The sequence below is a fragment of the Marmota monax genome, unplaced genomic scaffold, assembly GCF_021218885.2.
Source record: "Marmota monax isolate L192 unplaced genomic scaffold, Marmota_monax_Labrador192_F-V1.1 WCK01_AAM20220418_F8-fsc00043, whole genome shotgun sequence".
NCBI classification, from domain to species: domain Eukaryota; kingdom Metazoa; phylum Chordata; class Mammalia; order Rodentia; family Sciuridae; genus Marmota; species Marmota monax.
The window spans coordinates 9,491,847-9,563,935 of NW_026691982.1; the positions used below are offsets into that span (position 1 = coordinate 9,491,847).

A 72,089-nucleotide genomic window follows, 5' to 3' on the forward strand; every position below is an offset into this window, starting at 1 on the left:
ATTATATCTGCAAAGTCCCTTTGGGAACGTAAGGTAACATTTACGATTTCCAGGGATTAGGATGTGGATATGATCAGTGGTCATTATTTAGCCTGCCACATCTTTTATACCTTCTAAAAAGTCACCCTGAAACTTGAGGATACCTTATAAAACTGCAAAAGCTGCCCTAAGCAAGCTTCTAACCAGGATCTAACTCCCAGCTTTGGGTACAATTTCTTACTATTTTGGTGCCATGTTGCTACCTTGTTCACAGAGTGGGTCATACTTCCACAGGTACAGTGCTGTGGCAGTTAGGAGATGGTGACCAGTGGGCAGGTGACCCAAAGTGCAGCCCAGCCCATTAGCTCATGAGTCTTCAGTAATGAGCGGTCCACACATCAGAGAAACAATTCCTTCCTGAATAGAAAAATGACATACATATAGACATCCAAGGGAAAATAATGTTACAGTAAGTCCTTAAGGTGGCACATTCACAATATATGTGTGTGTGTGTGTGTGTGTGTGTGTGTGGCAGGGGTCAGACATTCACTCTGGTTCAGAGATACAAAGTGTAGTGCATTTCCTTTTTAAAAATACTTTATTTTAAAATTTTTTGATTGTGGTAAAATACACATAACACAAAATTTACCAGCTTTTTTTTAGGTGTACAATTCAGTGGAATTAGTACATTCACATTCTTTTGTAACCATCACTACCATCCATGTCCAGAACTTTTTCATCTTCCCATGTGGAAACTGTGTATAATAAATGTTAACTCCCATTGCTCCCTCCTCCTAGCACTCCCTGCTCTTGGCAACCAGACTAATTTTTTAAGTTTGACTACTTTGTGTGAGTGAAATCACATAGAATCTGTCCTTTTGTGTCTGGTTTACTTCACTTAGCATTATGTCCTCAAGGTTCATCTATGTTGTAGCATGTGTCAGAATTGCCTTCCTCTTTAAGACTGAGTAAAATTCATAATATAGATACACATGTCCTTTATCCATTTATCCATGGATGAACTCTTGGTTGCTTCCCTCTCATGGCTACTGTGATTAATGCTGCAGTGACTACGGGTGATCGTAGCTTATTTTCTTTCACCACTCTGGTTTCCCTGATGAGCCTGGCCCACTGGAGGGGTGTGTGTGTGTGAGTGGGAACAAACTGTAAACCTGTCAATCAGAGATATCTCCAACCTACCAGCATCTTCCCTTAGGGACTCAGGGGACTCTAGGACCCTCTCTTACTTGGCCTGACTACGGAATAATATCAATTTGATTCTGATATCACAAAGTATCCTGGGCTATCATCTCCATTTTAAGGAGGGAAAACAAACTCATAGAAGGCAACAGGCCTGTAGTCACTCAGTTTGTGTGGGACAGACCTAGGTCCAGGCCTTCATGGTTCCAAAGTTTGGGACCCTTTTAACATTTACAACACAGTGCTTTTTTGATTTTATAATGTTTAGTAATTATTTTTAGAATTGGATTGGCCTGAAATTCTGAAAATGCAATGAACATATTCATTGAACATATTCATACCAATGAACATATTCATTACCACTCTGTCTCCTGATGGCAACCCTCTGCTATGATTTTTGGTCATATTAAATGGTGACAATAGCTGAGAGTGACAGATAAGTGCCTTAGGATCTACCTTGAGGACAACCCCAATATTTGTTGGCAGAGAAGCTAAGGAAGTGGGCATATGTGTTCTTTAAGGAAACAAGCCTGTTTCTTTTCTTAGCAAACAGACAAATCTATGGATGTGGATGACTTCCAGGTAAGTAGGAGCCAGGGTGGCCCAGGGGCGGAAACACCTTCCTATCCCAGGGCCTTGCCTAGCCCCAAACTGTCAGGAATACCCTCTGGCACTGCTTTGGGAGGCCAAAGGAATTTCTTTTGAAAATTACTTAGAAACAGCCTTTGGGTAGACTTTTTTTTTTTTTAACTGTAGACCTTTTAATTTTTCCCACTAAAAATGATAATAAAAAATCATAAAATGACTCAAATAAAATTCCAATGAGGGCCAATAGCAGTATTCTGGGGCAAATTTAGGGCTTTTGAGCTGTTTTCTTTATAGGAGCAGCACCCAGCTGGACCCCTTCCTCAAGCCCACCTGGAGGCAGCAGCTCCTGATGTTAGCGGCCCCTATCCACCTGCTCCCTGCTACACCTGCCCTCCCGATAGTCTGCTTAATTTGCCTACAGAATTTTAGAGTGAATGAAAATAAGAAAGGGGGTATTCATGGGAATTCATGATATGAAATAAAAAGAGAAGGAGGCTTTTGAGATGAAGAAATGATTTGCCTTTTGCTCTGTGTGTTCGGATTCATTAAGCTGTATACTTGGATGTTGGCCCATCATAAGTGTGTATTTTAGTTCAATTTGAAATTATTTTTGCCTTTGAATATATGTATCTTGATATTTTAACTGTGGTAAAATTACATATAAAATAAAAATAAGAAACCTACATATAGAACTTACCACTTAACTCTTGTTAAATGTGCAGTTCAGTGGCAGTAAGTATATGTACAGAGTAACTATCAGCACCCTACATCTCCGGAACTTTTCCATTTTCCCAAATTGGAACTCTGTACCCAGTAGACACTAACTCCCCACTTTCCCTTCCTCTCAGCTCCCCGTGGCTTCCATTTTACTTTGTGTCTGTGGATTTGACCCCTCTAGGTGACTCATAGATATGAAATCATACACTATGTGTCCTTTTGTAAGACTAGTTTATCTCAGCAATATCCTCGAGGTCCATTCATGTTGTAGCATGTGTCAGAATTTTCTTTCTTTTAGAAGTGACACATTATTCCATTGAATGTTTACAACAGTTTTAAAATAAAGTGTAAAAATGTGTGGACATAAGAAAATTTGGGGCAGACTGATGATTATTTTACTTTATCTATACCAGGGCTCCTGTTTATTAAGCATTGCTATGGGTCAGGCACTATAGAAATTGTTTAAGTTCATTCTCGTTTATTCCTGGCAACTTTGTTTTTCAGATGAGAAAATTTGCCTATGAAGTCAAAGAGATGAAATAACTTGCCTAAATCCCACAGCTGAAGAGGAGGGATGGAGAATTCTGCCCCTTGTCTATGATCTGAGAGGCCCTGCCTTGACTCAGGGTGGAATGATCTATCATACAGGATAATTAGGATCCCCAGAGAGAGGATGCCTTTGAATGGGAGGACCATGGTAATGATAAAGTAATATTCACACCTACATGTGCACCCAGCGATGTCACTCTATTTTTAGGCCATTTTGGTCTCCTTATCTGTACTTGATGCTGCATTGTACTATCTTTGGTTCCCTTGCAGCAGTTTGGCATGTGTGGGAAGTATAGGGTTCACTTCCTCTCTGCCTGTGCATGAAACACCTTCTTTCACAGCCCAGTAGTTACCCCCAAACCAACCCCAAGGAGGTCCTTCTTCCTCCCCTTGCCATCTTCCCCTTAGGTTTTGTTTTTGGACTGGGAATTGAACCCAGGAGTACTTAACAACTGAGCCATGTCCCCAGAACTTTTTATTTTTTTAAAATTTGAGGCAGGGTCTCTTTAAATTACTTAGAGTCTTGCTAAATTACTTAGGGCCTCACTAAGTTGCTGAGGCTAGCCTCAAATTTGTGATTCGCCTGCCTCAGCCTGCCAAGTTGCTGGGATTATAGGCATGTGCCACCATGTCTAGCTACCATCTTCTCCTTGGAGAAACCATCTAGACCTGTTACTCCTACAGGTAGAGCCTGTGTCACCACATCTCTTTTCACTCTGGTCTGTCTCATCTAGGTGTGATGTAGTGTTTGGACATTTGTCCTGAGCATTGTCACTAAGCCAAGCCACTCTGACCACTGAGATCTGACCAGGCCCACCAAACATGGCTTAGGGCTCACTGTTTAACATACCTCCACAAAGTGAAGTCTGCCTTTCCCAAGCTGTCCATTACAACAGTTTTTTTTTTTTTCATTTCTTGTCTGAAATATGAGAAATACTACCAGTTTTTGTTTGGTGGAGCTGAGTTTCTGAGAACCTTCAAAGTAGTTAGCTGGCATTTTTTGGTTACTTGTGTCTCTGGAAATCAGCGCACACATAGCAAAAACAATGTTCAGTGGGAACTGTATTTCAATGATCAAGATGGGAAATCAGACACATTTCAGGTATTGCCCATAGTGTCCTCAAGGCAAAGATATAGCTATATGCATATTTATAATTATATACAGAAAAACTTTCTCAGGTACCATGAACTCCTACTTTGCTAAAGAGACCTCTTACTCATAAGCCCCACAGAGCTCAGTAGTACCATGTAGAAAGGGGGAATTTAAGGATCAGAGAGAAGGCGAACTTTTTAATATTATTTCTTCAGATTAACACACTATAATAGTGATGCTAGAAGAACCATTGGAAGATCCAAATTTCAAGTTGGTAACAGCCTGCAAAACCACAGAACAGTCATAGCAGCAATTTCTTAAGCTTCTACAGGAAAAGGCTCCTTGTCCTAATAAAAACAAAACTATTATTTTTAAAATCTTCTCAGGGAGTCTATCAATAAAAACAGTTGACCAACTCCAGAACTAGAGATTTAAATTTACCCACTTTTTATTACTTATTTTAGAAAATGCTTATTTCAGTTACAAATTAATCTGGGAAAGACATGGTTATGGCACAAAAATCAAGTTTTAAGTATTAGTATAAAGAGTTTTGTAAATATAGGAGCTAAGTTAATATTTGCACAACAAATATCTTCAAATATAATACTTTCTAAAAAATGCTTTTAGTGCCATTTAAATCCCTAACTGGCCATGAAAAAGCCTTGTTATGACAGTTGATAATGTAAAGGGGAACAACAACAACAAAAAAGCTTGAGGCTTTAGGATTCACAGAGTGAACAGACACAATGTAATGCAGAATTAAGAAGAGAAATAAATTCCCTTTTTTCTTCTGCAATGCTAGTGATGCAATCCAGGGCCGTACACATGCTAAGCAAGTGCTTTACCACTGAGCTACATCCCTAGCCTCCATTCCCTAACTCTGAATGTACATTATATTTAAAAGATATTTAAAATATCCTGAACTGGTAGAAATCTGTTGATCTCTGCAAAAAATAGTAACCCTCTTAAATCATGCAATACTCACTACAAATATTTATTATGGTAGAGATCAGTGTATTAATGTTATAAATATCAGAATGAAAAGGTCAATAAGAATTAAAAAAAAACTTCATTCAGTTAAAGTTTAAAGTTCATTCCTTAAAGTTTAAAGGAAGTGTTAGTAATCATCATCAGCATCAGCCCAAACTGAAAAAAGACCTAAACCCCATTATTGTTATCATCATCATCATCATCTTCATCATCATCATTACTGGGGATGGGCCTTGCACATGCTAGGTAAGTGCACCACCATTGAGCTATACCCTAACCCACAGGTTATACTTAATAAAGAGATGTTTGAATTATATTCATAGTTCTTATTCTAGGTATTCTTATGTAAGAATCCTATGATTTATTCACTTAGTTATCCAGTAAAGACAGGGTATATCAGGAACATGCTGGCTTAGCCAGGCATGTCAGAACACTCCAGTCCAGTAACTCCAGAGTCTGAGACAGGAGGATCACAAATTCAAGGCCAGCTTTGGGCAACTGAGTGAGACCCTGTCTCAAAATTAAAAACAAAAAGGGTTGGGGATACAGCTCATCCCCCATACTGCAAAAAAAATATAGAAATAAAAATAATCAAAGAAATATGCTAGCTTGGTCCCCCCCCCCACCACCCATTTTTCTTTTCTTTTGAAACTTAAACTATGTTTTTTTTCTTTATCAATTTTTTAAGGAAAAAATACCAAGAATAATTCAGTAAGATAATAATAGAGGGGTTGGGATTGTGGTTCAGTGGTGGAACACTTGCCTAGCACGTGTGAGGCACTGGGTTCAATCCTCAGCACCACATAAAAATAAATAAATAAAATAAAGGTAAAAAAAGATAATAATATAAAACTTAGGAGAAAGTAATCATAGGAAATCTTTCAGAATTAAAAAAAAATGGATTTGAGTCCTTTGACAATAGTGAGGCTTAACATTTTGTAACCACCATAGTTGAGCTTAGGGTTAACTGATGACTGTGCTTCTAAAAACAGGGATGTAAGGAGTAACTGTGTTGTAATACTGCAGATTAAAAATCATTTGTATGTAAATATGATAGGTATAGCATCTGAATTTTAAAATAAGTTTAGAAATTTTAGAGTTTTTCCATTAAATCAAAGGAAAATTAGTGTCAGTGAAATTTCCAAACTAGTATAGAAAAAAATGTCCAGAATCTTGGCCACAGGGAGAGGCAATTTCTATTTTTATTGCACATTTCAATGCTTAAAATGATTGGTTAAATAGAGAGCAATTCTACACTGTCAAGACTCACTAGGATCATGGATACTGTATTCTCAAATAAGAACACAATATAAGACACACTTTCATTTCTTTATAGGAATTGAAATTATTACGCTAACTTGAAAAAATATCATAGGCAATGTTCTACTGCAAAATTTCATTTCTTTACAAATTAGTGGTTTTAAAGTAGGTGAATCCAATTTTACATCCTATCCATGAACTAATGGGCCAACTAGACTATGACCAATTAAACAATACTGGCATTTGCATGAACATATTGCAAATAGAATTCAGTTTCAAAATGTAAATAAACAGTTTGAGTTCTTACTCTCTTCTCCACTCCCACCTGAAATCAAACTGTGGATAAATAAGACACTTATTATTAACATTTTTATGGTAGAACTTTACTAAATAAGCATTTGCATCTACCCTGAGTCATACCTATGGTCTCTGATGACTGCAATTGCATTTTTTTTTGGTGTGTGTGTTGGAGGCAGTGCTGGGGATCAAACCCAGGGTCTTGTCAACCACCGAGTTACATCCCCAGCTGTATTGCTGCATTTTCTAAAAGGAGTAAAGATTTTTATCAGAATGCTTTTCACATTAGGATTTTCTAGCAGCCCTTCACTCAGGATAGCTAAAGTCCTTTTGCCCTAAAGCTAAGGTACTCACTGCAACGTGATGAGTTAGAACTTCTGCATCTAGAATGGCTCTAGATATTCACCAGGCTAGGAGAATTGAGAAGAATAATTTAAATAATTTTCCAAAGGGCTGAGCTCTGCTTTCAGTATATATATGGAAATCTAGCATTTTCCAAACCTAGGCAATTAATTGTCCAGGGCATTCTAGGGCAAGAAGAACACACTAATAAATCATGTTGATTCCTATGCAAATGAGTTGCAAACATGAATCAGAGGGTTAAAAAAAATCACACTCTTTTCATCAGATTGTTAGTGGATCACCCTTTATGATACAAAACATAAAGTATGTTGTAGAGTATGGCCTCACATGAATCACCAGGAAATTGGTTTATAAAAAGAAATGAATTATATGGAAAAATATATGATCTTCTGCTGAATAGGGCTAAAGATGCTTGCTAACAATACTCGGTGGAAGTTGGAAGTGAAAAGTGTGAGTGGAGACAGGCTCAAATGACCATTGCTCATCAGTTTATAAACATATTGTGATCAAGACTCTATAGCAGTGTGTGCCGTACAAAAATTCTGACATCTTCAAGCTGGGCCCACACACATAAATAGCTTCCCTGTCAGGACAGCTCTCGTATGGGTGGGAAATAAGATGTATACCCCACAATCAGCACACACTTTTACACAGGCAGTAAAACCCAGACACTTTTATTTAAACTTTAGAAAGCAAACAGGCTACCCACAAAGAATAGTTAGGAAACTCAAAGTGTTTTATTTTGTACTGTTTTCTTAAAAAAAAAAGTGTAGATCATCATTGATTCATCTGTATAAATATTTCTCCTGGCAATAGTAGTTAACTTTTAACCTCCCATTCAAAAACTTCACAACTTCAAGTATTTGAAATGCACTTAAATCCCCCCCTGCTTTTATTTTCTATATTACGTTCTCATCATGATTAACTGACTCATGAAGTTGAAGAATTTCTTTTAAAAGGAAGTTCAAAAATCTTTACTAGTATGTACTAGGACAAATTAGCATTCTCTGTGTCAGTACTCATTTTAACAGTACTATTTTTCCTAAAAGATAGAAAGTGGGGGGAAAATAGGCATACCTGTTCCATTCAGAGCAAAGCACAAAATATCATTTAAAAAATAAATACCTAAGACATTCCTGCCACACTTCCATGTCCATTTCCTCAGCTGTTGAAAAATTTTCTCAAGTGGCGCTGCATCTCCACCTGCCTTCTACCAGCAACCTCTGTGGCTCTGTCTCACTGAATCTGACTCTGGAGGGTAACTGCTCTTTGTCACTTGTCATGAAGCTTGTAGTTTGATATCCTGGGCTTCACATCCAATTTCAGAAACTCAAATGACACTATATGGACTCACTCTAAATCTTTTTTTAGTGCAGTTTGGCAAATATCCCAAATGAAATTCAACTCTAAGTTAAAAGTATCAAGCAGAGATAGAGCTAAGTGTGTCTGACTTGCTGGGCTGCCCAAAGGCTCTGGTGAGGTTAGGAATAGAAAACCTAATTGTCCCTAGCTGAAGGGCTGCAGACACCTGTTGCTTTGTCACAACAGAACAGTTAACCACAGAGACAGCAGGAACCCAGAGGCCTAACAGCAATCAGGCTGCTGGGCTGCTGTGAATATCTTTAAAGGCCAACAACTGCCCTCAGCTTTGCCCCACCTCACAAACTCAGAAACGTTGGAATCATCTCCACTATAACTCAGTGTTAAGAACAGCAAGCATTAAACACGAACACCTGATAGATTCTGCTCCACATCTCCCTTCTGGGACTCCAGCGCGCTCTTATTTTCAGGCTGTTTCTACCTGCTGATTTGAACTTTGGCTTTGGTTTTGGTTTCTAGAAAAAAATGTATTATAAAGCTGTCTGGAGAGACCACCGCTAGATGGCCAAGTCACCTGGCCTGGCCCGCCCACTGCTGGCCTTGCTGGACCTTCCTGGGTCTGTAAGGAGCAAGGGAGGCTCATGCATCTCTGCTGTGGTGGTCAAGGCCTGCTCCTCTTCTTCGGGTGTCACAGCCAAGGCACTCTCTTCCAAGCTGCTGCCGCTCCGGTCCTCCAGCAGCTGGGGTGCGGTGCCCCCCTGCCCAGCCTCCGGTGGGAGCCGCTGGCTATTGCTGCCTGCGGGGCTTGGGGCTGCGGGACTGGGCGCTGCGGAGGAGGCTTTCCGCGCCGGAGTCTGATGCTCCGCTGCTTGGTTGGCCCAGTTCTGCTCTGTCATCAACAGGTGTTGGTTATTGTAGAGCTTGGCAGGGTGGCCCTTCCCTTGTGACTCATTCAATGCTACCATTTTGAAGTCTGCTGCTGGTGGCGGGGCTCCGGGGTACCCTGCTTCGCCTGCCTGTCCCAGGGGAGAGGCATAATGCGTGTATAAAGGTGGGAATCCAATAGTGACAGTGGGTGGGCGGGAAGCGAGTGGCAATGGCTCTGCGGCCACCAGCTTGGATTCGGAGGTGTCTGGGCCGAAATGATCAGTCACTCCTTGTTTGAATTTTTTCCAGCCCAAGTGGTAAATCTCCAGCATGTTGAGTACAAGAGAGGCACAGGCCACCGCTAGCATGAAGATGATGAAGATGGTCTTCTCGGTGGGTCTGGAGATGAAGCAATCCACCATGTTGGGGCAGGGCCACCGGTCACATCGGTAGAGCGGCTGCAGTTGGAAGCCATACAGAAAGTATTGCCCAGCGATGAAGCCCACCTCAAAGAGCGTCTTAAAGATGATGTTGAAGACGTAGGTCCGCAGCAGCGCCCCAGCGATGCGCACCTTGCCTCGGTCATCACGCACCACAGTCTTATCCTGAGAGCCAGCCCCATCTAGAGACTCCTGACCCCGCTCAAGGTGCGGGTTTTCTCTCCTCAGCAGCTCCTCCTCCCTCTCTTTCTTCTTCTCTTCCATGCGCACAATGTGCAGTACATGGCCCAGGTAGATGAGGGTGGGCGTGGACACGAAGATAATCTGCAGCACCCAGAAGCGGATGTGCGAGATGGGGAAGGCCCTGTCGTAGCACACATTCTCGCAGCCGGGCTGCTGGGTGTTGCAGGTGAAGTCGGACTGCTCATCACCCCACACCTCCTCTGCTGCGGCCCCCAGCACCAGGATTCTGAAGATGAACAGCACCGTCAGCCAAACCTTGCCGATGACTGTGGAGTGCTCCTGTGCGTTCTCTAGTAGTCGCCCCAGAAAGCTCCAGTCACCCATTGCTTCAGATTGCTAACCTGTAAGGGAACATTGCGCATTAATACGCAGGTTAGAGTAGTTGAGCTGCAGAGGTCAACCACCCCAGGGCAATCACGATGAGTACTAGAATTGAGTCCTATCAGCTGTACTCCCACTTCCAAACATGGGTAGTGCTGGGGAACTCTCCTTAAGGATGTAGGTACACATGTGCATAGTCAGCTCCTCACATCCTTAGGTTCAACCAACCTCAGATGAAAAAATAATGGGGGCGGGTGGCGGGTGGCATTGCATCTGTCCTCAACAAGTACAAACTTCCATTCATTCATTTTTTTTTTTTTTTTTTTTGGTACCAGGGATTGAACCCAGGGGCAATTAATCACTGAGCTACTTCCCCCAACCCTTTTTAATATTTTAACTAGAGACAGGTTCTTGTTGAGTTAAGTCTCTCTCTAAATTGCTGAGGCTGGCTTTGAACTGGAGATTCTCCTGCCTCAGCCGCCTCAGCCTCCTCAGCCGCTGGGATTATAGGCATGTGCCACCGTACCTGGCTGTCATTATTTCTTAATACAGTATAACAACCATTTCCACAGTATTTACACCATATCAGGTCTTCTAGAGATGGTTTAAGTATACAAAATGGTATGTGTAGATTCTATGCAATACTAAGCCATTTTATATAAGGGACATGAGCATCTGTGGACTTTAGCATCCATAGGGGTCCTGGAGTCAATGGACATTGAAGTACTGGATGTTATTTCCCTATTAACTTGTGGAACAGAATTGAATTCATATCCACAGCACTGTGCAGTAGTCACAAGTAGTAATTGCTGGCATAAACAAGATAACCATGTGTTCCACTCCTTATTTCAGAGATGAGGAAAGGAAGGCTAGAAAGAGAAATGATTCACCTGACCTCTAACTCCCCACATCTTTCTCCACAGAAGCATGGTATCCCCACAGGAGCTCTGGACTCTACCTGCAGCTCAAACCAACTCCAAATCTTCACCTTTGTTTGTGTGAATTAGAGCAAATTTTTCCCAAATTGTTGTTATTCCCGTGTCACCTTCATAATATGTCATGTTGTATTGGTATTATAAGTCATGTGTCATATGTCACCTTGCCATATTAATCTACTACCATTCTTATTATTTACTTTTTTTCTTAATAGCAACTTTCTTTTTATGCTTAAATTTAGCTTAAATAGGAAACTCTACATCACTTCTCTAAAAGGAGGTACTGATACCATAAATGGAAGGTAGCTTTAAATACATTGTTGACAATTGTTTGCTCTAGCTTCCCCTCACAAACAACCCCTGAGTATAAACTCTTTATTTATTTAAAGAGCGAGGTTAGAAGTATTAGAGGTGTGTTAAAGATACAAAGGGGATTGGTTCCAGGATCCTGAAAGATACCAAAATCTGTGGATGCTCAAGTTTTGTATATAAAATGGCACAGTTTTTGCACTGAACCTGTACTCATCCTCTTGTATACCTTAAAACATATCTAGATGACTTACAATACCTAATAGGTGTAAATGCTATGTAAATAGTTGTTGTAATGTTTAGGGAGTAATAACTAGAAAAAAGTCTGTACATGTTCAGTATAGACCCATTTTCCCCCCTGAAATATTTCTGATCCTTGATTGGTTGAATTCACAGATGTGAAGCGCTGACTCTACTATAATCAAACTGAGACCTTCAAGACCGCTGTTAGGATGAAAACAGAATTAAGGGATTGAGTTTCTCATCATTTGATTCCATATCAATGAATATACAACCTAAAATCACCTCTCCTATTAAGTGTAATCTTTGTGGTCCCTACAGAAACTCAAGTTAGACACTTGGGCAAAGATGGATGGAGTGGTGGCTGGGTGCCAGAGGAGGTACCAGGGATAACAGGTCGTGATAATCCTTCCAGGACCAGGGCTGCAGTCCTTCAGCAGGAAGTCACCCAATAGCACTAATAGGCATCCAATGTGTCCCTAGTGCTGTGCTGGGAACTAGGGAAACACCTCCAAATGCAGCCAAGGTGCTACAGTGGAGCCAAATAAACAGGGGAAAAGCCACCAGGCCTTGGTCTTCTGGGCTGGAGAGTCAAGGGTGCTGGGCAGGGCTCATAGGTGTGACTACACCTGACGACAGGAGAGCTGCAGGCACACTCTAGACTCCCTCAGCAAGAGTTAAGAATGTGTCTGGGAGCAGGAGCTGCCTCTCTCTGAGCCTGTGGAAAATAGGTGACAGTGATGAAGGGAGGTAAGACATGGACTCTGTTTTAGAAGGCAGTAGCACTCTTCAGACACAGGGGATACAGATTAGGTGTCCCATGTCATTGCTGCTCAAATAGTCTGGGCACTGTGACTGAACTAAAGAAGAGCTTCAGCGTTCTCAAAGCCACTCTTGGCAGTAAGGAAAGCCATCTCTGCTGTATGAGTATTCCTAGGTTGCCAGTGGAATACATTTTAAATTTTAAAATGTTCAAAATATTAATTTTTATGATTAGGATTGAAGGCAAATAAAACTTGCTAGAAATCTGATGAATACCTGTCTTTGAATACACTTTCAACTCTTTGCTTATTCAGTCGAGATCTTTAGAGAAATCTTACTCTTCATGGACTCTACAGTCTCCTTGTCCCATATTGTGACTGGTATAACTGGCATCTTCTTCTTCTTCTTCTTTTTTTAAATATATTTTTAGTTGTCAATGGACTTTATTTATTTATTTATATGTGGTGCCGAAAATCGAACCCACAACCCCATCACCTTCATTTACTTAAAAATGCAAAAGAGAAGGCTGACAATGACATAGATTTCTCTAACCATAAAAGATGCTTTAGACATGAACCTTAATGTCAAACCAGACCTAATGATCACTTAATGATATCAAGATTTTTCTTTGTATATTTTTCTTAGTGATATCCACATGGGGTGATTTTAGTTAACAGAAAGTTGACTCTGCCAAGAAAATTCCCACACGAGCATGCTAATGTTTGAATTTCTACTGTGAGAGTTTTGTCTCTAGTTAAAAATGTAAATACTCCAGGATAAGTCTCAGTTTGATCCTGATAAATGGGTTTGGGACTATAAGATGGGTAGCTGCCACTGGATCAAGAATGATGACTATTAATGTATATGTGGTCATGGCAGTTAACACATGACTAATTTGAGAAAAATTAATATATTATATAGATTCTATTCAATTAGTAACTGGTATCATTTTGCATATTCTTAGAAGGTAAAATATTTTACTTCTGAAACTTAATTATTATACATGAAACAACCCACTTTTGCCCATGAGGCAAAAGTCAGGGAACCATTCTAGGTGACCTCCTGCTTCTCCTCCAAGCTATAATTCTCTTAATCAGTCCTCACAGGCATCCCTAGGACAGTCACTCAGGGCCCTTAAGATTATCATGAAGGTTCCTTGCTGTGGTTTTTATGTGGTGCTAAGTGTCCCCCAAAAGTACATGCGTTTGAATCTTGGTCCCCAGGATGGTGCTACTGGAAGGTCATGGTTCTTTTAAGGGGTGGAGCCTAGTGGGAAGTCCTCTGAAGGAGGATTGTGGGGTCTCCCCCCTCTCTTCCCCCCCCTCTCTGACTTCCTTTTAGCCATGTAAGATCCTCCTTTCACACAGATATCTTTTATTTGGTGAAAGAATCACCAGAATTGAGCTAATGCCAGTGCCATGTTCAAAACAGTGAGCTAAATTAACTACTTCATAAGTAGCCTGTGTCAGATCCTTCAATATGGTGACAAAAAGCTCACTAAGAAACCCCCAATGGTACCTCTGCCCTTAGCCCTCCCTTCTCTGCAGTCTGCTGAGATCTTTTAACACATAGCCCTGAGCAAAGAACTGTCAAGTCTCCGACCAACACTGCATAGGACCAAACCATGGTAGCATGCAAGACCCATCAGGACTGGCCACAGCCCTAGGCACATCAAACTCCTGCAGCCTCTGAAACACCACAGTTATGGCTTCTGCACATGGTGTTTCTCTAGCCTGAAACCCATCCCCGTCCAGAGCCCAGCCTGATGAATTGTCCTTACTTCACATTCCCCTTAAAGGTGGCCAATGCAGACCTACACCACTGCCCTGGGTAATCTCTTCTCCTGACCATGCTCTCCTCTGTTTCAGGAAGTTCCCTCCATCTCCTACCCACTCAGGCTAACAACACAGGTGTCCCCTCTCTTTGCTGTCAAGGACAGCAGGGTCTCTGGTCTCCAAAGATCACTTGACTGCTGCAGGCTTGTCCTCCTTAACTCTGGTCCTGAGGGTGGAACTGGCTCATGCACCCCTCCCTCTTGACATCTGCAGCAAAACTGGAAGATGTGCATTTCTGGAGGTGTGTGAGGAGAAGATAGTGTGGGTATCTAATGCTTCCAGCCACCCTCTGATGCACAAGCAGTTTTGCACTGTTTGCCACAGTGTCACCTGTTTGTTGATGTGCTCAATCCAGGGGCTGATGGGCTCCCCACCCAGCATTGGTGGCACACAGGAAGGAAGGAGACTTTGCTGTTCGTCACAGATTGGACAGAGCTGCTGGCATTTCCCTGTGGAGTCAGAGAGGCAAAAATATTCTGCAACGTTCAGAGTGACCTCAGAGCAAGTAACTATCTCAGCCCAAATGTTCATTGTGTGTGTGCACCTGTTAAGGAACACAGGGCCACAAACTCCTTATTTCATTGGTAAATCAGAAGAGGAAGGAGAAGCCGACGACTTCTACAGTGTCTTATTACTACAGTGTCTTGTTACTCAGCTATTCTGGCTTCCCCCTTTCCAGGCTTTTTTCAGCCCAAGTGTTCATAGTATCCAAATATATGCCACTGGAATTGCACTGTGACCTTCTGGTGCAGCCTGTAAGAATGATGCTATCTGGATGATCTGCCTGTGCTTTGGCAGTGGTTACAGCTCATTAAATGTGAGAGATGAACAATTAAGAACATGTCTTAAGTGGGAGCATCCAGCAATATACTCTGTATGGTAATGTACAGTGGTAAGATTTTTCTGGGAAAGAATTTAGTAACATGTATGAGAGATGTAAAGTTATAATACCTTTGACCTTGAATTCTACTTGTAGGGCCCAATACTAAGAAAATAACCAGTTATTTATATAAATGTTTGTACATGATTTCTTATAAATGTTACTTACAAGAAGGAAGAGCTGGAAACAGAAATGTCCCTTAAAAGATGACAGTCAAATAAATCATTGTGGCTGGCTGTGGCTGACCCAATGGTTGACAACCCAGGTCCTAGTCATCTCTTCTCCTTTGTCTGCCTATAAAGTGACTAGGAAGAGAAGTCCTTGCTTCCCCATCCTCCCTTCTGGCTAGAAGTGACTATAAAATGCATTTTGCCCACTGAGATATAAGAATCCTGCTGGAAAACTGGTTTTCAAAGAAAAAGGCAGATGTTATTTGTACTGTTTCTGTATCGAGTACATATGTGATACCTGGAATTGGGTAGCCATCTTGCAAACTTGAGTCAATAAGCTTGAGGGAAGAGTCAAGAAAGCCCCAAGGCATCTGCTGGGACAATGTGGAGTTGTTGAATCAACTCTACCAGCCACTTTCAGCCTTTTTTATGTTAGGAGGAAAAACTATATTTATTTTAGTTAGATATTTTTGTGTTACTTGCAGACAAAATAATTCCTAATTGATATACCACCTTAAATTCCTTACAGAATAAGACTGGGCATACAAGAAAATATACGGTTGACTCATAATTACTAAAATATAATATGATTCATGACTATTGAAATATATTGATATCTTGTTATAGTAAACATAATTTCAAAGCACATTAATAATTTGAAGAAATACTGATGCTACAATGATAAATGACAAAAGACTCATACAGTACTATGGTCTAATATCACCTGTTTTACACATACTCACACATGCATGTAGAGAAAGGAAGAATGATACTGAAATGTTAACAGTGGTGTTTTTGAGAATGGGGTGATTTTTATTTTCTTTTCATATATATCTACATTTTCCATAACTTCATATCACATCATCATAAAAGCTTCCTGACCATGGCTTATATTTTTTGAAGTTCTAGTTTTTGAAAAAATCAGCTGATTCCTTTTTCATTGTTCATCATGGTTTCTACTTCTTTCTGCTCTTTAATTGTATCAATAGTAAGTACACAAAAGACAAATACAATACACTGTGCACAATTAGCCCAGTGTTAGAAGATAATGCTTCTGGGATTGCTGAGGCACATAACTAGCCCTGACAGGACAGCAGCTATGATTGATGACACAGAGCTTAAAGTGAACTCCATCCTCCTGCCTGACAGTCTACACATTGGGAGCAGTATTGGGGGTAGGGATGCAGTTTCCCCCACAGAACCTAAGTATTCAAGGGTAAGTGTGTCCCCTATACTCACTGGTGAACCTCACTGCTGCACTTCACAGGTTGGGTTTTGTTTTGTAAAATGCATATGCACATGAATGACAAATTTAACCAGAGCACTATTTGGAATATTAACAATCTGGATAGAAGTCAGATTAAATGGGCACCTCCAAAGCAGAAGTGGCATCCATCTCCCTGCACAGTGTCAGACTTCAGGTGGTTCCAGATGACAAGTAGAGGTTCTAGAGGTTTTTTTTTTTTTTAATTAATACCACTTTCAAATCTTAGCCTTACAATGAATCCCACCATCATGTACATCTATAATGAACCAATAAAAATATGGGAAAAATAAAGAAATCACATCTCTAGTATTAGTCAGATAGAAAAATCAGTACAGATATGAGTCATAGTGGCTCAGCAAGAATACTTCAGACAGGATCTTCAGAAATTGAGATCAAGGGGAACTAGCACAGAGGTTGGGTGAAGGGAATGCCTAGCACCCACTTGGAGGAGAGGGTGCTATGATTTGGATGTGGTTTGTCCCCCAGAGTTGTGTTGGGAGCTTCGTCCCCAGGATGGCAATGTTGGAGGATGATGTGAGGCCTGGTGGGAGGTTCTTAGGTCAACTGGGGGTATGCTTTTGGAAGTGACTATGAGATCCTAGCTGCCCAACATGTTTTGCAGCCAACAGGGTCCTTGAACCTCTAAAACTATGAGCTGAATAAACTTCTTTCTAAGTAGTCTACCTCAGGCATTTCATCACAGTAATGCAAAATGGACTAGTACAGGTTTATTTTCATCTTTAATGGAAAACCTCAAAGTGTGACTGCTAACTTTGTAAGGTTCATGTGATCTAACAATAGAATACTGTACCCTGCATTATTGAGCATTTTTAAGGTCATGTGCTGCCATAACCTTTCAGGCAACGATGGATTACATATATGATGAGGTTCCATAAGCTTATACCACAATGATACCATAACCATGTTAATTTGTATAAGTAGACTTGATGATGTTCATACGATGATGGAAAAAAACCCCAATAACATTGTCAGAATGCAGGAAGTGATTAGGAGGAGGGTCTATCTGTCTGTGGTTGGGGCTTCATGGGAGGGGGTGTGAAGAGCAGAGAAAAAGTCCTTAGGACGAAATTGGCAGAAAACAAAAAACAAAGAAACAAGATATCAGAAAGGACTCATGACTTGGATATGCAAAGGTGGGACTTCAGGGAATGGTTCCACAGCCAGGCACTGTGGGAAGGGACCAAGGTGAATGAAGACCAAGCCCACTGGTACTAGATGGTGCCAACAAAATGGTCTCCTTCAGTGTGGGCCAGATGAGCTTCCTCAAAGTCAAAAAGTTTGGATTTTGTTAGGTTCTTGGAAAATATGCTCTGTGAAATTATCTTTTATTTTTGGCATCATCATTTCCTCTTTTTCAGTCATTGTAGGAAAGTTAGTTAAAAAATTTTTTTTAACAGAACAGGGAAATAGGCTTTTTAAATTTAGAATAATTTTAGAATTAAAAATCTTTCAAAAATATCATAAGTTTCTACATACTCTTCATCCAGATTCCCCAAATACAAACAACTTGATAACTGCCATAATATTATTAAAATCTATGACATTAACATTGGTGAAATATTTTTTTTTTTTGTAATTGTCTTTTTCTGTGTGGTGCTAGGGATCAAACCCAGGGCAAGTGCTCAATGCACTGAGATATACTCCCATCCTGATAAAATACTCTTAAAAATATGATTTAAATTTTGGCAATTGTCTGAATAATGTCTTTTTCTGGTTCACCATACCACATTGAATTTAGGTTTCCTATCTCCCAAGACTTCTCTAGTCTGAGAAATTTCACCTTTTTCTTAACCTTGAAAAGTCTGAAGAATATTGAACAGTTGTTTTATAGAAACATCTCTCTTTTTTTAAAGAGACAAGGGTGTTGCCCAGGCTGGCCTCAAGAGATCCTCTTGCCTCAGCCTCTCAAGTAGATGGGAAGTTCAGAAACTTGTAATCTCAGAAGAAACGGTCAGGTAACTCCTGCAGCTTCTAAAGTCAATATGGAGCCAGAAGGGGCTTGAAGACCAGGGACGGGCTCAAGGGCAAAAGGGCACCAAGGATAGGAGAGCCAGCATACCTGTGAGTCACACTTACGTATCAGAAGGCAGCCTTGAGAACTGTGAAGAGGGGTGACTAACAGTGTCAACATTCTTTGCAGTGTTCAAGAATGAAAACAAATAAAAGGCCCTTTGATCTCACAAGAGGGAGACCACTGTTGGTCCTCAAGAGACCAGTCTCATGGGAGGGTAGGGACAAAAAATATAGGAGAAGAGTTAAAGAGGAGTAGATTGGGGGAGTAAAATTATATACAGAGCACTTGCTCAATAAATCTAGAACTCAAAGGAAGAACAGTCAATGTGGATTAAAGGAAGGTGCAGGGCCTAATGGAGATTCTTCAAGTCAGGGGAGTTGTGGGTATTAGACATCAGAGAGTGAAATCACAAGAGAAGATGAGGATGGGTAGACACAAGCAGCTTCCTTCCAATGACAGGAGGGAGGTGGGAGGGCAGCTGTGGGATGAAACCTCCTCTAGAGTGCTAACGAGACTTCTGTCAGCAAGGTCAAAAAGGAGGTCATCTCCAGCCAGGACAAGACTCAAGCCCCCGAGAAGACAGAATGTCCGATGATGGGGGCCAGAGAAGGTGAGAGTATAGTTCCACCTCCATTCCCTTCACAGCCAGACACCGATCCACAGGCAACATGCAGTCCTTCAACATGTTCAACCCAAAGGATTCTCTGAGGACTTGGTATTGAATTAAACAAGGGCTCTGTCCCTTGCCACTGAACACTTAGGTGTGTGTATGGGGTGGGGGAGGCAGACACACAAACCATACCTTGTCAGATATGCCAGTGCCCTCTCTTCTTTGGGGACACAGAAAGGAGTGGGGTATAGATGGGGGCATATGGTCAGAGAGGAGCAGGGAAGGCTTCATAGGGTAGTGGGCAGGGAGTGAGGACATGAAGACAAAAGAAAAGGGAAGCCTCAGCTAAGGAAGCAGAGTATTCCAGGCAGGAAAGGGGCAAGGGTGAGCCCAAAGCCTCCAGTGAAGGGACCATGCTGGTATCCAGAGAAGCAGTGCAAGTGGTGAGAAACAGGAGAACATGCATGAAGGTTGCCCCCACGGAGAAATGCCTATGAGTGGGGTGGGATGGGGAGGGGAGACCAAAGAGAACTGTGTTCATGCCTCCATTTAGAGAAATGGAACTGTCTTTTTCCAAGATGGGGAAGGCAGAGGAGGGTCAGGTTGGGGAAGGGCATGGCAATCAAGAGTTTAATTGGGATGTATGAAGTTTAAATGCCTAATAGACATGGAAGTGTTAGGGCTGAAGGTTCACATCTGGGATCTGTTGTCAAGCAGATGGTATTTTAAACCCTCAGACTGCATGGAGATCATCTAGGGCAGCAGAGAATAAGAGGGGCTGAGGTCAGAGACCTGGGGTTCTGGATCATCTGCAAGGTAAGCACAGAGGTGTTGAGAGCCACAGCCTGAGGGGCCCCAGCAAACTTCCAGCTGCCAGCAAACTTCCAGCTGCCGGCTGATGATTGGCTCACAGCAGCCCCAGCAACATCTAGCTGATTGGCTCCTCGGCCCCAGCAACATCTAGCTGATTGGCTCCTCTGCGGTGATGCTCATTGGACTGTTTCCCTGCCCTTTCAGACCACGGAGCTGCTCATTGGGGGACTTTTTTGGCTCCGCCCACGTGACCCAGCCAATCGGCCTCTAGAGCAGGAGGATTGTGGGAGGTGGGGAGAAGCTTGTGTGGGAGAGAGAGGCTTGTGAAAAGCCGGTGGTGGCAGTTGAGGCTCTGAGGGTTTTTCCTGAGAGACTATTTTGTTTGTCATGTGTGGTTCTAAAAATAAAGTTAGTTTCTTTTGACAAGTGGCTCCTGATTGTGCCCAGCCAGACTGCGGCACAGAGGGGCTTGTGAGGGAGCTGCTCATCAGCAATGCAAGTTTGAGTTAAGACTAGAGTAGAAACAGAACCAAAAGATTTAATCTGTATTATACTCAATATCTTTTTATAACAATATCAATATAAAAAATTTTATAATAAAATTTTTAAAAATTTATTTTTTAGTATAGATGGACACAGTACCTTTATTTTTTAATTTTTTTTAACGTGGTGCTGAGAATCGAACCCAGTGCCTCACACATGCTAGGCAAACACACTTCCTCTGAGCCACAATCCCAGCCCAATATAGCAATATCTTGACAAAACACTGTTACTGGGTTTACAAATTAGGTAAATAGAGTATAATGTAATATAATGAAGTAATATAATGTGGGGTAGGGCTAGGTAGATTAATTTTGTATTAACTGTGTGTGATTGTCTGGAATATTGTTGAGTGGAATTGTGAGGCTTAGCCAGAAAGAGTTCTATGTTCAGTTAGTAATGTCTGCTCAGGTTTGGAGGCAGTGGTGGCTCACATGCTAATTTTTGCTATCTAAAAGGACACAGTGGGCTGAACTAGTCATAAATAATATATGTTGATAAATGGGCTGCCCTAGTTATCTTTTCAGCAGTGGAAAGACTTTTCCATTAGCTTATTTCATCTTTCACACTTAAGACAGTATAGTTGACCCTCCAAAACCAACCAGGAATTCAACCAACCTCAGATCAAAAATATGAATTAAAAACTTGCATCTGAACTGAACATGTATAAACATTTTTCTTGCTTTGATTCTCTTATACATATGATAACTACTTACATAAAATTATACTGTATTAGGTATTAATAAGTCACCTAGAGATGGTTTAATGTATATAGGAGGTTGTGTACAGAAAGGTTCTATTCAAATACTATGCCATTTCACATAAGGTACTTGAGCATCCATAGATTTTTACTTTCTGCATGGGATGGTGTGTATGTTGGGCAGGGAGGTTCCTGGGACCAATTCCCAGTGGATACTCAGGAGTGACTGTACTTGATATATGGTAGGGCGAGTCCCTCAACCTTGTTCTGCATATGACATTTGGTTTCAATTTATCAAGTTACACAAAAATCCAAGGTACAATTTTAATTGAAATGCATTAAATTAATAGACAAATCAAATTTACCTCTTTACAATCTAGTTTCCCCAGCAAGGGGCACAACTATGCCACCAGTGAGGAACTTTTTAATATCTTTCAATTGTACTTTGAATCTTGACCTTGTAAACCTCATACATATTTTGTAAGGTTTATTCCCAGATGCTTTAGAGTTGTTCTAAATAGTTTTTCAAATTTTATGATTGGTTATCATTGATACCCAGAAACATTATTTTTGTTTTTGAAAGCACTAAGAATGGAACCCAGAGTCTCATGCATGTTAGGCACAACTTTACCATTAAGCTATACCCTCAGCCTGAACATTATTTTTATACATTAATCTTGTATCCAGCAACCTGTTAGAAGGCACTTAATATTTATAGTGGAATATTCCTTTGAATGTTCTATGTAGACACACAATTATAACATCTGCTATTAAGCATAAATGTATCTCTTCCTTTTCTAACATTAATTTCTGTTATTGCTTTTTCTTGTCTTCCAGAGCCAGCCAAGACTTCTACTGCCTGTAGATGACATACTTTCTTGTTTCTGATTTTAACACAAATAATTCTAAAATTTTATTATTGACCATGATGATGTTTTAACTTATATCTAGCTAAGGAAATTTCTGTCTAGTCTTTTCTATAAACTTTGTGCTATTTTTGTTTTCTAAACCATGAATGAGTACTGGATTTAGTAGAGCACTATTTCCTAGTATCTATTGTGAGTTTGATCACCTTAGCTTTGCTGGTATAAGTTCTTATCATGATTTAATTCTCAATACTACTAGAATATTTAATTTGCTAAAACTCCATTTTGGATTCTTGTTTGTTCATACCTAAGATTGAGCTCAACTTTTTTAAAAAAAACTATCATCAGATTTTGGCATGTAAGTTATTTAAGACTGAAAAATTTTAAATTTCTTTAAATAAGCTCATATAAGAATCCTATAAAACAGTTTGAGATATTTTTAATAGGGCTAGGAAGATGATTTGTTTACAAACTCAATTTCATGAACCATAACTGATATATGTAAGGTTTGCTATTTTTAAGTTAATTTTGATCATTTGTATCTTTTAGAAAATTTTCCATTTCATCTATTTCAAATTTATTAACATAAAATTCTTTGGCATTTTCTTATGCTCTTTAAACCCTATATCTGTACTAGATTCCTTTGTTTGGTTCCAAATATTGCTTGGGGCTTTAAAAATATTAGTCCTGTTAGAAGTTATTCTTTTCTTTCTTTTTGGTACTGGGGAACAAACTCAGGGCCTTGCACATGATGGGTAAGTGCTCTATTACTGAACTGAATATCCCCCAGCACAGTTTTTCTTTTTTTTTTTCTTTTTAAAAGAACTAACTTTGATATGTTTAAAAAGGAATGACAGTTTACTTTGTTGTTGTTTTTTTCCCCAGTGTCTTACCATGTATGCTATATTCATGGCATAGAATAAGTCTGCGAAAAATTCCTATGGATCTTTTAAATAGATAATACCAATTTTAGTATTTCCCAGGATTACTATAAAATACCCATATATAATTTAAGGGCCTCCTTTACCTAAGTGTAAAATTTTTATTATTATTATATAGTCACGGGGGTTTCTATCCCCACTTTAAAAGGTAAAATGCATGGGCTGGGGATGTAGATCAAGCGGTAGCGTGCTCACCTGGCATGCGTGCGGCACTGGGTTCCATCCTCAGCACCACATACATACACATAAAGATGTTGTGTCTGCCGAAAATATTAAAAAATTCTCTCTCTCTCTTTTTTTTTTAAAAGGTAAAATGCAGGTCATTCTTAATTATTTTTGAACAATTTTCTATCTGCAATGGATCCCATGTCTTTATTCTTTGCTGTTGAATAAATTGGTAAACATTGTATGAGACTTTTTTCATTAACTTAATAATTTAATGCTCTGGCAGGAAATTCCCATTCAGAATCAACTGATTTTAGTGAAATTATAAAACATTAATTTTTCCAACTTCTTTACTCACAGTTCTAAAGCACTGCTAGGAGTACATTTTATAGTCACAGAATAAGTCTCCAGAAACACCAAATTGTTTTTTTTCTTTGTTATATCTGCATTTACAAAATTCATTTTTAAATTACACTTTTAATTTTACTTATATTACTTATGAAATAAGAATGTATGGGAAGCACTTGTAATAATGTATGCCATGCATTACTATCATCTTATTTTCTCTTTCATGTGGGGATTTTAATCATTTATGAGTACCTGAAAAGCTGACTGCTCTTGAGCCTTAATTTGGCTAAGTACAAATGAACACTTTTCATCTCTATTCAAAGGAAAGAATGAATCAGTTTTTATTTCTTGACCTATTGCAATTAAAAGCCTAGTGAGAGCTAATTTTATTTTTTTAAGACAGGGTCTTGCAATGTTCCAGGATCACCTTGAACTTGTGTGCTAAAGTAATGCTCCTGCCTCAGCCTCCCGAGTAGCTGGGGTAACAGGTACATGCCACCACACCTTGTTGCAATGACAGCTAATTTTAATTTGGAAGTAATTTAAAAAAATGTGTTTATTTAAAACCAAAGGTTTTTAATGTTTTATATTCAAGAGGGCAAAATTAACTTTTTAATCTGTATTTTCTTCTTGAAACACTTGACTAAAATAAATACTCCTTTTGGAAATATTAAGTCACTATTTCCACAATTAGAGTTCTAACATTAAGTTAGAAACTTAACAGCTGGCCAAGCTTCAGTTCAACTAAAAGAAAGATGGAGACAGTGCGGAGCATAATTAGAAACACAACTGCCCTCCAGGACTATTCATGTCACACAGGGTTCCTCTTAAGCCCTCCAGATACCCTCCCTTTCCATTACCCTGGCCAAGTCCTCTGGTTTCTTCTGCCAATTATTAAATGGCATTATAAGTTTTTAAATAACTTCTGTGAAAGAACTGTGAATTCCACTAGAATTCTTCACTTACCCAACATTTTATTTAGATATTTAATGGTATGTTAACTCTAATGTACTTACTTCAACATTGATACTCCAAGTTTTAATAATTAAGTAATGAAAAAAGTTACTACTCAAAGTAAAATGGAATGCATCAGTATCCCACTTTCTGAGGGGCTGCTTAGAATAATAAATAAAATTACAGGGGTGGTGGTTTAGCATACCAGTGATCTGAACAGGTTCTTGTCTAAAACGCCGAGTCACAAAGACTGATTAGTATTTCAAACACTGACTTCATAAATACAGTCAAAAGGTAATTTCCCTATACGAACCCAATGACATCATTCAGGAACCTTACTCATTATCCATGGAAGAAATATGGTATCATAACATTGCAGTATTGGAAAAAAATTCAAGGCACTCTAGTTTATCTTCTTTTTTATAAACAAGGAAATGGAGGCACAGAGAGGGCACTGAGATTTGCCTAAGGTTGCACATCCCAAAGTGGTGAACTTCTGATTTCCAACTCCTGGTACAACTTACCTTCCCCTCCTTCCGCATGACTTCATACACCAGGCGGACGGTTCAGGTTACAACAGTTGTCTTTTGTATTATATCAAATTCTGACACATTTTCCAATATACATATTTAGAAACACAGGTTAGAGTACATTTTAAGCTTTCACTCTTCCAGTGAAAATCTAAAGAGGGCATTTTCACCTTTTATAAAAATTGTTAAATAATCATTGACATGCTAAGGACAGTCCAGTTACTTTATCACATAAATTAGAATCATAATTTCAAAGCAAATTCAGATAATTTTACTCTTATTTAGTGAACAAAACCTCACAACTTGATAATTTTTATATTTTATTATCCATTTATATTACAAATTATACATTTAAATGTTTTCTTTGTTGCAGAAAAATTCCTACAGTATAAATATAATTTCACTTTTCTTACTCAAACCTACTCTATTAGTATATAATAGAGATCTCTTCTGTGTTCCTGAACAAAAAGATTTATTTCAAATCTAAGAGGAATTGGAGTATCATGAATAAATGAACAATTTATGGAGATCATCAGGTGGACTAAGTGAAAAAAAATTGATTTATATATTTAGTATCTTTAGTTTGTTAACAGTAAATTTAAAGTAAATCACTAATTCTTCAAATTAAAGAAAAATGCAAGAGTGCGGAAACTATTCATACCAACCATTACTAGGCCATATTTCTGGAGCCTTAGTACAGTTTAAAAAGCAAGCAATAGGGCACCAACCTAATTACCATGACGAAGAACTTCCCATCACTGTAAGAACAAAATTTAAGATGCAACTTTATTTCATTGCCTTTAAGCATTATATTAAAATTGCAAAACATATAGTTTACATACATATGCTGGTATAGTTACATGTACAGAATTGGATTTCTTTTCTCTCTTCAATTCAGTGAATATTTATAAAATAGCTTGTATATGTGTGGCACTATATATACTGTGCACTGAGGATATTTAAATAATTAAGATATAGTCCTTATCCTAAGGAGATTCATTTGTAATCCATGGAAGAGGAAGATTTGTTTAAAAAAAATAAAAAAGAGGATCAAAATACTGGGACTAGGCATTATACAAAGGCAGAAAGGAGATTGAGACTACAGGTTTATCAAGCCATTAAGTGAATTTGGCTATTTCTTCAGGCTTTCTACACAGGATAAAATGCTTCTCAATGTATTCTGGAATGTTTTGACGCTATTTTAGCAAATTACAAAAGCTCTGCATTTATTAAGTTATTGCATAATTATGTGAAACACTTAAGATCCTAAAAATATATCTATCCTATTTAACATTAGGTGCATGTTCCAGAAATGACCACATTTGAAAAAACATAGTTTAAATTCTTTACATGCATGAGGCTTTCTGGAATTCACATTATTTTAAGTTTCAAACTCAAGTGCAAAAATTATTTTAATTAAGAAAAATAAATGCAATAACTAAAAATGTAAGTTAGCATTCAGAAAACTGGATAATATGATTCTGCCAAAATGAAACCTAATATCATCTATAGCTATAATGCACTAACAAAAACAGAAAGACAAAAAAGAAATAATATATTATAAGGTACAAATGAGACATTTACATTGAAGAAATCATTACAGTGGTTGCCTCTGAGGAGGGGAATTGGGGTTGGAGGGGGACTTTTCTTTTCATCTATACTTCTTTAAAATATATATTTTTAAGATGTTGATGGATCTTTATTTTATTCATTTATTTATATATAGTGCTGAGAATCAAACCCAGTGCCTCACACATGCTAGGCAAGCACTTTACTGCTGAGCCACAACCCCAGCCCCTCTTTTTACCTATGCTTAAAAAAAAAATGAAAACCAAAAAAACCCCCTTTTTTTTTAGTTGTAGATGGGCACAATACTTTTATTTTATTTATTTATTTTTATATGGTGCTGAGGATCAAACCCAGTGCCTCACACGTTAGTCAAGCACTCTCTCTGTGAGTTGCAACCACAGCCCATTTTACCTATACTTTTGTGAACTTTGAAATTTTCATGTACTTGGATTGTCTCCAAATAAAATAATTTTAAAAAAAATTGGGTCAAAATTCTTTTTCTTATTGGCAAAGAATTAAAATATTACCTGCTATTTTATTATTATTATTGCTACTAATACTATTATTATTACTAATAATACTAGTAGCAGTAGTAGGAACTGAATCCAGGGTCCTGGGCATGCTAAGTAGGTGCTCTACCACTGAGCTACATCGCCCAACCCTTTTAAAATTTATTTCACTTCTTGCTAAATTGCCCAGGCTGTCCTCCAACTCAAAATCCTCTTGCTTGAGCCTCTTGAGTAGCTGGATTACAGGCATGCACCACCAGACCTGACTTCCTGCCATTATATTTAAAGACAAGTTTCAGCCATGCACTGGTTAACAAACAGCACTAATTTATTACCAGTACTACAGTTTTATGAATTACTTCACCCTAAAGGGACACGTGCATTGCCCTTATTTGATGCTTATCTCAACAGGATCCAAACTGCTGAGCCGGTGGATTCTGTGCCAAATTAGCTGATGTTTACTTTGAACACACTGGTATTTGGAAAATAAATCCCCCCTTTTTCCTTTCTAATCTTTTAACGTTTGTTTTGCAATACATTCCATAGCACTGTGGATGATCTGCCAGTGGTGATGCACCATCGTTTTGAATTTTTAGGTGAGAGCCAATACATAATTCATTTCTCAGCTGTTTGTATATAATCACTTTTTTTTTTCTTCCCAGATTTTGGGCATTGACCCCGCGGCCTGGGTTTGTTGGGCAAGTGTTCTACAATGAGTTACAACTCCAGTCCTATAATCATTTTTAAATGGCATATTTTGCAAGCACCTTGATAAAATAAAAACGGGTTTTGAAGCCCCAGTCACAAAAATTCACGAACTGTGCATAGTGGGATGAATCTGTTCAGTAAAATGTGGAGTAGTAGGCAGCAAAGTAATAGAGTCGCCGGATCACTGTGATTTACTGTCTCTACAAGTCTCCTAAAGGAAAGGATTACTGTAGAGTGCAGATAAGTGTTTTTCCACTGTTCCGTAAATTCTTAACACTTACATTATCACAAGCATATAGATCAGGAAATTACGTCGTAGCACTAATTTCTTATGTAATTCTTTAAAAAGAAAAAAAAAGAAACTTTAAGAAAGTTTCTTAAAGGCAAGTCAACTTCGTTTCCAAACCTTCCCAGCACAATTTCAGAGACCATGGCGATGGTATCGCCCGCACAGTTGCACTCCCCTCTCTGCAGCTGTTAGCTGTGAGAGTTTTCAAGTATTCCTTACGCTCCCTAATGTTCTGGGGCAGCCCCTGATGACCCCCAAACCAGAGGGAAGACATTCCCAAGAAAACGACTTCAGCCTTAGCCACCCATCAAGGAGAACTGGAGCTCCGCTGAAACTTCCAGGAGCAAAGAATGGAGGTCAATTATGCCAAAAGTTTCTCTAGGGCCCAGCTCCCCAGCCCTGCGGTTCTCCTAACTCTTCCAAGTATCCCGAAAGAACTCCAGGGAGCTGGGAGCCGCCCACGCGCGGGCCCAGACTTCCGGAGCTGTCCCAGGAGGGTAGCGACGTCGTGTCCCGCCCGTCCCTTGCCGGGCGCTGCCCTCGGCCCCGGCGCCGGCCTCCTGAGCGCCCCAGCCCGCCTTACCCCGCTCTACTGCGGCGGTGACCAGACGCGCTCCTTCCCGAGCAGGACTCTCCAACGCTTTGAAAACGAGAATTCCTTTCACACGTGCGGTGCAACTTCACGCGTGCGCCCCACACCAGGGCCCGGCCTCCCCGCCCCGGCCGCCATCCCCGCCGCCCCAGCGCGCTCCGCGTCGGGCGCCCCCGTGCCGCAGCCCCCGGCCGCCGCGCCACGCCCCCCGCCGCCTCCCCCCTGCCCGGGCCGCGCGGGGGCGGTGCCAGGGTCCAAGCGCACCTCCATCCCGCGCGCATACCACACACCCGCGCCCCACATCCCCACCCTGCAAGCGCCGCGTACCCGGCATTCACCATCCCATCTCGCATCGGCGTCCACACCACGCATTTGCACCTTACCTCGCACCTATAGTCTCATCTCGCAGGCGCACCCATACTCCACTTTCACATCCCACTGCGAACCTACACCTGCACCCCGCACCTGGACCCATACCACGCATCCGCATCCCCAAACCCGGCACTTCGCATCCGCGCCTGCAGGACTGCCTGCCAGCTCCGAGTGTGGAAACCCGGACTCCCCCCTGCCGACCCACACCCACCAACGCACGTTATTGCGGGTTGGAGGGCAGAGCTGAGCGCGCGCGGACCCGACCCGCCTCGGGGAGCACCCTCAGAGTGTACGTGCGCTCATCTGCCCGGGCCACGCTTTCGTTCGCCGGGTCCGGGCCTGCAGTTACTCTCAGGGAGTTACACTCCCTGAACCTGGATTGTGTGGGCGTCGGGGCACCTCTGCCCCTCCCGCGTGCCGCCGCCTGGGGACTTGGGCCCTGGACCGACAGCGCAGGGTGGGGCTGGAGCCCTGAGCCCACTGAGTCCCGGCTTAGCCTAACGAGTCCTGGGCAGAAGAGCAGACTTGGCCAGCGTGGGTACTGTCGAGGAGGCGCCCCAGGCAGGGGAGAAGGCTATAAATAGCGGGCCGGGAGCCTGCTTCCTGTCACACACACTTAATTTAGCCTGCAGGCATATGGATTCTTCTTAATATTTATTTATTTTTAAAAATAACTTGTTTGAGGAGCTTGATACTTGGCGGGGCCTGAGGTGATGGGAGGGTGACCCTATGGATCATCTTCCTGCGGGTCATTATTTGGAACCCGTCCTGGGACGGAATACCAGTGTGCAGCCTAAATGGCTTGTCTGTACAGGGACAAAGGTTTTAACATCTTTTTTTTTTTTTTTTTTTAATATTTTGTTTTAGTTGTAGTTGGACACAATACCTTCATTTTACTTTTATGTGGTGCTGAGGATCGTACCCAGTGCCCCACACGTGCTAGGCGAGCGTTCTACCTCTGAGCCACAACTCCAGCCAGGCTTTAACATTTTTAACCCTCAGGATTGGATTTATCCACACTTGAAAGGGACACGTAGGACAAAAGGTCACTGAACACAGAATCTGGCCCACTTTAATCATTGTTTCAAATCAGACGGGCCGTGTGTTCCTTTAAACTCCCTAGTTGTGGTATCATGCTTGGTCGGCAGACGATATTTAATAAATAATAATGGAATTTTGGTGACCATTCTAAAGGCTGAAAATGATTTCAAAGTTTCCTTTATGAGTGATGGATTTATTGCAGGAATGTTGCATAAATTGAGTCTCTGGGTGTTTTCAAATCTCCGTGGAGCAGCCTGCTTTTATTAGAGTTTAGATCTCAGATTAGCAATCTGCTTGTCTTAAAGAATTTGCTTGTTTTATTGAGTTCTGAGTTTAAGGTTGTTCCAGAGAGAAAGAGCACAAAATTTGTAAAGGCACATCTAAAGTTCTTTTCCCCCTTTTGAACTTGAAAATGTATATATGTAGTAATTATGTAAACTCGGGTTTGTTTTAGAAAAAAATGAGAAATATGATTCCAGAAGGATTTAAAAAAACGCTTTGAACATTTCTTATTCTAGAAGGTTTCTAAAATGCTTTGAACATTTTCTTATTCTAAGTAGCACATGAGTGGTTTCTATTTTTCTTCATTACAGGGGCATTTACAGTTCTCAATGTTTGTAGTCTCTTTGGCAAATATTGCATTACAAGGTAATCGGAAATATAATACTTTTCATTAAAACATATTTTCATAAAAACTATAGATTTAAAATGATATGAAACTCAAACAAATAATTGAACACCCATGTTCTTAACATTATTCACAATAACCCCAAAGGGGAAGCAACCTAAGTGTCCATGGATGGATGAGTGGACACACAAAATGTGGTATACATATATAATGAAATATTGTTTAACCTTAAAAAGCAAAAATAATTCTGACATATTTACAATATTCTGGACTTTGAAGATAGGCTAACTAAAATAAGCCAGTCACAACTGTAACAAATTCTGTATGATTCCACTTGCATGAGATTCTTAGAATAGTCAAATCCATCAATACAGAAAGCTGAATGGTGGTTGCCAGGGAGTGGGGGAATGGGCACCAGGGGTTAGTGTTTACTGGGTATGGAATTTTAGTCTGAGTAGATGAAAAGAGTTTCTGGAAATAGGTGGTAGTGATGGTTGCATAATACAATATGAGTGCACTTAATGCCTCACGAACTGTACATAAGAACGGTTAAGATGATCAGTTATGTATTTTGTATATCTTACTGCCATTTATTTTAAAAAATGCTATTGTATAAAGACTAGCAAAACTAAGAAGATAATGATTCCTTGTACTTGTCTTTATATATATATATATATATATATATATATATATATATATATATATATGAAAGACAACTAAGATGGTAATCATGTGGTATAGCTTTTAGTTATGAAGGTTTTTTTGCTTCCCCTTTGATTTCAAAACGTTGTATTTAGGATAATTGGCGGGGGATATATACACACACACACACAAATATACCAAAGTGACTACAGCTGAATTCCAATTTATGGATCATATTTTATGTTTTAGTGAAATTTCTGGCAAAGAAGGTACACAGTGAAGAGGAAATGGCTAGGACTGTCACTCTGAGCTAGAACCCTTGAGCTTAGGTGTGAAGAGGCACTGCCTCTCTTTACTTTCACCATTGAGATGAGCTTGCCTCTCACGCCCCCTGGTGGTCAGAGAGGGACCTGCTTCTCATAGCCAAGATCATCTGAATGAATCTTGGTACTTTTGTAAACATAATGGAGATTCAACAAATATTTGTTGAATGTAGCTGTCTTTCTTCAATGTGGCAGCCTAGAATAAGCGCAATAATATTGTGTGTGATTATATCAGAGAAAAATTTAATGGTACTTTTCTATAAAAATCGATTGCTTGATTTTTTCCCCTTCTTAATGTAAAATTAGCGTAGATGATAGTGTTCATTAGCTACTTCATACTAATTGGCAGTGTATAGCATTTCAGTTACTTTGTGGCTATTATAGCACTTTTGTATTTAACCCAGCCATTTATTGAACATCTGCTCATACAAGGCCTTGGGCTAGATGTTGGCATAGACCAGAAGTTCCCACTTTCTCTGCTCAAATAATTTATTTTGCTTAGTTCTGTTGCTAATCTCTGTCCATAGGAGGATATGTTTATTCTGATTACTAATAATTGATCCAACATAAAGATTTGAAATACATCTCTTTCTTGATAAGACAATGGTAGTCAATAAAAAAACAGTCATTTATTTTTTTGCAGGGCTGGGGATGGAACCCAGGGACTAATGCATTCTAAGCAAGTGCTCTATCATTGAGCTACATCCCCAGCACTAAAATATAGCAATTTAAATTGCTTCTGATACTACTGTAAATGTTCTGTATATGTCTTAAAATGTGTAATGTAGTAAGGAAAGATACATGCCTTTTGGGAAGCAAGACGTTTTCTTTTTTGGAGGGATTACATCTGTGTAATTCTCTGCTGAATTTTATAGTGACATGGTTTTAATTGCTTGATTTTAGAATACTTTTATGTTTACAAACAAATATGCTTCTATGAAGTGATATTCATGGTAAGAATTTACAGGTGATTCAGGAGGCTGTGGCAGGAGGATTGCAGGTTCAAAGCCAGCCTCAGCACTTTGCTTTTGCTGAGTGCTAAGAAACTCAGTGAGACCCTGTCTCTAAATAAAATACGGTTTTGGGCTGGGGATATGGCTTAGTGGTCGAGTGCCCTGAGTTTAATCCTTGGTACTCCTCTCCCCACACACAAAAAAAGAATTTACAGGTGATATCCCTGTTTTAATTCTACCTTAGACTAGCATTTTCTCAAGGGGGTTAAGAGTCCATTGCCTTTAGCAATCTTATTATCAGTGGCCCTGGGAACCTTCCCCACTTGTCCCCAAATACTGCAGGACTGCTTGGGAAGTAACAATATCTGTATTTACTACACAGGGTTATTGTTGACAGTTTAGTCTTCCTTAAGGATTTCTCAGGAAAGAGTCAAGATCTTAACAAACCATCATATTTGGAATGAGTGTCTTGAATAAACTCTTATCTCAAGGTCTTCAAACTAGTGTGAAGAGTTGTAGTATTGAAACTAGGTACTGTGCACATACCTGTAATCCCAGCTACTTGGGAGACTTGCTTGAACCAGGAGTTTGATACCAGCTTGGGCAACATAGTGAGACCCACGTCTCAAATATAAAGAGTTGTCATGTTGAGCTTGTTCTGCCTTTGGCCCCCAATCTCCCCTGCCCCACCCATCCATGGGGCTCCTCTTATTAAAGGACTCTCTACTGCACAGCTGAAGCAAGAGTAGGGTGGGGAGAGCTTAGAACTTGTTTTCTTGATTCTGATAATGGTTTCGTAGTTTGCAGGTCCAGTCTCTAGTGAATATTTACAGCATAGATTACACTTCAAAAAGGAAAGAATACAGAAAGAAGGTTTTGCTTTTGAATTGAGGGTTGGAGCTATTTTAGGACTTGGGGGATTAGTTTTATAATTTGCCATCAAACTGAAAAGACCTAACTTAATGACTCAATAACATTTTGTTCTGTTTTACCATGAGTTAGTTCTTCAGTTTCTCTAGCACCTTGTTGTGCTTTGAAAATGGTTTGTCTCCCAAAATTCAATTAGAGTCTACTATCCATTGTGAGGTGTTAAGAGGGTGGAAACTTAATCTAACTAGAAAGTGGGGCCTGTGGGAAGTGATTAGAAGATAAAGTTATCAGAACGGAGCCCTCAGGATTGCCCCCTGTTTCATGTCATATGCCAGTACAACCTTGAGACTGTGTCATCAAGAAGGCCATCGCCAGATGTGACCTCTTGACTTGGACCTTCGGAACCATGAATCAAGATATACCTCTTTCCTGTGTTACTGGTATTAGAAAATGGACTAAGACACATTTATTTTCTTTTCTAGTTCTTTCAAGATTATAAAAATTCCTGACATAATTCCTATGAAGTGATTGCAATTGGGATAAAAGTATGATGCAGTGTTTGATTTCTTGTTTTGCAAGTGAAAAATTATATTTGTTGGTCACATATGGGCTCTGCAGGCCTTGGGAATATGCACTGTGGAAAGTCTCTGGTCTGTGCAGTTATATGACCTGTGTATTTTCCAGAAAATTGGATGGATGGTAAGAATGGAAGGGTGGCAAAGATGCCATTGCCAGCAGAGTCAGTAGAATTACAGACTTTCTAGAACTACTAGGCTGAATAAAAGATTCTGCTGTTATATAACTTTGGCTGAAATTTTTGGTAGCAAAAAATTTTCAAACCTGGACACACTAGAACAACAATGTTTATTTAGCAGCTAGATATTGCATTATAAAGTTTCTTATATTTTTCTTGCAGAGAATTAAATCCAATAATTTGACCTGTCTCCTATCATGGGAGTCTGCTTTGTAAATGCAGTGATGGTAAGCTTGATCAATCTTGTTCCAGTAGCAATTTTATGAATTCTTAAGAATTTCATTGTTCTTGCTGTGGGGAGAAGGAACACTTATACAATCTTGGTGGGATTGTAAATTAGTATAGTCGTGATAGAAATCAGTATGGAAGTTTCTCAAAAACTAGGAATGGAACTGCATTATGACCCAACTATAGTACTCCATAGTATTTATCCAAAAGAGCTAAAGTCATCATCATACTAAAGCAATACATGTGTAGCCATCTTTATAGCAATGCAATTCACAAGAGTCAAGTTATGGAACCAGCCTAGGTGTCTACCAACAGATAAAGAAAATGTGATATACATATAAAATTTTGTGGGTTTTTTTTTTTTTTTTTGGTATTAGGGATTGAACCCAAGGGTTCTTAACCACTGAGCCACATCCCCAGCCTTTTAACCAATATTTTATTTAGAAACAGGGTCTCACTGAGTTGATGAAGGCCTTGCTGAGTTGCTGAGGCTGGCCTTGAACTTGTGATTACAGGCATGTGTCACTGTGCTGGACCACAATGGAGTTTTATTGTGTCATAAAGAAGAATGAAATTATGTTATGGATGCAACTGGAGAACATCATATTAAGTAAAGTAAGTCAGACTCAGAAAGTCAAGGGTCATATGTTTCCTCTCATATGTGGAAGCTAGAGAGAAAAAGGGGGATTTCATGAAAACAGAAGGAAGACAGGTCTGGGATCAGGGGAAGAAAAGAGGGAAGAAAAAGGGGGAGGTACTGGTTAATGAAATTGACCAAATTATGTTATGTGCATGTACAAATAAATATACCACAACAAATTCCACTGTTTTGTATAAACATAAAGCACAAATTTGGAGATGTGAGTGCCAAAGAACTGAGGCAGCTCTGCCCCATGGCTTTGCCAGTTACAGTTCACATGGCCTCTCTCTTGACCTGGCTCTGTTTCCTGCCTGTGGCTTTTCTCTGTAGATGTTCCATAGTCCTGGTATCCCCAGCTTCCTGAGGTCTCCAGTACAGATTCAGATTCATTTGCACAGCTTCATGTGTCACCCTCTCAGGAGATGCCTATGGGGGGGTTCTGATCCTGACACACATTGCCTGGCTTCCAGGCCTTTCTGTGAAATCTGAGTGAAAACCTCCATGACGCTGTAACTCTTGCATTTGTCACCCATGAAAAACCAGCACCATGTGGTCAATGCCAAGGTCTGCCGTTCATAGGAGCAATAACAGGGCTCCCTTGGACCATGACTGCGATGGTCTCTGAGTGCCTGGGCAGCTGAGCACATTGCAATGAATTCTAAGAAAACAACTTCCTCCTAGGTGACTATGGGGCCAGGGCACTCCAGCACTCCCTTCTCAAAGTCAAGTCTTTCAAACAAGGTTTTACTTTTATACACTTGAGTTTGTGATGGGTTGGGTTTTGCTGATTTCTGAGATGCTCTTGAGGCATCATTTTAATTGCATATGTGTAGTGCCAGTCTCTTTGGCAATTATACTTTCCTGCCTTCAATTGATATGCACTTTTCTGGTCAAACTGCAAGCTTTCAAATCTTTCTGCTCTGCTTTTTATTCATAATAATCACAGCAACCTACCAAAAAGCATCCAGCAATACCCATACCGTCTACTGAATGCTATGTTGCCTTGAAATTTCCTTTGCCAGATATTTAGTCCATCACCTTTAAATTCAGCTTCGCACAGAATCTCAGGGCATGAACAAAATGTAGACAAGTTCTTTGCCAGAAAGTAACAGGAACAGTTTCTATTCCAGTTCCCAACAGAGTCCTTGTTCCCATCCAAAACCTCCGGAGCACAGTCTTTACTATTCACATTCTCATCACATTCTAGTCTTTCAAGCTCCCACCAGAAGTGACCATTAAGCTCTACTTAAAACATTTTAAGACTTTGCCAGCCTGCAACTCCACATTTCTCCCACCAGCCAGTTTCAAAAACTTCCAAACCACATGGTCAAGTATAGTCATAGCATTGACCCCACTTCTTAGTACCAATTTCCTGTGAGTCAGGTTTTCAGTGCTGTGACAAATACCTGAGAAAAGGAAACGTTTTTTTTTTTTTTGGCTTGTGGTTTCAGAAGTTTCAGTCCATTGATTTGGGCCTCAGGTGAAGAACATCATGACAGAAAAGCCATGATGAAAGAAAGCCTCTCACCTCATGGTGGCCAGAAAGGGAAGAGGGGGGCAGGAATAAATCCTCATGGGCCTGACCCAAGTGACATATTTCCTCTAATCATGCCCTACCTGCCCACAGTGTCCTCCTCCCAGGAGTCCATTCAAATTATTAATCAATCAAAGGATTAATACACTATAAGGTTAAAGATCTCATGATCCAATAATTTCCTCAAATAACACTTTTGAACTTTGCTATATTATTTTGAACTAAGCCTTCAAAACATGAGCCTTTTGTGGGATACTTCATATCCAAACCATAACAACTAGGAAAAGAATTTGGTCATTCATAAATCAGAAAAAACTTATGACAATGTCTAGAGAAGACAAACACTGGTGATGTTAAGTCACCAGACTGCAGTTCTGAGATGAATGGAGTTCCAGATACAACCATTGCCAAGTGCAAGATGACTCACCCCACTCCTTTCAGGGTACAAAGTAGCCCCTCACCTTCTGATGATCCTCAAAGGGTCTTGAGAATTTTTTTTCCTTTAAGATTCGGAGCAATGAATTTAAACTCGGTGGTATTCAGAAACTAAAGCCCATTGTTTTAGTGAAAACAGAGAGGAAAGTTGGTGCATCATCCTTTCGTACTTTTTGCAGAAAATATTTTTTCTTTTCTTTATAGTATTCAAAGAGAGTACTAACCTTATTAAGTTTATTTTGAAAGTTAAGGAATCTAGCCAGGCATGGGGGTGCATGCCTGTAATCTCAGTAACTCAGGAAGCTGAGAGAGGAGGATTGCAAGTTCGAGGCAAGCTTCAGTCAGTCAGTAAGATCCTCAGAAACTTGGTGAAACCCTATCTCAAAAAATAAAATAAAATAAAAAGGGTTGGGGATATAGGTCAGTGGTAAAGTGTCCCTGGGTTAGATCCCCAGTCTGATGAAAAGACATAAACAAACAAACAAACAAATAAATGTAACCAAAACAGAGAAAGAATGAGTAACTAATTTAGGACCGTGGGAGGCTTTGATAGAAGGTGGTGGACATGTCTCAGAAGGAAGTCCTATGGTGAGGAGAAGACAGGCAGAGCAGCCTCTACAGTTCTTGTCCTGTCAGAGATTTATTTTTCAGAGGTGTTTGATTTGATTTGGATCTGAGTTGTCTCCCCAAAGCTCCTGTGTTAGTGCAGGAATATTTGAAGGTGAAATAATAGGATTATGAGAGCTGTAACCTAATCAGTTCATTCTCGTTTGAATGGACTGAGTGGTAACTATAGGTAGGTGGGGCGGGCTGGAGGAGGTGGGTCACTGGTGGTGTATGCTGGAAGGTTCATCTTCTCTGTGGCCCCTTCTCATTCTTTCTGCTTCCTGGTCGAGCAGCTTTCCTCTGTCATACTTTTGGGCCATTATGTTGCTGCCTCACCTTGGGCCCAGAGCAATAGTCAGTGGTCTTTGGACTGAGACCTCTGAAACCATGAGCCTAAATAAACTTTTCCTCCTCTAAGTTGTTCTTTTTTTTTTTTTAATTAAAAAAATTTTTTTTTGTAGTTGTAGATGGACATTTGTTTGTTTTTTTAAATGTGGTGCTGAGGATTGAACCCAGTGCCTACTCATGCTAGGCAAGCACTCTGCCACTAAGCTACAGCCCCGGTCCCTTTAAGTTGTTCTTGTCAGGTATTTTAGTCATGGTGACACAAAGCTGATTAAAACAAAAGGGTGGTTTTCTGTTTGGGCTCTTCTGCTTTTCCTGGTGTCTAGTTTGATTTGAGCAGGTGTGCAATACCCCATGTGTTTTCGAAGGCATGTGTGAAGACACGCTCCTCACACTGGACCTGGTGGGTCTCAGCCAAGGGACACAGAGCTGCCTTGGCTGCATCGTCTTCTTCAGCTCCTGAGGTTCCTACAAAGGATTCTAAAGCTGGACTTCACATGCTCTCTGTTTCTTCTGAACCTTTGGCAATCATCCAGAGGAATTCAGGGTCTGCTATTCACCTCTTCTTGTCTGCCTTGGCAGCCTTGGAGCCTGCATTGGGCACCCCTCACCATCTCTGCCATCTGGGTACCCAATTTCAATTCTTTCCTGTCTACCTCTCCCTTCACTGATGACACCCACAACACACCCCTTCTAAGATGTTTTGTGATCCCCCATGAATGTGACCTCCCAAGCTTCTTGATTCTATGGAGCCTGCTGTTTTGGGTTACAGGTTTTGGCTGTCATGAGGCAGGGCAGCCACTCCTTTCCCAACACCTGCGGCTAGGAATAAGCCTGTTTTCCTCTTTCATGTTATATAAAAGCTCAGTTCCATGGATGATGAATCAAGGCAGCACATGTCCACATGTGTTAATATGATGGTGTTGATGGGGAAAACTCTACCAGAAGAAACTCATTTACTAAAGGGCAATCTTCAGCACCAGACAGGGGTGGTGTCTCCATTCAGTGCTGTGTGAACTGCATTTCAATGAGTGCATTTCATTTAGTATAGAATCCAATTAAAATACCATCTATTTAAACAGTGGGATATCACCCACTTAAAAGGATAGAGAGGGAACTGAAAACCATAAATGATGGAGAAGGGACTAGGGATACTTTCTTCAGTAAAAGAACTTGGAGGAGACTTAGTCCTTTTGATGAGCACTTGTCATGTGCCAGGCCCTGGGTTTAGAAATTTACATATTTAACCCTTCCAGCCACCCATTGAAGCTTGTAGGTTCCTCAGCTTTACAATGAAGAAATGGAGGTTCAGAAAGGTGAATGAACTTTCCTAAGACCATAGTAAGTGGTACAGCCAGGATATTAATATGAATTTTCTAGCCCCAACTTCTGCTATTAACCAGGTGTGTGTGTGTGTATGTGTGTGTGTGTGACTTCTTCATTGTGCAAATTTCATAGAGTGTACTTCCACAAGGTCAGATGATATAGCCGACTACATACCCAGGCTATATGGTATAGCTCATTGCTCCTAGATTACAAAATGTACAGTATGTTATACTATGTTAACATAGTATAACATACTGTACATTTTGTAATCTTAATACTATGCATTTGTAATATAATGTCAAATGTTTGTGTTTCTAAACATATTTCAACATAGAAAGGATATGGTAAAAATACTAAGCAATAGGAATTTTTCAGTCTGTTAAAATATGTGGTTTGTTATTGACTGAAATGTCATGTGGTGGAGGAATATCTATCTATCTATCTATCTATCTATCTATCTATCTATCTACAGAGAGTAAAAAGTTTAGTCTTATTTTGTACATCTGCCAAAGGGACAATTATAACCTCTGAATAAGTTATTAGAAAATGGCTTTTGCTTCAATCCATTACATACTCTACCAGAGATGTGAAGAAGTGGTGGCTTCAGGATGTGGCAGTTCCCACTGCTGGAGATGCCATTGGGTAAGGTGTCAGGAGTAGCTGGGCTGTCTGGGGAGCATATACCTCTGAGGGAGTGGCCAGGGAATGCATGTATGCAGAGGTGATGGAAGACTTCATTTTGAAAGGGGAGGATGAGTTCAGATTTAATTAAGACTGGATATTAGCATAGTGTGTCAAAGCATTGAACAAAATCTAGTGGACAACTCTGTTGATTTTGGAGACTTGTCAAGTGTACTTCTGAGCTGTTCTGTGTAAAGTACAGGGGGAGGAAAAGGGTGTGTCTTTGAGTCACTTGGTGGGAGGCTTGAGACACTACAAGTTGACTCTGCCCAGTGAGAACTGAAGAAGATTTGGGAGGGATGATCCCTTTTCCTAAAACAACCTTTGCTCTTTCAGGAAGGACAGACTGCACAAGATAGCACCTTATAATCCTGGAATTGAGGCTGGGAGGTATGCTGGCTATGGCACTGATTAACCAGGGCTTGTGCTTTGATTACTTTTTTTTGATTCTTTCTTGGCTTCTTCTGACTACATTTTCTTCTCACTCGCCTTTTCTAATCCTTTCCTTTTTATTTTACTTTTGCCTAATAGAGTTGTCTCTAGGAAATAGGTTCTAGGGACTCCCTTGTACACTAAAATCCTCAGATGTTCAAGTCCCTTATACAAAATGGTATATTTGAAGTCCTGATTTAGTCCCCAGCCCTGAGGAGTGGGTGGGGAGCATGGTATTCACATAGAACTCACATACATTCTCCAACAGACTTTAAATTATCTCTAGATGACTTATAATATCTAATACAACTTAAATGATACATTGTATCATTTAGAGAATGATCACAAGAAAGAAGTCCACATGTAATTTTGTTTCTGAATATTTTTGATTTATAGAAAGTTGAATCTGTCAATGCAAAACTTGTGGACATAGGGGGCCAACTGTATGCCATTTTGTGTTTACCTCATCTCAGCCCTCATTGTCAGTTGCTCTTTTCTGTTGATAATTAGCCCTTTCTACCTCCTTCTCCCTGACCCCTGTCACTGTGGTGGAAGGAGTGAGCAGAGGTAGTTCAGGACAAGGCTCCCCACACCAATTCTTGCTGATAAATTTCCTACCATCAATGACAGTTATCAGAACAGTAATTAGTATATTCTCTGGGATAATTAAGGGAACATCTGAGTTCAAGTCACAGGTCCGCTCTATTAGCTTTCTCCCATTGGAAAAGTGGTTTAAGCTCATAGACCCCAGTTTCATACACTACAAAATGGAGATTATTTATGTGGGGTTACTGTGAAGGCAAATACCATGACCTGGTGCATGAAGTGATCTTTTATGGTGCCTGGTACAAGTTTGGTGCTCAAAAAATTGACCTAAATGTTATTACTTAGAAATTTGTATAGCAATTGATGTTGTTGTGACATTTACATTGTACTTTATAAAAGTATCAGCCCTCAAGAGGTTAGGGGGAAAGAATGACACTACTGATGTCATTATTTTCCCTTCTTTGCAAAAGTTATATGCTGGATAGAGGCATTTATATAATTAATGATTTGATCAAATGTTGAAAGAATCCATTGCAAAACAAACTTTCTATTTTAGTTTGGAGAGAGAATAAACAGAAATTTTTTAAAAAAACCCACAAAACTGTTTCTATGATTCTTCCTCTCCCTCCTTTTTGCTCTCCATGAGGCTCTTTTGTCACCAGGTGGCAGTTACTGAAGAATTTGAGCTCATCTGGTTCAGGTTGCTTCTCTGTGTGTTCATATTTGATGAGCAGGAACTCAATGTCCCTTCATAAGAGGACAGATTTAACTTCCTGCTTATACAAGATTCACTTTATTTGATGTGTAGGGACAATGTGTTTATAAGTGGTTAGCAGCTATTAAGAGCACAGAAGGGTGCCATTTTTCTCAACAGATAAGATCATCAATCCTCTTGAGAAAAAAATTGACATCACTTTCTTGTGTGATGTCCCCAAGGCACAGTGTATTTGCTACAAAGGCAAAAATGAAAGATCTCATCTGTGTAGATTTCACTTTACAAAGGCCTTCTGTTTATAAAGGCTAGGTCAGTTGTTTGCCAAAAAAAAGAAAGCTTGAACCACCATATTCTCAGGACAGGGTTTACCTTGCTTTTCCTCTAAAAGAGTGAGACAAGTTTAATCCTTTTATTTCTGTCAGAGAGCACAGACCAACCAAGTACTAGATATTACCTAGCATAACTATTTTGCATTGGGTGTGTCTAAAATGGCTCTGTTCTAGGAATTGTGGGGCTTCCGGGGAAGCATGATGTATTCATTAGCTTAAAATTTATCAGTATGAATTAATATTGGTCATTCAATATCAACTCATGGAAGACCTGATGAACACAAAGGCCTAAGTGAACCCTGAATTCTGTTTTTGTGGGAGTCACAGTCACACATTAAATGGTTAAACTCATTAAATGTGTAAATACATAAGCAAACAAGTACTGTGTTTCACTAAATCCAAAGTACTGATGACTATAAGGCATACCATCATGAATGCACTACCAAAATATAGGCTATGGTTATGATTGTCAGATATCACCAAATGACCCAGCTCTCTATTCAGAGATGTTAGAATGGGAAAGAATTTTGTATTTCAGAATCTCTTTGTATAAGAATTAACTTAATAATAAGTTAATTATTAATCTTGGTGAGTACTTTAAAGAAAAAAACTTGGTGTTACAAGAAATACTAATAGAAAGCTATACTTTAGGTCAGTTGACCTTTAAGCTGAAACTTGAAGAAGGATGAGAAGAGACCAGTGCAGGGCACAGGTGAACAGGAGCTCAGAGGAGGGAAATCAATACAGGTGGAAATAGTCAGGGAAACACCAGAGGTAGTAATTGAGCTGGATTTTGAATGATTTACGTTTCAGGTGGAAAGCAAGGCCCAGACAAGGGATACAATTGTAGAAAAGCAAAAAGTAAGAGATACTGGCTGAAAAATTCATCTTATAATTCATATGGAATCTCAAGGGACTCTCAATAGCCAAAACAATCTTGAAAAGGAAGAACAAAGTTGAAGGACTCACAATTCCTGATTTTAAAACTTATTACAAAACTACAGTAATCAGTATTGGCCATAAAGACAGGCATACAGACCAATGGAACAGAACAGGGACCCCAGAAGTAAACCTTTATATTAATGGTCAAATGATTTTCAACAAGGGTGCTCAGACTATTCAGGTGGGGACAGGACAGTCTTTTCAACAAGTAGTTTTGAGAAAACTGGATATCCACTTAATGGTTTACATGTGAGTGTCCCCTAAAGGCTCGTGTGTGAAATGCAGGGAAGATTAGAGGTAAAATGATTGGATTATGTGCCTTAACCTAAATAGTGCATTAATCCTCTGATAAGGAGTAACTGGGTGGTAACTGTAGGCAGGAAGGGCATGGCTAGAGAAGGTGGGTCATTGGGGCATATATTTTACCATGTCCTGAGCTGCTTTCCTCTGCTACACTCTTCCACCATGATATTCTGCCTCACCTAGGGCCCAGAATGAAGCTGGATGTCTATGGACTGAGGCCTCTGAAACTATGAGTGCCAAATAAATTTTTCCTCCTCTAACATTGTCAGGTATTTTGGTCAGAGCAGTGAAAAACCTGACTAAAACATTCCTATGTAAAAGAATGAAGTTACAACCTAATCTTACATTATATATAAATATTAGATCAAGACCTAAAATAGATCAAATACCTTGAAAAACTCTTGAAGGAAAACATTGGGCAAAAGATTCACATCATTTATTTGGTAATAATTTCTTGAAGATTATGTCAAAAGCATAGGTAATAAAATTAAAAAGTAGAAAAATTGGACTTCAAGATAATTAGAAACCTTTGTGCATCAGAGGACACTATCAACAGAGTAAAAAGGCAACCCATAGGATGAAAGAAAATAATTGAAAATCATGTATCTGATAAGGGATTAATATCCAGAATATGTGGAGAAGTCCTAAAACTGAATAACAACTTGATTGAAAAATGAGCAAAGGTCTTGACTGGACATTTCTCTGAAGATGATATACCAATGGTCAATAAGCACATGAAGAGATTTTCAGTATCATTATGAAAATGCAAATCAAAACCTCAATGAGATATCCCCTAGTATCCATTAGGATGTGGACATTAGAGTTCTTGTGCACTATTTCTGGGAATATAAAATGGTGTAGTTGTTGTGGAAAACAATATGGTGGTTCCTTAAAAAATTAAAAATAGAATTACCTTATGGTCCAGAATTTCTGAGTGTATTCCTCAAATAATTAAAAGCAGGGTCTTGAAGAGATATTGGTACACCCATGTTCATAGCAGCATTATTTACAGTAACTAAATGTGAATGCAACTTATGAACCCATTCACAGATTAATGGATAAGCAAAATATACACACAATGGAATATGTCAGCCTTGAAAAGAAAGGAAATTCTGACACATGCTGCAATATGCAATATGCAGCATGTGGGGATATCATTGTGGGAGGCCATCCTCGCTCCTGGCTGGGTGAGAGGCGCTTAAACACAGCTGTGTCTGAGTTTTCCCCACCCTTTCCCAGGTCCAAGGGCTTGTCCATGCAGAGGCGTGCCTGGCTACTGACCTGAAGACCCAATCGTCGTCCTTGACCTTGGGATGCTGCCCCCCTTAACCTTCATTGGATGGGATTTTCCCTTTATTTTTTGTTCCCCTTACTCCCTGGCGTGCTCTCCCTCTCTTGCTAGTCTCTTGTGTAAACCTCACCACCGCATTAGGTGGCTGGAGGCGGGAGCTAGGAGAAGCCATCTCCTAGCTCCTACCTTTAAACTGTGTTAAAGGTAATGAGAGTCTGTCTCTTTAATTTAATTTAAAACTCACTAGCAATTTCTTATGAATCGAACCTTCTTTCATGAAGCTCGCGCTGGTTGCGTGGCAGATATCATGCTAAATGAAATAAGAGGACCAAAACTGATTCCATTTTCTGCCTCATAGAGGAAGAAAGTAAAATTGTAGTTGCCAGGAGCTGGAAAGAGAGATGAGTTGTTGTTTAATGGTTGCAGAGTTTCTTTGGGAATATGATAAAGTTCTAGAGAGAGGATGATGATGATGATGGTTGCACAGAAATGACTGTAATTAATGTCATTGAACTGTACTAAAAATAGTTAAGACAGTAAATTTTATGTTGTACATCTTTGCTACCATATACACGCAAAACATAATGGGACATGTTCACAGGTCTGAAAAGAGTCCACTTGGTCTGGAGTAAAGGGTTTCACTTGGAAAGCAATAAAAAATGAATGTGAAAGTTTAGACTAGGGCCAGAATGTGGAAGGTCCTTTGGTGGCAGACCAGTGAGGATGGAATTTATCTTCCATTCAATAGGAAATTTTGGGAGGATACTTGCCCTTATGAATATCCAGTCTCTAGGCCCTGACACTTTCTAGGAAGATGAATTAATTCTATTTCTTTGCTTTTGGGAACTAGAAGCAATAATAGAGGAATTCTGCTGCACACCTGGGCTCCCTAAACATTCAGGAATGTGAGGATGAGTCAAAAGACTGCTGTACAATATCAACAGTTGGAGATAGAGCAATCACGATTGGCCCATAGTGAATGAGCACAGTTCCTTAATGTTCCTTGGTAGGAGCATGTGCAGCAAGATTGCTAGAAGACAAATCCATCACCAGGGATCAGCAGGTCAGTGAGGTAAGGGCTGAGGTGCTGGCCAGGGTGTGGGGTGGCAGGAGGTGGAATAAGGAGGGGCCAACAGGTGGGAGGGACTGGGAGACTCACAGTATCTAATGGAGTGTTGAGAGTAGAAGCAAAGTGTATGAGAGCCTTTGGACTTTGATGGCCATTTGTCATGTGATGATGGTGCAGTGCTATGAACTTAGGTTGGTCCATTTTAAAAAAATGTTGTTTATTTATTTTTATGTGGTGCTGAAGATTGAACCCAGGGTCTCACGTGCAAGGCAAGCACTCTACCGCTGAGCCACAACCCCAGCCCAGGTTGGTCCATTTTGAAAGGACAACTTGTGTCAATGAGAGCAAGGGAATGAAACAGTGTTTTGTTTTGTTTTTTCCCCCAAGGCTTTGTATTTGACTTTATATGATGAGAACTGTGGCAGAGCTCACTGGGAATAAATTGGTCACAGAGGGAAGGACTGTCACCTTTCAAGTCCTAGGAAATGGAGAAATGGTAGCTGAAGGTCAACATTGTCAGTGATAAATTAGATAGGGGAGACAGGTCACTTCCAAGGACAAAAGCAGTGACTAGTTTGTGTCCACAGTACTTTGCCAGGGACTGATCTTCTACTGTACCTTCCTCTTGAGCTGGTGGGAGGTGGCCATAGGAGCATGACAGTCATGAGATCACATGACCTGGAGGATGCAGGGAAGTCTGAGAATTGACATCTACCCTACTGTGAAGCTAGGGCCTTGGCAGCTCATCCCATTGCAGCAGAATCTCTGAACATGATAGTAGATAATCTGATGGAGAGGAACACTTGGAGCCTTCCAGACTGGTGAACCTGAAGTTGGCAAAGAAGAAATCAAGTGGGGTTTCCACTAGCCATCTGAGTGTCAGGAGAGGATGGCTATGGGCTCTTACTGGGGAATACTGACCCTGGCTCCAGGGAGAGTGTGGGTCTTTGAACAGGCCTGTGTCAGGGCTATTCTCAGGGAGAGGAGGAAGCAATATTGAGTCCAAAATGCCTGTGGTGTCCACTTAACAGGCGTCTCATCTGCCCAGCATGCTTGGCTGCCCCCATTTTCTCTGCTTTAGTGAATTTTGCTCCTCCTCACCCGATATCCTTCTAGGCTTTATTAAACATTCTCACCACATGAAGTATTCCCTACCAGAGGCAGAGAGAACCACTCCTTTCTTTGTTCTGTAGATGGAGGTTCAGTGCAAATTTGGAACTGACAGGAAGGAGGGAGATGTTCTGAGAGGTCAGAGAATTTTGCTGAATTGTGGATCAACATTAAGGTGAGGTGGGGGGACATCCTTTGAGCTCCCCTCCTTAGTTCCCTTTCTGTTGCTATAATAGGACACCTGAGACTACATAATTTGTAAAGAAAAGATATTTGTTTTGTCTCATGGTTCTGGAAGCAGAGAAGTTCAACATTAGGCACCAGAATCACCCCAGTTTCTGGTGAGGGCCTCATGTTGCTCTATGCATGGTGGGAAGTAGAAGGGAAAGTGGGCATGTGCAGAAAAGAGGAAAAGGGGGCAAACTCTTATAATAGACGACTCACTCCCCTAAGAAAAACATTAACCCATTATGAATGCAGATCCCTGTTGGCCCAAATGTCTTTTAAAGGCCCCTCCATCTCTCAACACCATTACATTGAGGACCAATCCTCAACATGAGTTTGGTGGGGAGAAACCATGTCCAAACTAAAGCACCTTCCAAATTCAGAATGAAACAAGAAATTAGATAGATAGGCAGATAGAAATCAAGATCTCAGTTTTATAAAACCAAGATAAGGTGACTTTTGGTACCCCTTTCCAAAATAAAGTACCTGCTCACAAATGACAGCATCTTCCAACGGCAGATCACAACCCTTAGTCTGCAGGTATTCATGCACTGAAAAGGTCAGAGAGCACCAAGCTTTGAAAGGCTGGTTCCATCTTCCATCTTCCATCTTCACTCTCATGGAAAGGAGTGACTGATGAGGTTAGGGGTGGTGGACAGCAGCAGGTCAGAGGAGGTAGGAGGGGAGAGGGAGAGGAACATTCAGTGTTATTCAATCAGGCAGCCTCAAGAAATATGAGTGCAGGATGGAGCCCACCTGGGGCACTGTATGATGCTTATCTTCCTGTCTCACCTTCTTATCTGAATCTCAGCCTTTGTCAGCAGTAATCTGTTGCTTTATTCACTTTAGTGCTCTTAAGAGGAGACTGGTATGTTAAGTGTTTAGTAGGTGTTTTGACTAAGTGGAATGTACAGGGGACAGGACCACTTTTTCTAGTTTGAAGACTCCTAGATCTCATGTTCTCTGATTGCTTGGGTGAGGGCTGGAGTAGAGCAACTTGGTGAGTACTGTTTCCTCATGCAGATATGGTCCCATAGTTAGCACATTCCAGGTGTCCTCATGGCTTAGGGGCCAAATGGTTGTCTCTTACATTGATATACCTCAATGCCTAGCAACTAACTCCCCTCAGCTTGTATTGATATTCCTTTAGCCATGCTTGCCTGTCATCTGGACAGTGTCGGGGACCTTGAATATCACAGTATTTTGTTTTAATATTTTTTTTTAGTTGTCAATGAACCTTTATTTCATTTATTTACATGCAGTGTTGAGAATCAAATCCAATGCCTCACACATGCTAGGCAAGTACTCCACCACTGAGCCACAACCCCAACCCCAACATCATAGTTTTAAACTTCCCTTCATATCACTTCTACATCTAGTTAAAACCTCCAACAAATTATTATTCCTTCCTCACTAAGACTCTCTGCTTCCTAATTGGTTGTTGAAGATGAGGCCTCCACGCCCTTTAAAGAAACCTGTCCTGACCTAGTCTTGGCATTGACTCAGAGAGAAATTAAAATGTTTGCTGAATCATCCTCACTTCCCACAACACCCTCACATTTTTGATAATTATGGTCTCCCTTCCTCAGGTTGAATCACTTAGAGATCTGAAGTTAGCCCCAGCTCCCCTGAAGGTGGTACTTAATGAGCAGGACTGAGTCTCCTCAGTCCTGGAACTCCAGAACTGAGGGCCCTGCCTGCTTTCTGCCTTCGGCTGAGGAGGAAGTAAACACATGTAGATTAATATAAGATCATTTTCGTTTTGTTTGTCTTGGACTAAGTATTTGAGAATTCAAACATGTGTACTCTTGACCCTGCAGTGGTGGGGTTATTTGAGTCTATTTCAGTCTAACTGCTAAAATAGTTCCCCTCCAATGAGTTTCAAAGTCACCAGCCTGATACTATTTTAATTTTCTTGGTGGTGCTGAGGATGGAACCCAGAGCCTCACCCATGCTAGGCAAGTGCTGTACCACTGAGCTACAGCCCAGCTCCCTGATACCATCTTAAAAACAGAGAATGCTCTTGTCTTGACTGCCAGTTGTTGAAATACTAGGAAAGTTTGAAGTAATTTAATGATGTAAAAAATATATTGGGAGGGGAGGGAGGGGTCATTAGCAGCAGAGGAAAAACAACAACTGAGTGGTCCCCAAACAGAGGTGCTATCTCCTCAAGCTCCAAAGAGACTGGCTGCCTAGGTTTCCAAGATTTCCAAGCCAGGTCTCTGGCTCTTACATCTTCCAGGAATGTGGTCATCTCCAATGGGAATCACTAGTTAAACTATAACTCTACGGTGGTGCTTACGTGAGTGGTTGTCTTTCTCCTGTTGACCTTCGGGAAGCTACAGTGACAAGCTTACACCGAGCACAGAGCGGCCGAGTTCCGGCTCCCGGAACCGTCCCGGAACCGCCCTGGCTCAGGGCTGCGGAGCCCGCGGAGGCTGCTTCTTGGACCCTGCTACTATCAGAGCATACACCAAACACTAAGCGGCCGAATTCCGGCTCCCGGAACTGAGCCCGCGGGGGCTGCTTCTTGGAGCCTACACTTATAGGAGCTTACACCGAGCACGGAGCGGCCGAGTTCCGGCTCCCGGAACTTCCCTGTTCCGGGGCTAGGAGCCCGCGGAAACTGTGTCTCGGTCCGGGTCCTGCTGAGGGCAGGTCAGGACTCACCCATTGCTTGGGTTGCCCGGCAAGGGGAACGAAATGCTGCCATTCGCATAGGATACCAACATGGCAGAGATCTGATGTCAGCAGAAAGCGGTGGAGGAGAGATCTTCATCAATACCAGCGGTGACATAAGCAGTTGGTCTTCTGGTAAGGGGGGTGAGGCTCAGTCACCCGAGTCTCCTCAATTTGTCCTCGAGCCGGAGGGAAGGAGCCGGGCCGCCGCCAGCCCCCGGAGCAGGCCCAGCGGCTCGCCAGCGTGGTGACCGCGTGACCCCAATTGGAGAGGGGGCGGAGCGGAGCCGCCACCCACACCCGCCAGGTGGGCAGACCCACGACCCAGTAGTACATGGGCGTGGTAGGAGGGGCAGGGCAGAGCCGCCCTTCGCGCTTGCAAGGTAAACAGACCTGTGACAGCCTGGCGGGTCAGGCCCAGTGGCCTGCCAGTGTGGTACACACGTCACCCCAACTCGAGTAGGGGCAGAGCAGATCCTTATCCCACGCCCGGATCAGGCCCTGCCGGTGTGGTGGTCACGTGACCCCAATTGGAGTGGGGGTGGAGCGGAACCGCCACCCGTGCCCGCAGGGTGAGCAGACCAGTGATCAACCTGCAGATCAGGCCCAGGGGTCCGCAGGCGTGGTAGGAGGGGCAGGGCAGATCCGCCGCCAGCGCCTTCAAGGTAGGCAGACCTACAACAGACCGGCGGATCAGGCCCAGGAGCCTGCCGGCGGGGTACAAACACCACCCTAATTGGAGTAGGGACAGAGCAGAGTCGCCTCCCTTGCCAGGAACAGACCCAGCATCCTGCAGGCGGGGTAGTCACGACACCCCAATTGGAGTAGGGGCAAAGCAGAGCCTCCACTCGTGCCCGAAAGGTGGGCAGATCTGCGACCGACCAGCAGGACAGGCCCAGTGGCCTGCTGGTACGACAGACACGACACCCCAATTGGAGTAGGGGCAGAACAGAGCCGCCACCAGCTCCCAGAACAGGCCCAGTGACCTGCCGGCGTGGTAGCCACGACACCCCAATTGGAATAAGGAGAGAGCAGAGCCGCCGCCCGCACCTGCAGGAAAGATACGCAAGCAGTATGAAAAGACAAGGAAAGAAAGGACCACAAGCAATGCAGGTCAACGCAACTTTAGAAGAGGTAACAGCTGCAGCAGATGGAATGTCAGATAAAGAATTCAGGATATACATGCTTCAGATGATCTGGAGTATCAAGGAAGACATTAAACAGCAAAATCAGACAATGAAAGATCACTTCGACAACGAATTACGCAAACAAATCCAGGAAGCAAAGGATCAACTATACAGGGAGATAGAGGTTATAAAAAACAAGCAATCAGAAATCCTAGAAATGCAGGAAGCAATAAACCAACTTAAAAACTCAATGGAGAATACTACCAACAGAGTAGAACACTTAGAAGATAGAACATCAGACAATGAAGACAAAGTATTTCAACTGGAAAAGAACATAGACAGCTCAGCAAGACTGTTAAGAAACCATGAGCAGAACATCCAAGAAATATGGGATAACATTAAGAGACCAAACTTAAGAGTCATTGGGATACAGGAAGGTACAGAGCTCCAAACCAAAGGAATGAGCAGTCTATTCCATGAAATAATACAAGAAAACTTCCCAGACTTGAAGAATGAGACAGAATCCCAAATCCTAGAAGCCTACAGGACGCCGAATGTGCAAAATCATAAGAGATCCACACCTAGACACATTATAATGAAGATGCCCAACATACAGAATAAGGAGAGAATTTTAAAAGCTACAAGAGAAAGGAAGCAGATTACATTTAGGGGCAAGCCAATCAGGATAACAGCTGATCTTTCAACACAGACTCTGAAAGCTAGAAGATCCTGGAATAACATATTTCAAACACTGAAAGATAATGGGTTCCAACCAAGAATTGTGTATCCAGCGAAATTAAGCTTCAGGATGGAGAATGAAATTAAAACCTTCCACGATAAACAAAAGTTTAAAGAATTCGCAGCTAGAAAACCATCTCTTCAAAACATCCTAGCCAAAGTATTACAGGAAGAGGAAATGGAAAATAACAATGAAAACCAACAGTGGGAGGTAGGACAGTAAAGGGGGGGGAAACAATCAAAGAGGAAAACAAACAATGTTTAGTAACAGAAATAAACAAATATGGCTGGAAGAACAACCCATATCTCAATAATAACCCTAAATGTTAATGGCTTAAACTCACCAATTAAGAGACACAGGCTAGTAGAATGGATCACAAAACAAGACCCAACAATATGCTGCCTACAGGAGACGCATTTGATAGGAAAAGACATACATAGGCTGAAGGTGAAAGGTTGGGAAAAATCATATCACTCATATGGACTTCGGAAACAAGCAGGCGTGTCCATACTCATATCAAATAAAATAGATTTCAAGCCAAAGTTAATCAAAAGAGATAAAGAGGGACACTACATACTGCTTAAGGGAACCATACACCAACAAGACATAACAATCATAAATATTTATGCCCCAAACAATGGTGCAGCTATGTTCGTCAAACAAACTCTTCTCAAGTTCAAGAGTCTAATAGACCACCACACCATAATCATGGGAGACTTCAACACACCTCTCTCGCCACTGGACAGATCTTCCAAACAAAAGTTGAATAAGGAAACTATAGAACTCAATAACACTATTAATAACCTAGACCTAATTGACATATATAGAGTATACCACCCAACATCAAGCAGTTACACTTTTTTCTCAGCAGCACATGGATCCTTCTCAAAAATAGATCATATATTATGTCACAGGGCAACTCTTAGACAATATAAAGGAGTAGAGATATTACCATGCATCTTATCTGATCATAATGGAATGAAACTGAAAATCAACGATAAAAGAAGGAAGGAAAAAGCATACATCAATTGGAGAATGAACAATAGGTTACTGAATGATCAATGGGTTATAGAAGACATCAAGGAGGAAATTAAAAAATTCTTAGAGATAAATGAAAACACAGACACAACATATCGGAATCTATGGGACACATTGAAAGCAGTTCTAAGAGGAAAATTCATTGCTTGGAGTTCATTCCTTAAAAAAAGAAAAAACCAACAAATAAATGATCTCATACTTCATCTCAAAATCCTTGAAAAAGAAGAGCAAAACAACAGCAAAAGAAGTAGAAGGCAAAAATAATTAAAATCAGAGCTGAAATTAATGAAATCGAAACAAAAGAAACAATTGAAAAAATTGACAAAACTAAAAGTTGGTTCTTTGAAAAAATAAACAAAATCGACAGACCCTTAGCGATGCTAGTGAAGAGAGGAAGAGAGAGAACTCAAATTACTAGCATACGGGATGAAAAAGGCAATATCACAACAGACACTTCAGAAATACAGAAGATAATCAAAAACTATTTTGAATCCTTATACTCCAATAAATTAGAAGATAGTGAAGGCATAGATAAATTTCTTAAGTCATATGATCTGCCCAGATTGAGTCAGGAGGATATAGAAAACCTAAACAGACCAATATCAATTGAGGAGATAGAAGAAACCATCAAAAGACTACCAACTAAGAAAAGCCCAGGTCCCGATGGGTATACAGCAGAATTTTACAAAACCTTTAAAGAAGAACTAATACCAATACTTTTCAAGCTACTTCAGGAAATAGAAAAGGAGGGAGAACTTCCAAATTCATTCTATGAGGCCAACATCACCCTGATACCTAAACCAGACAAAGACACTTCAAAGAAAGAAAACTACAGACCAATATCTCTAATGAACCTAGATGCAAAAATCCTCAATAAAATTCTGGCGAATTGGATACAAAAACATATCAAAAAAATTGTACACCATGATCAAGTAGGATTCATCCCTGGGATGCAAGGCTGGTTCAATATACGGAAATCAATAAATGTTATTCACCACATCAATAGACTTAAAAATAAGAACCATATGATCATCTCGATAGATGCGGAAAAAGCATTTGACAAAGTACAGCATCCCTTTATGTTCAAAACTCTAGAAAAACTAGGGATAACAGGAACATACCTCAATATTGTAAAAGCAATCTATGCTAAGCCTCAGGCTAGCATTATTCTGAATGGAGAAAAACTGAAGGCATTCCCTCTAAAATCTGGAACAAGACAGGGATGCCCTCTCTCTCCACTTCTCTTCAACATAGTTCTCGAAACACTGGCCAGAGCAATTAGACAGACGAAAGAAATTAAAGGCATAAAAATAGGAAAAGAAGAAATTAAATTATCACTATTTGCAGATGATATGATTCTATATCTAGCAGACCCAAAAGGCTCTACAAAGAAACTATTAGAGCTAATAAATGAATTCAGCAAAGTGGCAGGATTTAAAATCAACACGAATAAATCAAAGGCATTCCTGTATATCAGCGACAAATCCTCTGAAATGGAAATGAGGACAACCACTCCATTCAAAATATCTTCAAAAAAAATAAAATACTTGGGAATCAACCTAACAAAAGAGGTGAAAGACTTATACAATGAAAACTACAGAACCCTAAAGAGAGAAATAGAAGAAGATCTTAGAAGATGGAAAAATATACCCTGTTCATGGATAGGCAGAACTAACATCATCAAAATGGCGATATTACCAAAAGTTCTCTATAGGTTTAATGCAATGCCAATCAAAATCCCAATGGCATTTCTTGTAGAAATAGAGAAAGCAATCATGAAATTCATATGGAAAAATAAAAGACCCAGAATAGCAAAAACAATGCTAAGCAAGAAGTGTGAATCAGGCGGTATAGCGATACCAGACTTCAAACTATACTACAGAGCAATAGTAACAAAAACAGCATGGTACTGGTACCAAAACAGGCGTGTGGACCAATGGTACAGAATAGAGGACACAGAAACCAATCCACAAAACTACAACTATCTTATATTTGATAAAGGGGCTAAAAGCATGCAATGGAGGAAGGATAGCATCTTCAACAAATGGTGCTGGGAAAACTGGAAATCCATATGCAACAAAATGAAACTGAATCCCTTTCTCTCGCCATGCACAAAAGTGAATTCAAAATGGATCAAGGAACTTGATATCAAATCAGAGACGCGCCGTCTGATAGAAGAAAAAGTTGGCTACGATCTACAGTCGGTGGGGTCGGGCTCCAAATTCCTCAATAGGACACCCATAGCACAAAAGTTAATAACTAGAATCAACAAATGGGACTTACTCAAACTAAGAAGTTTTTTCTCAGCAAAAGAAACAATAAGAGAGGTAAATAGGGAGCCTACATCCTGGGAACAAATCTTTACTCCTCACACTTCAGATAGAGCCCTAATATCCAGAGTATACAAAGAACTCCAAAAATTAGACAATAAGAGAACAAACAACCCAATCAACAAATGGGCCAAGGACCTGAACAGACACTTCACAGAGGAGGACATACAGTCAATCAACAAGTACATGAAAAAATGCTCAACATCTCTAGCTGTCAGAGAAATGCAAATCAAAACCACCCTAAGATACCATCTCACTCCAGTAAGATTGGCAGCCATTAGGAAGTCAAACAACAACAAGTGCTGGCGAGGATGTGGGGAAAAGGGTACACTTGTACATTGCTGGTGGGACTGCAGATTGGTGCAGCCAATTTGGAAAGCAGTATGGAGATTTCTTGGAAAGCTGGGAATGGAGCCACCATTTGACCCAGCTATTCCCCTTCTTGGTCTATTCCCTAAAGACCTAAAAAGAGCATGCTACAGGGACACTGCTACATCGATGTTCATAGCAGCACAGTTCACAATAGCAAGACTGTGGAACCAACCTAGATGCCCTTCAATAGACGAATGGATTAAAAAAATGTGGCATTTATACACAATGGAGTATTACTCTGCATTAAAAAATGACAAAATCATAGAATTTACAGGGAAATGGATGGCATTAGAGCAGATTATGCTAAGTGAAGCTAGCCAATCCCTAAAAAACAAATGCCAAATGTCTTCTTTGATATAAGGAAAGTAACTAAGAACAGAGTAGGGACGAAGAACAGGAGAAGAAGATTAACATTTAACAGGGATGAGAGGTGGGAGGGAAAGGGAGAGAGAAGGTAAATTGCACGGTAATGGAAGGAGACCCTCAGGGTTATACAGTGGAGGGGGTAGAGAGAGAGGAGGGGAGGGGAGGGGAGAGGTGGGGAGGGGGGAGGGTGGATGATGGGAAAGGCAGCGGAGCACAACAGACACTAGTATGGCAATTTGTAAATCAATGGATGTGTAACTGATGTGAATCTGCAATCTGTGTATGGGGTGAAGGTGGGAGTTCATAACCCACTAGAATCAAAGTGTGGAATATGATATGTCAAGAAATTTGTAATGTTTTGAACAACCCACAATAAAAAATTAAAAAAAAAATATATTGGGCATATATTCAAATTGAATTATAAAACTGAATTATAAATTGAATTACATAAAATATAAAAGACTAAGGTCTTTCAAATCCCAACTTAGCCACTTGTTTGTTGTCTTACACACTTGTTTGCTCTGGTTCTTTGAAGTGTACTTGCTTGCTGTAACATGGGGAAGGTCATTTCTATTTTATTAGTATGACGGAGATAAAAACATTGGCAAAGAGAAGGGACAATTAAATATATTGAAACTACACATGTATTAGCTACTCTGACAAGTGTTTCCTCGTTTGGTATCTTTTAGAATTAGTTTGAACACTTATAAAGTTATGTAAATGTTAGTTATTATAAGTAGTATTACCTTGGCAGAAATGAATCTCTCTGAATCTATTTCTTTATCTGTGAACGGAGAATAATATCACCAAACTTAAAGACTGTCATTAGACAAATATAGAAGTAAAGGGGGTATGCAGAGTTATAGAGCAGCTTACAAATATTGATATTCTTACTGATGCTGTTGATGAATTCTTCAAATTGTTGCTTGATAATGATGTTTCCAGTTTTCCCCAAAGGGATCTATCTTTCCAATCTGGGCGGTACCAGTTAATGAAGACTTGCCAGAATCTCTGTATCCTTTTATCCAATCCAGACTTTAAATACACCTTCTGATTAGATCACACTGTCAATTTGAAAAAGGGATCAGAGCCAAAGTCCACACTGTGTGTAAAGGGGGTGAAGGCTATGTGGCTGCCATTCCAAATTCTGAAAGGGGGAGGGCTCTCCTTCCATGAATAGAGGCACAAGTGTTTTTCATGGTTTTGGTTTTCTGTTTTTAAGACAAAATGTGCTTTGGGATATTTTTATCTTAAGAATCATATGGTTGTGAAAGAAAGCAAAGCAGCCACTGTTCAGGTGACCTCTTTCTGCTGTGAATAGTTTGCACCAGATGAAGTCAGCTCAAGACATTTTGAATAGCCTCTGCATACCTGAGACCTGGCAAACAGGTGAGACTAACTATCCTTCAAAGAGGAGGCCTTTAAAAGAGGAGGGGAGGGAGTGGAGAAAGAGTCACACAGGTAACAATTGATCCTCAGCATTCTGTGGAAAGGAAGTACTGGTGGTAAATGACCTCATTTACTCTTTGAATGTTCAGTGAGAAAAGCCAGCTATGTCTCTGGCCCTAGGATCTCACCTGGGTGACAAGCTGAAGCTGTGGAGACTATACCTGTCTTTCAGCTGTGAGCGCCTTCACTACCTTCGAGAAGGACCCCAAGAGGTGTGATCTTCATTCTGGCCCCTCAACTAACTAAGCCCAGATTGGGTAAATTTGGTCCCAGGTACATGCAACAATGAATACTATGGCTTTTGCCCACAGGATGAATGTGTGAGTACAAAACAACCATGATTTTGGTGACAGATTAAAAACTGTAGATGCTAAGAAGTGAGCAAATTACCCCGCCCTGAAAAAATGGCTCTAATTCTATGCTGCTCTGGGTAGGTGACTGCTCCTGTCAGAGCTGCTGTTTTCAGGCTGTAGGTGGAACCAATGCTATTATTTTTGTTTTATTCGGGGACTGACAGGGTCTGGAAAGGTCTGGACCTCTGCTTCCAGTTCTCTGGGAAACTTTCAGGGATGCTGTTCAGAAGCTCTTGGGGAGATGCAGGCGCTGTGTCACGGAAAGCACCTGGACATATTCCTATTTTCTCTTCAGAGACATCCTCTTTGGAGACAGGCAGCCATGTTGCCTCCTGACATGTGTGTACTACTGGAAACAGGACCCATCTTGGAGAAGTGGAGGGCTGTGCTGGCAGCAATGAGCCCCTGGAATGGGAAAGCGCAGCTGGAGCACCCCCTCAAAGTAGAGTGGAAAACAGCTGCTTGCCCCAGCCACGCCTCCATTGGCCTTTGCCCCTCCCCCTTTCTTTTCAGCCCCAAACTTTTCTCTTTAGTGGAAAAGGAACCTAGGGCCCCTGCTAGGCAAGCCCTCTACTACTGTTGGGCTACAGCCCCAGCCCCAAATCTCTCTCTTTTTTTAAAGTTTTAGTTTTTACTGGCATCTCCATCACCTCAAATATTTATCATTTCCTTGTGGTGTGAATATTCAAAATCTTTTCTAGTTGTTTTGAAAGTCACAATATAATATTATTAACTATAGTCACACTAGTATACAATAGAGCATCAGAATTTCTGTTTGTTTATGTTTGTCTTATTTTACTTAGTACAATGTCCTCCAGGTTCATCCATGCTTTCACAAATGACAAGATTTCCCTTTTTAAAATTAATTTTTAAATTAAAATTAAATTTATTTTAAACTGGAACATAAAACATGAAATTGTACGTATTAATGTGGTAACCCCTTTATTTAAGGTAAATAGTACTCCTGTGTGTATATACATCACATATTCTTCATCCATTCATCCATTGATGGACACTTAGATTGATTCCATATCTTGGCTGTTATGGATAGTATTGAAATAAATATGGGGTTGCATATATCTTTTTGAAATACGGATTTTGGTTCCTTTAAGTATAGACCCAGCAGTAGGATTGCTGAACCAAATGACAGTTCTATTTTTAATTGTTTGAAGAATTTCCATACTACTTCCTATAATGGCTGTACTAATTTATATTCCCACGGACAGTGGGCAAGCCTTCCTTTTTTTCTCAACATCTTAAGCACCACTTGTTATCTTTTGACTTTTTAATAACAGCCATTCTAACAGGTGTGAGGTGATCTCATCGTGGTTTTGATTTGCATTTCACCAATGATTAGGGATATTGAGCATTGCTGTCTCTTCCCACACCTTCCCCTGCCTACTCCACTTCCTTAACCAGTGCCCTCCAGACCTAATATGGCAGCTTGTACATCACACCCTCCTTGACTTCACTCCTTTCCTGGAAGGTGCTGCCAGAACTCTGCTTACCACAGCCCTTTGGGTCCATTACATTTCCAGTCCAGACTGCCCTGCAGCACTTGCCTTTTCATTTGACTTTGCCTCTGAGCACTGTGGGCTGTCCCTGCTTGGAGATATCTGAGGAAAGAGGGGTCGTTAGCTAATGATTGACAGGTGTGGGGTGAACATGACCAGGGCCCATACCTTGTGGCTGGGCTTGCAGAGCTTCCTGCAAGAGGGAACTGTGTTTGGCCACGGTAATGCTCAGTGAGGCTCCCTTGTCCTTCCTGTGGATGATCCCCACTCCATTGCCATTATTCCCTTTATCTCCCAAGAAACTACACGCACTCAGTTCTGTCATGGGGTCTTGTTTGTGGGAACCCAACTACCTTTCCTGACTCCTGAGCAAAGACTATTCTTTTTGCTTTTTTCAGGTTCTTCATTTTTCCTGATCCCCTCACATCCCAAATAGAGACCTCACCACCTCCCTTGCCTGCCATCTCCTCTTTCCCTTCAGGATCTTGCCTCCTCTCATGACCTCAGTCTTCAGCTGCAAGGAAAGTTGCCCACATGAATGTTTCTAGCCCCATTATGTTTGTACTTTTTTTTTTTTTTTGTGGTGCTAGGAATGGAACCCAGGGTCTTGTGTGTGCTAGGCAAGTGCTGTCTCACTGAGCTACACCCCCATCCCTTTGCCTTGATTGTTTGGCACAAATTTTAGTAAAGTCTTTCTAAGATATGCCTGCTTTCCCCACCTTGCATTGCCTTATTTTCAATATGTTTTAAATCAGATTATTTTCTCCCTTTATGATAACAGATACCTTGAGGACTTCCTTGTTTCTATTGTGTACTGCTCAGGCATGAGAAGTCAGGCATGTTTGTCTTCCTTTTCCCTCTCACCCTGAATAATTAATCCACAACAATGACAGTTGTGGTCACTAAAAAAAAAAATTTTGTAGTTGTAGATAGACAGCATGCCTTTATTTCATTTGTTTATTTTTATGTAGTGCTAAGGATCAAACTCAGTGCTTCACATGTGCTAGGTAGGCGTTCTGCCACTGAGCTACAGCCCCGCTCCTAGTTGTGGTTATTATTAAAACATTATTTAATATGTATTTTGCCCTTCTGTCACCAAATTAAGTTGGCTACAGTTCCTGTATCTGCCTATTCTGGTAGCCTTCCAAATAATATCTCTGTCTCCCTTTAGTCCTTCTTTTTTTATTACCCTATTTAAGTTAAAGTTAATTTTTCTGGAGCTTGGATCTGAGTGTGTGGTTCTCTAGCTTGGAAGCATTTAAGAGCTTCCCATTGTCCACCAAGCAAACTCTTGTCCTCTATCTTTCTGCTCAAGGACCTGCACCATCAGCTTTGCCAGCCTCCTGCTCTCCTCAGCATGCTGGAAACTCTCCTGCTTAACTAAACTTTATTCCTCCTCGGCACTTTGCTTATTTTCAGGAATGTGAGCAGGGTGGTCTTCTCTTGCTCTCATTCCCTTGTGCAAGGTTCTACAGCCCAAGACTGGATTTTAGCTTTTTAACTTCTTTAGAGTCAAGTTAGACTGAGTTTGTAAGTCTAGAATTATTTGGTGTTTTTTCAGTTAGATGACCCTTGGATTCAACTTAGTTTCCCCGTAGATATCCTGGGTTTTCTTGTGCTCTTCTCTGGATGAACATCATTTTACAAAATTCTGAACACACATAAATAACTCAGAGAATCAAAGTGCAGGACATTTGTCACTTCTAGAATATTCTTTTGTTCGAGAGGGACATGATTCTCCCATAACATAGACATATAAACGTAGTCATTTTCCCATTCAGAATGCAGAATAAGCTAAGAGAAAAATCTCTCTCTTTTTTTTAAAGAGAGAGAGAGAGAGAGAGAGAGAGAGAGAGAGAGAGAGAGAGAATTTTTAATATTTATTTTTTCGTTTTCAGCAGGCACAACATCTTTATTTGTATGTGGTGCTGAGGATCGAACCCAGGCCGCACACATGCCAGGGGAGCGCGCTACCGCTTGAGCCACATCCCCAGCACCCCCCCTTCTCTCTCTCTCTCTCTCTTTTTTTTTTTAAAAGAACAATGGCAACAAAAGGTGTCCATTTCTTGTTTTTCATTAAGACTTTGTTGGCTACTTATTGAAGCATGGAAGTGTTTTTGGAAACTCAAAGATAGTCCAAAGACTCAAGAGGCTGAAAAATATTTTTTTTCAAGAAAAAAATTATTTTTTCCAAGGACTCTTCATACTGCTTTCCATTTTGGCTACACCAATTTGCAGTCCCACCAGCAGTGTATGAGTGTACCTTTTCCCCACATACTTGCCAACACTTACTGTTTTTTTTTTCACTTTTTGAAAATATTTTATTTGCTCTTCTCACTAGGATATAAACTTCTTTTTTAAAAATTTTCATTCTTTTTTATTTATATATGACAGCATAATGCATTATAATTCTTTTTTTTAATATTTATTTTTTTTAGTTTTCGGTGGATACAACATCTTTGTATGTGGTGCTGAGGATCGAACCTGGGCCGCACGCATGCCAGGTGAGTGTGCTACCACTTGAGCCACATCCCCAGCCCCTATAATTCTTTTTATACATATAAAGCACAATTTTTTCATATCTCTTATTGTATACAAAGTATATTCACACCAATTTATGTCTTCGTACATGTACTTTGGATAATAATGTCCCTCACATTCCACCATCATTTATTATTGTTGTTTATGTTCTTAATAGCTGCCATTCTGACTGGAGTGAAATGAAACCTTAGAGTGGTTTTGATTGCATTTCTCTAATTGCTAGAGATATTGAACATTTTTTCATATATTTGTTGATTGATTGTATATCATCTTCTGAGAGGTGTCTGTTCAGTTCTTTGGCCCATTTATTGACTGGGCTATTTGTTTTCTTGGTGTTTAGCTTTTTGAGTTCTTTATATACCTTAGAGATTACTGCTCTATCTGATTTGTGAGTGGTAAAGATTTGCTCCTGAGTTATAGGATCTCTGTTCACGTCACTGATTGTTTCTTTTGCTGAGAAGAAGCTTTTTAGTTTGAATCCATCCCATTTATTGATTCTTGATTTTATCATCTTACTCCTCAGTCTGTACCCAAAGGACTTAAAAACAGCATACTGCAGGGAAACAGCCACATCAATGTTTATAGCAGCATAATTCACAATAACTAAACTGTGGAACAAACCTAGATGCCTTTAGTAGATGAATGGATAAAGAAAATGTGGTATAAATACACAATGGAATATTACTCAGCAATAAAAGAGAATAAAATCATGGCATTTGCAGGTAAATGGATGGAGTTAGAGAAAATAATGCTAAGTGAAGTTAACCAATCCCAAAAATCAAATGCTGAATGTTTTCTCTGATATAAGGAGGTTGATTCATAGTGGGGTTGAGAGAGGGAGCATGGGAGGATTAGACGAACACTAGATAGGGCAAAGGAGTGGGAGGCGAAGGGAGGGGGTATGGGGATAAAAAAGATGGTGGAATGAGATGGATATCATTACCCTAAGTACATGTATGAAGACATGAATGGTATGAATATACTTTACATACAACCAGAGATATAAAGAATTGTGCTCTATATGTGTAATATAAATTGTAGTGCATATTTATATATGCATTACAATTTATATTACATAAGTTGTAATATAATATAATCTGCTGTCATACATAACAAATTAGAATAAAAAGTAAATTTAAAAAAATAAGATAAAATTTAAGGTAAAAAATTATTTTTTTTTGACTTTTTTTATACGTGTGTGTGGTGATGGGGTTCAAGCCTGGGTCCTTGCACAGGCTAGTCAAGTGTCCTTCTGCTGAGCTACCTCATTTAGCCCCAGTATTTCCCCCCATACCATTTACAAGTGGGAACAAATTCTTCCAAACTCTCATCTACTTCTGGATATAGATGATGTGATTATTACTAAAACTTCTGCTTATGGATAGAAATGAAAACTCCAAAATGAGATTATTGAAAAAAAATGAAGTCATACTAGATTTTGGAAATAATTGAGAACTTAACAGCACAGGGACTTAGAGAAATATGAGCTTTTAAAAAGCTTATCATGGAAGCAAACCCCATTTTTATCATCTTTCCTGAGAATAATTTTTACTCATAGAATATTTTACATAGTACAGGCTATCAAGGGTATCTTGATATATTTTTGAGAGTAGGAAAGACCACTTTTGGCATGTTACTTGAATTTGAAGCAAAGTTATTTTCTGGTACTTCTTTCCTAAATAACTTGACTGGTTTGAATGTGGTTGTTTTCCATGATACAGGATAAGACTTAGGTCTGTGCTCAGACTTGTTCAATGAGTTTAATGTTTACAGTTAATATACATGAGCTTTGGAATTTATTTTGGTGCATGTTAGTGTTAATAAAATAAGAGATGTTAACAGTGTTGGATGTGTGTCTGAGTTCAAATAACATTTTAACATGCTTTTAATCACAGTGTCTTTCAGTGCAGACCATCCATTGTCTCTTGTAAGAAAAGAGATCTTTTTTTAATTTTCCAAACAATAATTGTGTTAAGAATATAACATAAAATTTGTCATCTTAACCATTTTAAAGCTAAGGGCACAGTTCAACAGTTCAGTGGCAATAAGTATATGCACCATCCAGCTCCAGAACTTTTTCATCTACCCAAACTGAAACTCTGAACTCATTAAACAACTCATTCCTCTTTTCCTCCAGCCCCTGATTACATTCAGTTTTCTGTCTTTATAAATTTGACTATTTAGGTACCTCATTTAAGAGGTATATTTGTCCAATATGGTTTATTTAACTTAGCATGATGTCCTCAAGGCTCATTCATATTATAGCATGTACCTGATTTTCCTTCCTTTTATTTATTTATTTATTTATTTATTTATTTATTGTTGGTTGTTCAAAACATTACATAGTTCTTGATATATCATCTTTCACACTTTGCTTCAAGTGGGTTATGAACTCCCATTTTTAGCCCATATACAGATTGCAGAATCACATCAGTTACACATCCATTGATTTACATATTTCCATACTAGTGACTGTCGTGTTCTGCTACCTTTCCTATCCTCTACTATCCCCCCTCCCCTCCCCTCCCCTCCCCTCTTCTCTCTCTACCCCCTCTACTGACCTTCATTTCTCCCCCTTGTATTATTTTTCCCTTTCCCCTCATTTCCTCTTGTATGTTCTTTTGTATAACCCTGAGGGTCTCCTTCCATTTCCATGCAATTTCCCTTTTCTCTCCCTTTCCCTCCCACCTCTCATCTCTGTTTAATGTTAATCTTCTTCTCATGCTCTTCATCCCTACTCTGTTCTTAGTTACTCTCCTTATATAAAAGAAGACATTTGGCATTTGTTTTTAAGGGATTGGCTAGCTTCACTTAGCATAATCTGCTCTAGTGCCATCCATTTCCCTGCAAATTCTATGATTTTGTCATTTTTTTAATGCAGAGTAATACTCCATTGTGTATAAATGCCACATTTTTTTAATCCATTCGTCTATTGAAGGTCATCTGGGTTGGTTCCACAGTCTTGCTATTGTGAATTGAGCTGCTATGAACATCGATGTAGCAGTGTCCCTGTAGCATGCTCTTTTTAGGTCTTTAGGGAATAGACCAAGAAGGGGAATAGCTGGGTCAAATGGTGGCTCCATTCCCAGCTTTCCAAGAAATCTCCATACTGCTTTCCAAATTGGCTGCACCAATTTGCAGTCCCACCAGCAATGTACAAGTGTACCCTTTTCCCCACATCCTCGCCAGCACTTGTTGTTGTTTGACTTCATAATGGCTGCCAATCTTACTGGAGTGAGATGGTATCTTAGGGTGGTTTTGATTTGCATTTCTCTGACTGCTAGAGATGGTGAGCATTTTTTCATGTACTTGTTGACTGATTGTATGTCCTCCTCTGAGAAGTGTCTGTTCAGGTCCTTGGCCCATTTTTTGATTGGGTTGTTTGTTCTCTTATTGTCTAATTTTTGGAGTTCTTTGTATACTCTGGATATTAGGGCTCTATCTGAAGTGTGAGGAGTAAAGATTTGTTCCCAGGATGTAGGCTCTCTATTTACCGCTCTTATTGTTTCTTTAGCTGAGAAAAAACTTTTTAGTTTGAGTAAGTCCCATTTGTTGATTCTAGTTATTAACTTTTGTGCTATGGGTGTCCTATTGAGGAATTTGGAGCCCGACCCCACAGTCTGTAGATCGTAGCAACTTTTTCTTCTATCAGACGGCGTGTCTCTGATTTGATATCAAGCTCCTTGATCCATTTTGAATTAACTTTTGTGCATGGCGAGAGAAAGGGATTCAGTTTCATTTTGTTGCATATGGATTTCCAGTTTTCCCAGCACCATTTGTTGAAGATGCTATCCTTCCTCCATTGCATGCTTTTAGCCCCTTTATCAAATATAAGATAGTTGTAGTTTTGTGGATTGGTTTCTGTGTCCTCTATTCTGTACCATTGGTCCACCCGCCTGTTTTGGTACCAGTACCATGCTGTTTTTGTTACTATTGCTCTGTAGTATAGTTTGAAGTCTGGTATCGCTATACCGCCTGATTCACACTTCCTGCTTAGCATTGTTTTTGCTATTCTGGGTCTTTTATTTTTCCATATGAATTTCATGATTGCTTTCTCTATTTCTACAAGAAATGCCGTTGGGATTTTGATTGGCATTGCATTAAACCTATAGAGAACTTTTGGTAATATCGCCATTTTGATGATGTTAGTTCTGCCTATCATCATCAAAATCTTCTTCTATTTCTCTCTTTAGGATTCTGTAGTTTTCATTGTATAAGTCTTTCACCTCTTTTGTTAGGTTGATTCCCAAGTATTTTATTTTTTTTGAAGATATTGTGAATGGAGTGGTTGTCCTCATTTCCATTTCAGAGGATTTGTCGCTGATATACAGGAATGCCTTTGATTTATGCGTGTTGATTTTATATCCTGCCACTTTGCTGAATTCATTTATTAGCTCTAATAGTTTCTTTGTAGAGCCTTTTGGGTCTGCTAGGTATAGAATCATATCATCTGCAAATAGTGATAATTTAAGTTCTTCTTTTCCTATTTTTATGCCTTTAATTTCTTTCGTCTGTCTAATTGCTCTGGCCAGCGTTTCGAGAACTATGTTGAACAGAAGTGGTGAAAGAGGGCATCCCTGTCTTGTTCCAGATTTTAGAGGGAATGCCTTCAATTTTTCTCCATTCAGAATGATGCTAGCCTGAGGCTTAGCATAGATTGCTTTTACAATATTGAGGTATGTTCCTGTTATCCCTAGTTTTTCTAGAGTTTTGAACATAAAGGGATGCTGTACTTTGTCGAATGCTTTTTCCGCATCTATCGAGATGATCATATGGTTCTTATTTTTAAGTCTATTGATGTGGTGAATACCATTTATTGATTTCCGTATATTGAACCAGCCTTGCATCCCAGGGATGAATCCTACTTGATCATGGTGCACAATTTTTTTGATATGTTTTTGCATCCGATTCGCCAGAATTTTATTGAGGATTTTTGCATCTAGGTTCATTAGAGATATTGGTCTGAAGTTTTCTTTCTTTGAAGTGTCTTTGTCTGGTTTAGGTATCAGGGTGATGTTGTCCTCGTAGAATGAATTTGGAAGTTCTCCCTCTTTTTCTATTTCCTGAAGTAGCTTGAAAAGTATTGGTATTAGTTCCTCTTTAAAGGTTTTGTAAAATTCTGCTGTATACCCATCCGGTCCTGGGCTTTTCTTAGTTGGTAGTCTTTTGATGGTTTCTTCTATTTCCTCGATTGATATTGGTCTGTTTAGGTTGTCCATATCCTCCTGACTCAATCTGGGCAGATCATATGACTTAAGAAATTTATCTATGCCTTCACTATCTTCTAATTTATTGGAGTATAAGGATTCAAAATAATTTTTGATTATCTTCTGTATTTCTGAAGTGTCTGTTGTGATATTGCCTTTTTCATCCCGTATGCTAGTAATTTGAGTTCTCTCTCTTCTTCTCTTCGCTAGCATGGCTAAGGGTCTGTCGATTTTGTTTATTTTTTCAAAGAACCAACTTTTAGTTTTGTCAATTTTTTCAATTGTTTCTTTTGTTTCGATTTCATTAATTTCAGCTCTGATTTTAATTATTTCTTGCCTTCTACTTCTTTTGCTGTTGTTTTGCTCTTCTTTTTCAAGGATTTTGAGATGAAGTATGAGATCATTTATTTGTTGGTTTTTTCTTTTTTTAAGGAATGAACTCCAAGCAATGAATTTTCCTCTTAGAACTGCTTTCAATGTGTCCCATAGATTCCGATATGTTGTGTCTGTGTTTTCATTAATCTCTAAGAATTTTTTAATTTCCTCCTTGATGTCTTCTATAACCCATTGATCATTCAGTAACCTATTGTTCATTCTCCAAGTGATGTATGCTTTTTCCTTCCTTCTTTTATCGTTGATTTTCAGTTTCATTCCATTATGATCAGATAGGATGCATGGTATTATCTCTACTCCTTTATATTGTCTAAGAGTTTCCCTGTGACATAATATATGATCTATTTTTGAGAAGGATCCATGTGCTGCTGAGAAAAAAGTGTAACTGCTTGATGTTGGGTGGTATATTCTATATATGTCAATTAAGTCTAGGTTATTAATTGTGTTATTGAGTTCTATAGTTTCCTTATTCAACTTTTGTTTGGAAGATCTGTCCAGTGGCGAGAGAGGTGTGTTGAAGTCTCCCATGATTATTGTATGGTGGTCTATTAGACTCTTGAACTTGTGAAGAGTTTGTTTGATGAACATAGCTGCACCATTGTTTGGGGCATATATATTTATGATTGTTATGTCTTGTTGGTGTATGGTTCCCTTAAGCAGTATGTAGTGTCCCTCTTTATCCCTTTTGATTAACTTTGGCTTGAAATCTATTTTATTTGATATGAGTATGGACACTCCTGCTTGTTTCCGAAGTCCATATGAGTGATATGATTTTTCCCAACCTTTCACCTTCAGCCTATGTATGTCTTTTCCTATCAAATGTGTCTCCTGTAGGCAGCATATTGTTGGGTCTTGTTTTGTGATCCATTCTACTAGCCTGTGTCTCTTAATTGGTGAGTTTAAGCCATTAGCATTTAGGGTTATTATTGAGATATGGGTTGTTGTTCCAGCCATATTTGTTTATTTCTGTTACTAAACATGGTTTGTTTTCCTCTTTGATTATTCCCCCCCCCTTTACTGTCCTACCTCCCACTGTTGGTTTTCATTGTTATTTTCCATTTCCTCTTCCTGTAATGTTTTGCTGAGGATGTTTTGAAGAGATGGTTTTCTAGCTGCATATTCTTTTAACTTTTGTTTGTCGTGGAAGGTTTTAATTTCATCTTCCATCCTGAAGCTTAATTTCGCTGGATACACAATTCTTGGTTGGAACCCATTTTCTTTCAGTGTTTGAAATATGTTATTACAGGATCTTCTAGCTTTCAGAGTCTGTGTTGAAAGATCAGCTGTTATCCTGATTGGCTTGCCCCCAAATGTAATCTGCTTCCTTTCTCTTGTAGCTTTTAAAATTCTCTCCTTATTCTGTATGTTGGGCATCTTCATTATAATGTGTCTAGGTGTGGATCTCTTATAATTTTGCACATTTGGTGTCCTGTAGGCTTCTAGAATTTGGGATTCTGTCTCATTCTTCAAGTCTGGGAAGTTTTCTCCTATTATTTCATTGAATAAATTGCTCATTCCTTTGGTATGGAGTTCTATACCTTCCTGTATCCCAATGACTCTTAAGTTTGGTCTCTTAATGTTATCCCATATTTCTTGGATGTTCTGCTCATGGTTTCTTAACAGTCTTGCTGAGCTGTCTATGTTCTTTTCAAGTTGAAATACTTTGTCTTCATTGTCTGATGTTCTATCTTCTAAGTGTTCTACTCTGCTGGTAGTATTCTCAATTGAGTTTTTAAGTTGGTTTATTGCTTCCTGCATTTCTAGGATTTCTGTTTGTTTGTTTTTTATAACCTCTATCTCCCTGTATAGTTGATCCTTTGCTTCCTGGATTTGTTTGTGTAATTCCTTGTCGAAGTGATCTTTCATTGTCTGATTTTGCTGTCTAATGTCTTCCTTGATACTCCAGATCATCTGAAGCATATATATCCTGAATTCTTTATCTGACATTCCATCTGCTGCAGTTGTTACCTCTTCTAAAGTTGAGTTGACCTGCATTGCTTGTAGTCCTTTCTTTCCTTGTCTTTTCATACTGCTAGCGTTTCTTTCTTCTTGGTGAAACTGTTGTGTTTTTGAAATTTTCCCCCCCCTATATATTTATATTGCTCTTGTATAGTTGAAAAGTCTCCCTTGCAGGTGCGGGCGGGGGCTCTGCTCTGCCCCTCTTCCAATTGGTGTGAGGTGTCTATCACGCCCGCGGACCCCTGGGCCTGATCCGCCTTTCTGTCGCAGGTCTGCCTACCTTGCAGGTGGGGGCGAAAGCTCTGCCCTGCCCCTCCTACCACGCCCGGGGACCGCTAGGCCTGATCTGCAGGTTGGTTGCCGGTCTGCCCACCTTGCGGGTATGGATGGCAGTTCCGCTCCGCCCCCACTCCAATTGGGGTCACTTGACCACCACACAGGCGGGCCGCTGGGCCTGATCTGGGCGCTGGCGAAGGCTCTGCTCTGCCCCTACTCCAGTTGGGGTGAAGTGTGTACGACACTGGCAGGCCGCTGGGCCTGATCCGCCGGTCTGTCGCAGGTCTGCTTACCTTGCTGGCGCGGGCGGCGGCTCTGCCCTGCCCCTCCTACCACGCCTGCAGACCGCTGGGCCTGATCTGCAGGTTGGTCGCAGGTCTGCCTACCTTGCGGGCGCGGGTGGTGGCCCCACTCCTCCCCTCTGGCTCGACGACAAAGCGAGAGAGACTCGGGTATCTGTGACTCACCCTCCCTACCAGGGGACCAACTGTTTCTGTCGCCGCTGGCACCGATGAAGTTCTCTCCTCGGCCGCTCTCCGATGACATCAGATCTCTGCCATGCTGGCATCCCCTGTTCTATGGCTGAATCCCATTTTCTTCTCTTCCAATAGGCGGAGCTGTGCCCTCTGAGCCCAGCTTCTGCCCTCTATGTGCTGACAGAAATCCCTGTACGGTGGCTCCTGGGAGTCTCTCAATCCTGTTAGTCCAGAGCCCTTTCACTTATCCGGCCCCTCCCCCTGTTCCTCCTCCCAGCCAGCCAGCCAGGTCCTGTTCACCAGAGGCGGTTCCCCAAGGATCTGATTACACTTGCAGCCCCACCGCGTGTCCTATATCCCGAACGATGAACACCCTCTCTGTCATTCATCTAAGCCCCAGTGCTGTGGTGGGATGATCTGGGAACCAACAGTTTAATTTTTCCGGACACCTTTGGTGGGCACGCCCCCAGAAACTGGCGGCTAAGATCTTGGGTGTCGCCGCTGGTGTTAAGGGGAGGTGGGGATCTGGAATCCCCTCTGCTTCCCTACAGACACGCCCCCGGAGAGATTCCCGAGGTTTCCTGGCTGCTTGTATCTGGAGGGGGTGGGAGTCACACACCTGCTAACGTGGATTCCGCTGGGAAGGAATTCTGTTGGCGGAACTTTGGTGATGTCACCTCTCTGCTATGGCGGGCCCCAGGCTCCTTGCCGGAGTGTCCGAAGGGAGGGGTGGGACTGGTCTGTCTCTGGTTGATTTCAGCTCCCGGTTCGCTATTTCATGAAGGCTTGGCGAGAGACCTCTTCCTAGAGTCCCTGCACCGCTCCCGCTGCGCTGCGCCTCGGAGGCTATCTGCCCTGACGCGGGGGCCGCGTGCAGGCAGCCGACAGTCGCCGAGTCGCGCGGGCAGCGGCTGGCGGGTCTGGACCTCTGCGCTGCGTGGTGGAGATTCACTCGTCTAGCGCAAACTGTCACCTCCAAAAATCCTACCGATTCCCGGCCAGTCTCTCTTTAGTGGAATTTTGCTAGGAGTTTCTCAGCAGGTCGAATCTAAGCGAATCCATGCGTCTCTCTGACCCCGTTGTTGAGGAGGTACTGAAAGCGCTGCCTCCCCTCTCGCTGCCATGTTGGATCCCGGAAAAATTCTTTCTTGAGTTACTGTGATTCAAAATTTCCATAAACCCATATTTTAGGTTTTTAAAAAGAGACATTGCAATTAACAGAGAGTGAAATTTTTGAGTGATTTCTCTCCTTACGAATATAAAACTATTAAAACCAAATGATGCTGACTCTTTAAAGAGCTGCCATCTTAATATTAGACAATGACTTTTTTTTTGTGATGGTACTGGGAATTGAACTTAGGGGCACTTTATCATTGAGTTTCATCCCCAGCCCTTTTTATTTTATTTTGAGACAGGGTCTCACTAAGTTGCCAAGGCTGACTTTGAACTTGCAATCCCCCTGTCTCAGCCTCTGGAGTAGCTGGGATTACAGGTATGCATAACAATGTATAAATTATTATCTGGTTAAGATAACAATTTAAACTTTTTTTTTTTTTTTTTAAATAGGGAAATTTCCCTGCATGGACTAGTGTTGAGAAAGAAGTAATCTGATTTCATGGCATTTACGGTCCTAAGTGGCAGAATTGTTAGTGAAGTCTGAGGAAAAACTAAAAAGAACCTTGTAGAAAGCCACTAAGTATAACTGTGAGATTATAAACATTTACTGATATTGTACTTCTTTTGCTTATAAATTATACTGTTGGTGAGAAGAAATAGTTGTGTTTGTGTGAACTTGTGTTTTTCATTTTTTATGGTTAATCTAACAAAACAACAATGGGTAGGTATCCACAAACTGGAAATACAAACTCCTGAACAATGGCAACAATGAGGTTTTTATGGAGGGATAAAAGTGGCTATTCACGGGGAGGAATTTCTTAGATAGGCACTGGTGCCCCAGGGGTTTGGAAAGAGGCAGTGTCCTAACTCCTTATAGACAGAAGATGGCAGCAGAGAGAGGCTTTACACATCATTGCAGGTTCTAGTCTGCACAAAGGGCTTCCAAGAAATCCTTCAGCCAGTTATAATATCAAGTAGCAAAACGAGTCTTTGATAAATTAACTTTTCAAAGAAACCAAA

General features: G+C 40.5%; 1 protein-coding gene across 2 annotated transcripts; it reads right to left on the reverse strand.

Annotated features, from left to right (window-relative positions):
• Positions 1-7,694: 7,694 nt before the first annotated feature.
• On the reverse strand, positions 7,695-28,921 carry Gja3 (gap junction protein alpha 3). Of its 2 annotated transcripts, none has more exons than XM_046447625.2 (2): positions 28,786-28,921; positions 7,695-10,247 (listed from the first exon to the last, which is right to left on the reverse strand). In XM_046447625.2, exon 2 carries the CDS (start codon positions 10,228-10,230, stop codon positions 8,914-8,916), a length of 1,317 nt encoding a protein of 438 aa, XP_046303581.1. In that variant the 5' UTR covers positions 10,231-10,247; positions 28,786-28,921; the 3' UTR covers positions 7,695-8,913. The 2 variants fall into 2 exon arrangements, with proteins under 2 accessions (XP_046303581.1, XP_046303588.1); XM_046447632.2 differs by lacking the exon at positions 28,786-28,921 and adding an exon at positions 14,639-19,253.
• Positions 28,922-72,089: the final 43,168 nt, after the last annotated feature.

Excerpts from the sequence above, each read along its gene's own strand:
- Gja3 (XM_046447625.2), bottom strand. The coding sequence starts at position 10,230 with ATGGGTGACTGGAGCTTTCTGGGGCGACTACTAGAGAACGCACAGGAG.